This window comes from Sylvia atricapilla, chromosome 1, assembly GCF_009819655.1.
Source record: "Sylvia atricapilla isolate bSylAtr1 chromosome 1, bSylAtr1.pri, whole genome shotgun sequence".
In the NCBI taxonomy this organism is placed as follows: domain Eukaryota; kingdom Metazoa; phylum Chordata; class Aves; order Passeriformes; family Sylviidae; genus Sylvia; species Sylvia atricapilla.
In genome coordinates, this window is record NC_089140.1 from 37,080,625 (window position 1) to 37,151,831 (window position 71,207).

Consider the following 71,207-nt stretch of genomic DNA (forward strand, 5'->3'; position numbering starts at 1 on the left):
TTCCAAATCCTATTCTCAGAAATAGCTAAGCCATTTTACCTAGAATTTTTTTCCAAGTGATTCTGCTTCAGGCTTGGAAAATTTCAGTATGAACTGCTTCTTGCATAACATCCTCTCCCCGTAAACCAGCACGTGACGTACATGCACAGACACCATCACACAAAATCCTGACACCATGTGAGCAGCTAAGCTTGCCAGCCTATACTTCACATATCTACCAAGTATAAAACACAGTGTTTAATTCAAGTTGATTATGATTTTTTAGTACTTGTTATTTATGTCTCTATTGATGACAAAAATCAGACAAAAATGCATGTGTTATTGTATTCTCTGTTATGAGGTTTCTGTTTCAGTTAATCTTTGTTAACTGCTGATAATTCATCACCAGGGCAAAGGGAGGTAGTTTAGCAGCACTAATTCCCCACAGCCATATTACAAGAGCAGCCTTTGGGAATGTCATCCTACTTTAACCTCACTCCTTTTCTGTGGCTCTCTGCATTCCATACAGCCACACCTGAATAAACTATTTTGCACCTGTTTTCCCTTCCAGGATTTCAGCCAGGAAGTACTTTTTTTTTTTGGTCTCACTACTTCTCTCCATCCCCTGTGTATTATAAGGATTTCTGCAGTTTGTATTTCAATGTGTGCCTCTTTTCTGTCATGGCAGTAGTTAGATAAAATTTCATTAACCTCCTCCAGCTCAAATTAATCCTAATGCATCTTAATGAATCAAGTGCCTCTGATCAGCTGAGGTAGATCGATTACAACCTATCTTCTGTAAAAGGTGATTGTATTAAGCAGAACCACTTAAAAACCTTGTGACAGTGTAGTATAGCTTATCCTTGCAGAGGTGGCTTGCAGCTGGCTTCAACTCTCAATCTGCTGTAGGGCAAATTTATAGGAAAGTCTGTCTCTCTACAAGAGGTGAACACCAGACTCCTCTGAAAACACTGCACCACTTCAGCAGGGCAAGGTGAGGAGGTACATGGATAAAACTGCTTGTGCAGATCCCTTTCCCTTTATTTTGCATAATCTGAATTTCAGACTGAGAGATGGCACAAGACTTTTCACTGCTGTCATTATAACCATGCATTCAGGCCTGAGAAAAATTTGGATTAATGTATACAGAACACCTGGTAAGCTATTTTTGTCAGTATTTTAAATATGAAACCATTTTATATTTAGTGTATATAAAAGCCCCTTGGATTAGAGACAGGAAATTGAAAACTTTAGTTAATGTTAGTAAAATGTTAGTTTCATCTCAGCAAACTGAATTCTTAACACTCACATACATTTTACATGGGTTTGTATCTCCATAAGTGGCTGTAAGTGCTAACAAATCACATTTTCAAAGCACCAAAACAGCCCCAGTTAATTACAATGTGTAAATAACCAGGATAATATACATAATAATTCATGTAGCAAGATAGGCTACAACTCTTTAGTTGCAATAACTTTGCTTATAATTATTAAAAGGGCAGCCCTGCTTATGGTATGCATAAATTGCTTATGTTAATAGCTAAAAACCTTGTCAAAATAAAAATTAAAAAAAATTAAAAAGAAACATTTGCTTTGCTGATCTCTTATGAAGTAAAAAGATTAATCTGTGTTTCCTTCTCTGTTTGCATTTCTCTCATCAGAAACAGCTACAGACTGGGAGGTTTTTTGCTGTCAGGTTAAAGGATAACAGTGAGATACTGGCAGCACAATACACCAAACTAAAACACTCCTAGCCTCATAGTGAAAGATAAAATACGGCTTTCTAGCTCACTGCAGTTTCCCTGTGCCTATTTAGGGAGCCAAAACCCAACACAGTTTAATGTTCTGAGATGAAAATAGAAGCAGATAAAAAGAAATTAGATGTAGAAGAATGGGGAGTGAACCACAGTTTGAGATTGTACATGTTTTCAAGGGCAAAAAAAAAATCGTATTTACTGTATGTGTCATAACAAAGAGCCTCCTGGTCAGTGCTTAGTGTGCCATACACTGGTCTGTCTAAAAGGGACAGAACTGAGGCAGAGCATAAGGCTCGTATGGCAGATGATGCCATTGTCTCAGTAAATCTCATATTTCTGGAAAACCTTTTTAGCTATGACACTTGGAGCTGCTTGCTGTTAATAAGGTAAGGCAAGATTAGGTAAGATTATTTTCTGTTTCTGCAGTTTGGCATTACAATAATCATTTTTTAATTATCCAAAGATGGAAGATGTTCCTGATCTTTGAGGATCGAGGATCTGATTTGTATCCAAAGAGACAAGTCCCATATGCATTTATCTCCCTTTGACACATGTTGTTCCTATCTCTACCCAGAGAGTGCTTCTTCCTCACTTCCCTTTGACACAGTGAGAACTTAACTTGCACAATCTCCAGGCCTGAACTCCTTCCTCTGTGAGATTTGGGGGTTGTATTGTTTGCTACATACTTGTGGTCTTAGAAAATGGTGACTGTTATTGATGCTGAAACCAGTGCTGGAAAGATGCCTGCCTGCCTGCATGTGGGTGACAGAAAGAGGCAGAGAAGGGCTGTGTGATATAAAATGGAGGTCATGGTCTCTCTGAGTTTCTCATCAAAATATTATCAACTAATACATATAAACAGGCCTCACTGCTGCAAATTCTTGCTGAATGAGAACCAACTTCCTTGCCTGTCTTTTCCTTCTTCCCTGATTTACTTATTGCTCATGCTTCAGTCACTGCTTCCCTCTCAGTCCTCTCTTTCCCACGTGCCTGTGACACCAGGACATGGCTTCATTGCCTCCACACGTTGAGCACAGTTCCCATCCTGGCTGACCTCCCTCCTCCCTGCCTGTCACACAGTTTGGCAGCAGCAACTCCCCTGGAACACTGTGACTGCATCACACCCACATACAGCAGCCATGACAGAGGCTCTTGGCATGTCCAGGACTGTCTGCCCCTGAGCTGCAGGGTGTCTGATGCCACCAGCTTGTGCCAAGGAGCCACCCTGGGTGGCCAGTGAGTGTTAGCATTTGTCTGGTGCAGTGTTACTGTGCTGTGCAGCTCATGTCCCACAGCACACTCAGAGACAGCCTCTGCTGGGGGGGTGCTGCCTTAGCTGGTTCCCAGCTTCCCAGCTTGGCCAAAGCATCAAAGAGCAAATATCTTGTGTGAAAACCCTTACAAAGCCTTCCTCAAACTCATATAAGACCTCTGTAAAAGTATTCACCTGAGGAAACAACTCGTTTGCTAACCTAGGAGCCACGTCCTATACCTTCCATAAGTCAGAGCTGGCCCTCTCATTCTCTAAAACTAGCCACAGAAGGAACAGTGCAGAAGGAGCAAGACATCTCCCACGTGAGTCAACTTAGGTGTGCATATTTAGCCTACTTACTGCATCCCCAGAAGCAATGATGCAGCTTCAAGAAAGTCTAGTTATGAAAGGTGTGGGAAGAGATAAAGGCAAACTTGGTGAGTCACAGGAGCATGCCAGGGGCAGAGCCTTCATTCAGGACTTAGGAGCACTCCTACCTGTACACCTGATAATAGGTAAGAAAGAAGGAAGTGATTAATAATTAAAATAATTATAGAATAAATTAAGATAATTAGTCTCCTTATTTATCTTCTAAAGTGTTGTCCAAAACTGGAATCCCAGGATTCCAGGCCCTCTGGTTTTGTGCCACCCTATAAAAAAAGACTCCCTGTCATTAGGTCTTCTTGGGCAAGAGTTACAATTTGTGACCCTGTCCACTTGTGCAGAGGTGCAGCTCCTCAGCTGGGAAGAAGCATCAAACTGGGAAATGGGAGTAGTGAAACAATGACAAAACCAGCTCTTTCTACACTCCAGGTATTTTGCAGGTCTTCCTTGTAGATGGGTCAATCTCAGCAAGGCAGAAGTAGCAGTTTGCTACTTGCCCCCTCAGGGCCCGTGTGAGGCAGTGAGGCTTCAAAACATTGAGTGGGGATGATGAGCCTGCTGACTTTGGCACAGGAGGAGAGGAATGTGAGGGTTTGGGGATCCATAAAGAAAGCTGTGCCAGAAGGTAGAAGTTGGGTGGTGATAACATGATTGTGCCTTCTGCACTCCCGGTGACATCCTGCCTCCCTCACCCCACAAATCCCCATCTGGCATTGGTGCTGTACTCCTGGGATTCCTCTGCTTTTTTTCAGCTGTACACAGCACTATTACAGTTGGTCCAAATGGAAGTTTTTAGCTGATTTAGTTTCTGCTGTTTGGACAAGTGGTTAGCAGTGGTGCCTGCAGGTGTGTCTCCACTCCCTGAAAAATCTAGGATTTCCTGGTGGTCACCCAAACAGACATGTGGAAGGCCCATGACTGGGTTTGCACAGTCAGACATGCTTAGGCCACTGTAACATCATCTCATGTAAACATTAGGGGTTTTCTATGCAGAGTTTTATTATCTAAGTCAGTGTTGTATCAAGGGTGCTGGCTGACACCCACGCCTTGTGGGTAGGTAGGAGAAAGGAGGCCCTTCCTCTCCATCCCTGCCAGCAACGCCTGTGCCAGCCTCCCAGGGGTATTTCAGGCTTCCACAACTCAATGACTTGCCCTACATGGCACAAGCAGTCAAACTGCACCAAGTGCAGTCCCAGATTGCAGGGAGGGTTGCAGGGATCTCTGCCATGAACTAAGGAATAGAAAGAACAGAAAAATACATTAGAGAAAAGAATGAACAAAAAATTGTGGGCAGTCAAAAAGAAGGTAAGGGAAAAATAAATAATACATCCCAAGTTTGGATGAAGAAATACAGTGCTCCCACTATCACAAAATAACACAGTATAAGCCTATGCAGTGACTGCTGATTGCTAAATAACTTCGAAAAACATCTTCTAGACTTCACACACAGAGGTCAAATTGTGTAAACGCAGGAATGACTCCGGCTTTTTGTTTTCTCACTTGGTTTGGGTTAAATCAAAAGTCTGACTGCAGTAAAAAATATCATCCTCTGGTTAAGAATAATATAAAAACTGGTAAATGGTCCATCACTAACAAGAAATCTGTGTGACTGGAGCAGCCATGGGTGCAGCAATGACATTTTTTCCATTTATTTTTTCTGCATTCTTTCCTTTAGAAACTGGGTAATTGGGTGTGAGGTTTCCTACCTGAGCAAAAACCTGATGGGAAGGTCTGCCATCTGTGTTGTTAGTCACATGTAAGCACTTTGGGAAGCTGACGAGATGCTAGAGACAGCCTAATGAGCAAAACTTTTGTATTGCTAATACTTCCAGTGATTCATAAAATATTGCTAGCACCCCTGAATGCATGGTGGCCAAGAGGGAGGCCACTCCACCCACAAGGAATGCACAAATGAAAGGACACAATAGAATTTTATACACAGAGAAGTTCCCTGGAAGAGCAAGAGCTACATTTTTCCTATTTGAATTGAATGGCAAGAATAAAAACAGGTGGGAGCCCTGGAAGAAAATCTCACTTGAACAAAAGGAGGGAGACAGGGCTGGGTTGGGCATGCTGGATCTGACTGTGTTGTGAGACAGGGATGAGGGTAAGGAGTAGACTCCCAGAGCTCAGCTGCAGGGTAGGTGGTCCCTGTCAGAGCATTTAGCATTAAGCTGCTATTAACTGAGTCATTCTTTAATTTATAGGAACAAGAGAGGCCCCAAAATCCCCAAATGACACCTAGGTAATAACCAGGAGTCTGGCACACCTTAAACTGTATTTTGATTTCCTCTTTTGCGACTCAAGAATGCAGCTGCCTCCTTTCTGGAATAATAGTAACACACATGCTCTCGCATTTAAGCCTGTCAGGTGTTCACAGTGAATTCATGCAGGAGCAACAAATGCGAAATGCATGTCTGACCTGCTCTGAGCAGGCACCTCCTCAGGGCTATCAGCAGTCTGAAACCCACATGAACTGGCACTTGTAGCTCCTGGCTTCCCTCATCTGATGCAGATGAGTAGCCCTCCTGAAGTCACTTGGCTATTCACCAGAGCTTGTGAGCCAAGCAGCACAGGCAGGATCATCTGCTCCCACCTTGCTTCCTCAACTCGGGTTTCGGAGTCAGCTCGACTTGTGCAAACCCTCTGACACGCCCCAAAGGGCAGAAACTGAAATATGTGGTGACGGTTTTTCAGACGATACTGTGAGTTTGAATCTAATTTAATATCTTCATGTTTAATGATGAAAAACAAGCAACAGAGGGGTTACATGGTGCTCAGATTTATGCATGAATTATAATTAGAAAATCAGTATGTACTGTACTTGTGAATCCAGCCACCAGAAGAAAACAGCTTGGATACACGCAACCAACAATGACATGTATCCACTTGTATGTCAAAGCACAGGGGATTTAGTTTTGGTTTGTCTTTTTGCTCCATAGTCTTGCTAAAATTTTGAATGTAATATTTTACTTTTCCCTAGAGCATTTTAGGACAAAGTAAAGCTTTTTTTGTTTTGTTTTTAACAACATGTTTGCACAAAGTTTGAATATGAGCGAGATCAGGCTTAATGTTAAAACAAAAAAACAAACAAACAAACAAACAAAAAACAAAAAGGAGAAAGTCTTACCTATTCACAGTTAGAATGGTTTCTCTCTAAGCTGCTTCTAGCAGGCAACAGTTCTGCAAGTGTAGTGAAATTAGTGTTTATAAATGTTACTATAGTAACTGTATCTGTAGCCACAAGCTGGTAGACTTAACGTTTCTGGTTATCTGGTGAGTGTTAAGGTATAATGGAAAAAAAAAAAGAGACACAGTATTGTAAGACAGCCATGCTCTTGAGGATTCAAGAAGGAACTGCAGTAAAATTATTTGCTTCCTGACAACTTTCATCTTTGATTTTACTTTAATGGAAGTAGTAACTTTTCAGGCTTTTAAGGATCCTAAAGAATGAGGTTATTCACCTGGGCTGTGATCCTGTGAGCACTCACCTATGCAGCTTCAGACATAAATGCCCACCGAGTGGCCTGAATGCACATCGGTGGAGTTATTCATCTGTGTGAAAGCAGTATTTTCATTATCCAAACTGTAATTCATTACATGCAAGTGTGCAAGCATAATCCTGGGTTAAATATCATTATCTACCTGCTTAAAGGAGAACCTGATGATTGGAAAAAAAAAAAAAAAGGGGAAAACATACTGGCGGATGTAAAGGTACTATCACCTCCCAAGAAATCTAAGAGTCTAGGTTCAGGAGGGGATATTATATTAAGTGGTCCATTACAGCCAGCGTGTTGTTCCAGATGTGCTCTTTGCTTGTAACATTTGCTGCCCAGGAGGAGTCGTGGGAAAGCTGAAAGTGAAACTAAGCAAGAACAGTTTCATTTTCAAGTCCGAAAGCAGAAATCCAACCGGCATAAAGAAAATGCAAGCAAAGAGCTTCTGTGGGGCTGCTAACATACAGCCACTATTTGCTATTTTAAAACGTGATTCGGACACTTAAAACAAAAAATTTAAAAATAAAGGACGAAGATAATGCTCTCCTGAATTCCAGAGAAACTGGACTTTTATATCACGGTCAATTTCCTGTTAATCTTGAGGCTGCTACCGCCAAGGGCAGCAGCTCCTCCACCTTAACCAGTCCGTCTTAAAGCGCCGGGGATGGCAGCAGCCATCTTACAGGTCGCTGTCACAGCTGCTGGGAAGCCCGAAGCCAGCCCCGGCCTCGGCCGCGCACTCCCCGGGGTACCCCGGCTCCGGCGGGGCCGCGGCACAGGACGGGGAGCAGCTCTGACCCCCGCCCCCATCAACACCCTGTCGACTCTGAAATCTCAGCAAAATAAAAATATAAACGAGTAAATAGAGAAAAACAACAGATCCCCTTGTTTCATGAAACATCTCATTTTATTCCGTTCTGCTTTCCTATCCTTTCGTGAATATGCCAACTCGCCGTATAAACACCATGCTTGAAAAATACCCCCAGGAGCTGCGGAGAGAAGAAGGACACCGCAGAGTTTTGTAACCCACGCTTCCCCCAAATATTACTTCGCACAATCCTAGAGTTATTTTTGCTTTCCGCATGCAAGGTGCCAAGGCCCTGTGCCTGCAAGAGCTCTCTCGGCGCTGAGACTTCCCTCCAAACTCATACAGCTACTTTGAGAGTTTAGCTTTACACATCAAAGAACCGTAAATCCCACGCAAACGCCCAGCCTCAATCGCAACCCTTCAAACCGTGGTGCCGTAGTACAGAATTGCCATTTGTGGTTTCTCACGGCTCAACCACGGTTTTACATACGTGCAACGGAGCAGAGCCGCCTCACACCCGGTGCACTTGCTGCTGTGCATGGAGCGCGCTCTCTGAGGCAGGACCATTTGCTTAATTTAACTTTCAATTAAAGGGTAATCCCTTTAAGGTATAAACTGAACTGCTCTTGTTTCTGGACGCAACAAAAAACCCAAGCCCCAGAACCATGACAGGAGCAGAGAGTTTTTGAATTGGCCGGTATTTCAAACTGACCCGTACTTTCACATTCAATTAGAAATCATTTGGGGGAAAAGACTGGACCCTTCAAAGGCGGCCGCAGAGTACACAGTGTGGGAAGGCAATGGTTAAACCAAACAAAGTAGCGGCACTCCGAGGGGCCACAGCGGCTGCGGCAGCACCGCGGGCTCGCAGGGGCTCGGGATCGTTCGCCACCGCCAACGAGCGATGCCGCCTCTTTCTAGGGCAACTTTCCGCGCAGCCTCGCGGAGGGCCGGGATGGCTCCATAGCGGCTCCGCACGCAGCGGGCGCCGCCGCCGCCGCCCTTCCCGCGGGGGCGCCGCCCGCCCCGCGCAGCCCCCGCGCAGGGAGGCGGGCGCCGGGCGCGCCCTTGCGGTGCGCAGCGGCGGGAGGCGGGTGCCGGCCCCCCACCCCCGCCGGCGGGGCAGGAGCCGCCCGCCAAGCGGCGGGTCCCTCCTCCCGCCCCCCCCGGGGAGCAGCCGGCGGCGGCGGAGCGGCGAAGGGGAGGGTCTAAGGCCGGGCGCACCGCGCCGCGCCGGCTGGCCGGACGGACGGGCGGCTGCCGCCGCGCCGCGGGCATGGCGGAGCCTGGCGGCGGCGGGGCCGGGGCGGCGGGCGGCGGCGGGCCGCAGCAGGGCTCCCCGGCCGCCGCGGGGGTGGCCGCCGGGGGGCCGGTCCGCAGCGCCGCCGAGAGCCCCGGGGGGCCCGGCTCGGCGCGCACCGCGGGAAAGAAGGCGCAGCTGCGCGCCGCGCCGCGGGCCAAGAAGCTGGAGAAGCTGGGCGTCTACTCCGCCTGCAAGGTACCCGGGCGGACGGCCGCGGCAGCCCCCCCGCCCACGGAGGGTGGGGATTGATGGGAGGGGACGGAGGAAGAGAGGGAGGCGGTGGGGAAGGGCCGTACCCTGCCCTGCCCTGCCCTGCCGGGCGCGGGGGCGGCTCGGCTGCCGCCCGGCGCTGTCCGCGGAAGTGGTGGCTACGGCGGTGCCGGTGGATCCTGCTTCCCCCCGAGCGTTCTGGCCGGTGGCCGCAAAAATTAAACCCGCGCGCATCGAATACGGGACGGCGCGGGCAGCGCCGCCTCCCTCCCGCCCGGGGTGCTGCCCGTCCCGGCGCCGCCGCTTCCGCTGCCCGCCGCTCCGTCAGTGCCTCCGCGGGAGGCGGCGGCTGCGGGGCGGCTCCCGGTGCCGGCGGTGAGCGCCGGGTTGGCAGCGCTGCTGCAGCACTCCCCGCGTAAACATCCCGGGGGGAGCGGGGCACCCCTCTGCTCTGCCCGGAGGTCGGGGGCTGCTCCTGCCCGGCCGGGGCCGGTGGCCTCCCTGCACGGAGCTGTTGACATCGCTGAAGCCGCTGCTCCGAGCCGGAGCTGCCACCGTCGCCAGCAGCTCTGGCAGAGGAGGGAAGGGGCGCGGCCTCCGCGCTTGGGAAAGTTGTGTCCCGGCGGTCACGTACCGCCGGGCCGGTGTCCGGTGTGTGGTGCCCGAGCGGACGGAGAGGTCCCCTGTCCGCCTGTACTCTGCCCCAGCGGGGCTCTCTGCTCCGTGTCTGCTCGGCGATCGCATTCAGGAGTGCTGCTCCTGGTTTCCCATCACGATCGGTTTCTGTCCACCTGCAATTTTCTTCTTGGTGGGAGAAGTAGGACTCGCCTGTTTATTGTAGACAGAGGGAGCTCGGTCAGAGCTGTCGCTCTCGCCTTCAGAGCTCTGGGCATTGTCGCTTGCGCTCAGAGCACGGGCCGCTGGCTGCGCTGCTGCTGTCAGGGCAATTTCTGGATGCACAGCGGGACTGACATGTTTGCATTGGCAGTGCTGATGTCAGATCCTCTAGTAATGATTTCAGCTTTGAGAGTAGCTGTTTGTGAAAAAAGTGCATCCTATTTTCTCCATTCTCCTACTTCGGCAGATGTTAAGTGAAAGGCCAAGCTAACAAACAAGACGAAGCAGCACTGTATGGCTCTGTAGTCCTGTCTGGCGGTGCGAGGAGATTTAGCTGGATGCTGAAGGCATGGCGCAATGCTGCCATGGGAGGGCAAATTACGGAAGCCACACATTGCAATGGCTTAGCTGTTTCCACATGTGCAGGCACCTACACTTCAGCTTTGGCGCATCCATGGGATGGTGTGAGATTACACCGGTGCCAATAAGGTTAAAGAGCAGCTGGTGTACTTGAACTTTGCAGCACTAACTCTGGGCAGAGTGATATGGTTTGAAGCTTTCCCTTTGCACCCCTATATTTTAATGTTACCAAAAGGCTTGCTAATAAATGAAGCTGGTTGTGAAATAGGTACATTTTTCATGGGCTGTTAGGGGAATATGTGTATGTTTGCTTTTTTTCTTCCCTGGTAGGCGTTCTTGTTTGTTTGTTTGGTGGTTGGGTTTTTGTTGGGTTTTGTTTTGTTTGTTTGTTTTCCCTCTGATGCAGCTCCAGATGATGTTTTTTGGGATGAAAGCCTTTTCCTGTAGTGCTCTGCCCTGTAGAGGTTGCTGAAACCCTTTGCTCTTTTGGGGGCTCAGCAGCCTCTCTCTTGCAGGTGCTTTGTGGTGAGGGGAATGAGGGAGGCGAGGAGGGCATGCTGTATCCTGCTGTCAGCTCCTCTCTCGCTCTTGCTGGACTCTGGTGGTGGGGTACAGAGCAGGAACAGCTCCTATTGTCAGTGCTCTGCTGGGTGTCCTTGCTGGTCCTCTTGTCTGTGATGAGTCTTGGATGCATGTCCATGAATACCATGGATTCCTTTGCTACTGCAGAGATGGATGGAGCAGGACCCATGGTCGGGGGTCTTCCTCCTGCCAGGGTGTAGGCACAGTTCCAGCACTAAACACTGCACTATGTTCAGATTAAAACTGCTGTTAGACTTCTCTACAGTAGTTCAGTGGCAGGCAGCTTGCTTTCAGATCCCATAACAGAAGCAAGGGAGAGAACTGGAAGCTCCTTGTAAGCTTCTCCTGTCAGATAAGGTGGGAAGGATGATGCAGGGTGGAAGAATGTTTTATTTTTTCTTCCTGAATACCTGGCAGGTGCTCTAGAAGGACACTTCTTGGCTTGTAACATTAGTGGTTTGCTGGAAACTGTAGCCTGGAGAAGCTGGTTTGCCAACTGTAGCAGTGCAGTTTGTAACTTTGAACTTTTTCTTTGGGTTGCAGCTTCTCTTCCATTGATTTTGCATTTGTGTGCATGTGTGCAAAAGAGTGAGAGAAGGCAAACACTTGCGCTGTCTTCGAAGGGGACATCTGTTTTCATTCAAGTAGTGGCTATACATGGATCTTGTGTAAATCTACATAGAGCTGTACAAGTTGGAGTGCTACAATATGTAATGGCATCCTTAACGTCAATCACCTTCTCCCACATAAGTTTCATTGCAAAAATTCAGCGTGTAGAATTTATTAGGAGCTTAACCTCAGAGATGTTTGGAGTAACAGCCAGGGATCATCTGTCTGCTAGGGATGGAGAGTTACAACACAAGAAGGTGCAGAGGTCAGTGCAGAGGGGGATTCTCACACTGGTGACAACAGAAATGCCAAGCAGAGGAGACCAAAAGGCACTTCTCTGGGGCAGGGTGCTTGGTCCCCAAGAGGAACCTCCTGGTCCTTCTTTACCCATCCCTTTTTGTCATGGGTATCATGGACAAAGACTGCTGGTAAATACATATTTGGTGTGCACATATCCTCAGCAGAATGAGCCTGAAGTTGAGGGAGCTGAGACTAGACAAATGTGGGTTTTTTCCTGATAAAAGAACTGGACAGGAGAGTTGTAGCTGTTGAACTGCTCCACATGAGAAAAGTCTGAGTGGAAGGCATAGAACAGGCTCTTCTGAGTAAAAAAACCTTTTTAAAAGCCCAAGTCTGAAGGAGGAGGGTGGCATTCTCAACAAGATATATAATAGGAGTTGGTACAGTTTTCATGACTTTTGGGAGTACACAGTAGTGCTGTGTGCTGTGAGAGGTTTTGTATTTGGCACTTGCTGTATCAGTGTGTGTATGAATGGCTGCATACATGGTTTTGGTTTTGTCCACTGTGAAATTGAGCATTAGGCATGCGAGCTTGCCGCACTTTATATAAAAGCAGCACTGTGTGACTTACACACATAAATATATTTAATGAAGATGTAGGAGGAAGTCTCCTTTGCTTTTTCCCCCCCTATTGGTTTACAGTATGTGAAAATACCACTCTCTCTCCCAGTCACACTAGGAGCTTTTTTTTTGTAAATAAGGTGAAATATGTACTATTTTAGTACACTAAGTTTTCTGTAAACTTGTTTATTTTTCATTATATGTGTCTTACAGTAATGCCTGGGCGTTTACAGATATAATTAGAACCTAGTAGCCTAAAGCACTTGCACAAGGAATAATACCTCCTTGAAGAAAAGCTTTTTGCTTTAGAAAAGTAAAGTAGACAGAGTGAGAAGGGTTGTGATGAGATGACTTGGCCAAGGCCCTGAAGCAGGTGAGCAATGGCCAGATGTGGAAGTAAAATCCAAGCCCCAGGCTTCAGACCAGCTGCTGATCCTTTCTTGAAGCACTTCTTCCCACTTCTCATTCTCCCACACATTAAAAAAAAATTAGTTTATAAGGTAAACTTGTACCATCTTTTTCATAATAAAATATTTTCTTTCTTGATTTTTATAAGGCAGATTAAGATGAGGCCAATTTGGCCATGTCACTGCTGGACTCTCTGTAGTGGCAGTGCAGCTCCTTGAAGTTCAACTTGAAATGTATTGGAATTGTTTTCTGCAGAAGTTAGAGGAGACAGAGAAAACATCTAAAGCTTTCTTATCACTTTCATTGTGGGGGAAATCTGTTTTATAATGTCTTACAGGCCCAGTTAAAGCATCTTCCTTTAAATAGGAAATATACCATTAACTTTACAAGGTAGGAACTGGGTGCTTATTAATAAAAGCTTTATATAGTAGCCTACTTCTCTTCTGTAAGTGAAACTGGAAAGTATAGGGAATAAAATAATTGGATCAATCAATAAATAAAGAACATGCTTTTTGAGCTGCCCATTAAACTGCTTATTTTGTATTGATAAGTGGGTCAGCTAATTTCCTGATACATATGAGTGGCTCTTTGAGTAGTGTCCAGCTGTCTGGTCCTTGGGTACTGGAGATATGAGCAGGAAAAATATATGATTTAAGTTCAGCCATGTATTTATTATTGTTTATGTGATACTCTTTGATAAAGTCGTCATTTTGAGCTTGCTGATGGCAGGAAAAAGCTTGTAGGGTATTTTACACAGCTTTTGTTTGGAGGAAGAAGATGTTTTCTAGAGTGATTACGCTTGCTGGAAATGGAGAAGATCTGTAATGTCCTGTGTATAATCAGTTGAGCCTGCTTTGCATCTCAATTACCAAATAGGGTAACCTGTATGATTTTAAGCTGCAAAGAAAAATCCCACACAGCAGCTATTTGAAACTCAAATTTAGAACTGTTGGGGTCTTTTACCTTGTAATTAAGTTAGCTTGAATTTTGCACATTCTGAGGCTTATTTCACTATCCAAAAGCAGGAGGGGTATTTTAGTCCATAGGTTATTGTAACATTCTTCATTTATTCTTTATTATTTGGACAGCTGAAACTCACCTAAAAGGGGCTGAGATATGTGCAATATTGTAACTTTCAGACATTCCCTTTTTAAGTAAAATACTGACAATTTGCTTTAAAATGTGCTGTATTTTTTCACTGTCCATATTTGACCTCTCAGTGTACTCAGTATTCTAAAGGAAACTATAACTTTAATTTGCCTAGAGTTATAGTTTTCACTGCCCAGAGCCACTGGATAGTTTGATTTCTCCCATTGTAACTCTACACCAAACATGGAAGGAGTTAAAAAGAAAACTGAAATTGTGTTGTGCAATGCAAAATGCACATAATTTCTGCAATTTTTTTTGCCTTGTTTTGTGGTTCTTTTTGGTGGGATATTTTTTTTTTTGGGGGGGGGGGGTGTGGGGAGGGGGCAGGAAACAGCATGTAGTTATGTTTTACTTTATTGCATTCCTCCAATATTATTAAAAAACACCAGTGAAAATGTGGTGTTCATGATCCCTGGGCCTGCAAAGGTGACAGTCATTACTTTGCCCTAATGACAGTCATTAGGGCAGAAGTCCCTATCATTCTACAATGGATTTATCAAAGCTCTGCAGATGTCCCAGAAAACAAGGCTTCAAGGATTGGATGTGCTAGTTCAAATATTTTTCCTTCCTTCCCTCAAAACTGTTTTGATCTTAATTTAAGTTTTTGCAGAGGTGAAGTCATACTTTTATTTTCTAATGAAAAGCAGATGAGTGACATTTAAAAAGAAGGAAGAAAGGAAAAAGCCAAAGATAGTCAAAGAAAAGATTGAATGAGCAAAATTCTGTGGAAGATTTAAAACAACTCAGCAATTTAAGCCACTGAGGAATGCACATTGCATATTCACTGCAAAATACTTGCACTGTCAACATCTACTATGAAAGCTGAGTTTTAAAGAGGGCCTTTTTAGGTTCTGTTTCACCTTGATTAACAGAACAGTTATGCTGATTCTGGTGTTTTCTAGAGATTAACTGAAAAAACTCACCCTAGTGGTTGGTTGGTTAAGGTCTGTAGAATGTTTCGAACAATACCAATTAACAGCTGTTGCAAAAATATCTGGTGAGGGCATACCAGCAAGAGCAGAAAAAATTTGCTGTTGAACATGCTGGTTTTATTCTTCTGTGGGTGGGTTGATACTTATTTTTGTCAGTTTAACTGAGCTGTTATCACGATTCATACATCTGTTTGCATCTTTGCTGTTAATTATGGGATGATGCTAAAGTTTACATAGTTACTCACTGTTTATAGCTTTTTGGCTTGATAGTAAACACTGTTTGGTGAGCTTCTGTGACATACTGCTTCCACTCAGAGAAAAAAAATCTCAAAAAGCTTGTGCCTATTTTTAGGAGGAAGTTCTGGATATGCTTCATTGTGGCATGATTTAAAGCAATAAATAATAAGCATGGTGATATGTCAGTAATTTACAGTGTTGAACATTTGTCCAGACAGCTGCATGGGAAGGGTCAAATCTTACTTCCCTAAAATAATATTCAATCCTTTTTTTGTTTGTCAGCTCCTTCCTTGTCTTTTGCATTTTCTTTGTCAGTAATCTAATTTTTAGACTTTTTTCTTTTTTTATTAACAGTTTCTCTGTCCTCATATTAAATGCAAAAACTTTCATGCCAACATTGCCTTTCTGACCAAACAAATGTATATAGTTTATTTGGCATCGGGCTTGCATTGGGAAGCTAATTGAAAATTAGAGGTTTTGTGTCATCTCCCAGATGTCCAGAGCCCTTGCAGCTGGGCAATGTGTGGTTTGCAGGTATCCCTCAGCCACTGATCTCTCATGTTCATTTAGCTTTGAGGGCTGGTAGGGCTGGATGACAAACACAACTGGCTCGATGCCTGTGAATTATAAAATTACACTGGGCTGCCTTCAGTTCTCTGCCAGTCATATTACTCACCGAAAACACGATAGAAAAAGAGCATAAACTTCACCATAAATCTTTTCAGATTGCATTTTATGAGACTTAGGAAAAAAAATTGTTTTAATCTTCCTCCCATTTCATCCTGAAGCCTCACTGATTTTGCTGTATAAATGCATGGGTTGGCAGGCAGTCTGCACCCACTCAGTGAGTTTGGAGAGCCAGGAGGTTCAGGCCATGCGGGCTGTCCCATTTTCAAGGGAAATATGTGGAAGTGGTTTTGCTGGGCACTTGCAGGTGGATTTCTGAGTCATCCTGGTGCCTACAGAAAATGCTACTCGCAGCCCTCGGTGCCTGCCAGACCGCCCCGGGCCAGGCAGAGGCCACGGCACCCAGGGCCAGCAGCCCAGCTGGATAAATGCTCAAGCCTCAGGGATGGTAAAAACATCATGTGGTGCTCAGCAAACTGCAGGCAGCAGTTTTCTTGGTTCTCAGGTTACTGAATATTGAAGTGAGTTTAAAAGAATAATTTACCAGCCATTTACAAAACTGTCAGTGTTAGGAGCTGTCAAGCTGTGATCCTTTCTGCTCCTCCTGGGTTCTTCTTCCTTAGGTAGGATGGGATTTGGAAACTTAAAAGGAAAATGAAATAGGTTCCTTAAATAGATCACACTAAATGTATGCAGAATCAGTTTTGAAAAATGATACATTAGTGCTGCATATATTACCATCACAATTTTTCCTACTAAGATTGTTTCAGCCATAAATATTATGCAGCAATTGGCATACTTTCCTCGCTGAGGTCTCGGCACTGCAATTTCATGAGTATCTTTTTACAACCCAGTGCACAGATATCTCTGAAGAGCAGAAAAGCAGGCTTTCTTTCCAATTAGATCTTCAAATAGGAGTACGAATGACATTAGAATAACCAAGATCTTTTGGATATGCAGAAGAAAATTCTCTCCTGTAAAGCTGCTCTTTGGGTAACTGAACTTCTGAATGATTTGAGACACGACTACCAAAGTTGCAACCTCTCCCTTCATGGTCTTTTGGCTGCATTCTCTTGGTGGTTGTTTCACACTCAGTGAGCATAAGTAAACTTTCTAGAGGAAGCAGCAGGTTGCAGTGGAAGTGTCACTGTCTTTCGCAACTGTTGCTTTTGTGGCCAAGCCTTCCTTGCCTTAAACAGCCTTCTCCAATAGTGCATTAATTGTTTGGTTATGTCAGCATTAGTTAACCCTGCCTGGGTTGTCATGGGCTTGGTTTCAGCTATGTGATTCTTTGGTGCCAGTGTAGCTGGATGAGGCGGTGACAAATGTGTTGCCTGTTAGATAACCTGTTTATGTTTAAATAATTCAATCTGTCTCTATGCCAGGATCTGTAAATGCTGATTTACTAGTAAAATATTTCAATACTTTTTTTTCAGTAGAGTGAGGTCTTTCTGTAAAGGAACTAGCCAGGGTTTGTTACGTATTCTGCTTACCAAACTGTGCTAATCTCTCTCTTCAGGATACTATTCTATTACTGATCATTTCCAGAAAATAAGGGTTAGTAATGTGGTAGATAAAAAACGCAAATGAAACAATAGCGAAACTCCCCAACTCACTTCCTCTCAGCTCCCCCCACCAAAAAAAAAAAAAAAAAAAAAATTTCAACTTGTGTTGTTTCATGGCGTTGATCGATATCCCTTTGCTTTGATTTCAGGCCGAGGAATCCTGTAAATGCAATGGCTGGAAGAACCCGAACCCTCCTCCCACGCCGCCGCGGGCCGAGCTGCAGCAGGCAGCGGTCAGCCTGGCCGAGCCCTGCCGCAGCTGCAGCCACGCGCTGGGTGAGCCTCCTCATCCTCATCCTCCTCCTGCACCCCTGGCACACAGGGATGCAATGCCAAAGCCTAGAAATGGGAGCTACGATTAGGTGTAAATGTCAATAGCTTAGATTGAAAGAAGTTTAATATTTGAAAAATACGTTTGATATGAAAATATCCTAAAATTAGTTTTTAAGAAATTCAGCTAAGGTGCAAGTTATAGCAACACCAGCATTCCAGGTTGTTAAAATGTAAAAGCATCATTAAGCTAACCCTAACAATTTTAATTCTTTGTGTTCCATATGCCTTAACCTTACACAGCTTTATCTGCAAATTGCTCTCTCCTGTAGGCTGTGTAAAGTTTCCTTACTTTAGAACAAAGTATTAAATATTCTTGAACATTGCTAAAGCACCTGCTCCTAGCTACAAAAAGAGCTTTGTCTTATGTGTCACAGAAAATAAGACTAGGGTTGTACATCTTAGGATGGTTTAAGTTACTGTGCAGACAGCTTGCATGTCTTGGAAGCAACTGCTCAAAATCCACTGTTAAGTACTGTTCTGGTTTTTGGTTTTGTTTTTCAGACTTAGAATAAATAACAATTTGTAACCCACATAGCCTGAAAAACAGTGCTGAATCACTGTATTATTGTTTTAAGAATTTATACTTATCCAAAATAAAAGGTGATGGCTGTTCCTGTATATATAAGAATCACAGAATAGTTTGAGTTGGCAGGGACCTTTTAAAGGTCATCTAGTCCAGCCCCCTACAGTCAGCAGGGGTGCTTTCTGTTAGATTGGGTTGCTCTGAGCCCCAGCCAACTTGAACTTGAATGTTTCCAGGGATGGGATATCCATCACCTCTCTAGGCAACTTGTTACAGTATTCTACCACCCTCATAATAAAAAAAACCTTTTTCTGATATTTGATCTAAATCAATCTAAAGCCACCACCCCTTGTCCTGTCACTACATGTCCTGGAAAAAGTCCCCCTTTGGCTTTCCTGCGAGCTGCCTTTTGGTCCTGGAAGGCTGCTCTAAGATCTCCCTGGAGCCTTCTCTTCTCTGGTCTGAACAACCCCACACTCAGCCTGACTCCACAGGAGAAGTGCTCTAGCCCTAAGATCACCTTCATTGCCCTCCTCTCAACTTGTTCCATCATAGATCTACATCCTTCTAAAAAAATACTGAATAAAAATTCAGCTAAAATAAAATTCAGAACTAATTGAAAAGAAGCAGTTACTATTTATTTTTTGTTGCTGCCCAAAACTTAGGACAATGACATTTAAAAAAAAGGGAAATTAAAAACCTTCACAATAGATCATTTATTATTTTACTTTTGAAAAAAAAAAATTGTACTTTGAATGGATTTTTTTCTATTTTTTTTTTCATAGGATTTATTCCTACTTCTGCTCTCCTCTTTTTTACACTCTCATTACTTATCATTTATTTCTAGGCTTTTCCGTGGATTTTTTTCCTGATATTCCAGATCTCTGTGTTTGCTTGCAGGAGGAGATTAACAATATTATCACAAAAAATTCAGTCACTTTAGCCAAGTTAGTTTCAACTTTTCATCACACAGCTTCTCTGTGCTGCTTCTGCTTGTGTAATAAGGGTGGCTTGTGTTACCCATCCCTTTCAATCCTGGCCTTTGAAGAAAGAGCTTTTTCTTGGGGTTTGTTTGTGTTGGTTTTTGTTTGTTTGTTTGTTTTTTGGGTTTTTTGGGGGAGATTGGGGTGTTTTTTTTGGTTTTTGGTTTTTTCAATTTGCAAGATGGGCCTGTCAGTTCTCTGTTCTTCAGCAGAATCTGTGGATGCTTTGTATTTTCTAGGAAAACTCAGCTCTTCTAAAAGCTGGGCGTGATTTTGGTGTATTAAAAATATTAAATCATTCTTCAGCTAGGGAACCAGGGAAAACCAGTACTGTAAAACCACCAAAAGTATTCTATCAAGAAGCTGTATTTTTATTGACTGCTCTTTTTAGAGGAGACTTCTTCTGACTGCGGCTAATGAGGAAGATATTTCATGTAAAATAACTGAAAGGAGTTGCTGTGTGCTTCCTCATACTACTGGAAAAATATGTCTTTCAGCTGTGTTTTTCAAGATAATTTTCCTATTCATCTCCTCTAAATTTGTGTGTTTCTGCTGAATACCTTTAAAACGAGATTTACCACATGGTGTGTGGGCTTCACATTAGCTGTGCTGCTTTTTCTTCTCCTCAGAAAGCCATTGAAGTAGCAATGTAGAAATTCCTATGCTGGTTAAACCTGTACCTGATGTAAAATGTAGGATTTTTTTTTTCTTTTCTAGAATTTATTTTTTTCATTCAGAGGTAATCCTACATACTATCTTGCTTGACATATCTCTTTTTGGAGGTGTGGTTTGATCTTCAAGCCAGTGCACCTTTTGGTGCATAAATCTGTTTGATTTTGTGTATTATTGTCTACTTATCCATAACTTATATTTATCCTTTTGGTACTCAGCCCCACATTTTGGCTCAATGTGGTTGTTTTAATGAATATTTTTTTTTTAATTTGGGTGATATATTTTTCAACACTGTGACTGGATTAGATGCTGGGACAATTCACTGTCCACCAGCCACAAGACAAGGTGTCAGAGACTTTTCTCCTTTCTATTTGATTGTTTCTCCTGTGTCACAGGGTGAATTTTTTAATTGGTAAACGTTGTCAGTCTTGAATCACTTTTAAAACTAGTTAATTGATGTGCTAATACACCGTATGTACATTCAGTCCCCTTTTTCCCCCATCCCTGTCTTCACTTCTTGCTATGCACCTTCACATTGCATATTTGGGTATTTCTTGGTTTTAGTGTTTTGAGATAGGCTGTGGACACACTCCTCACTGATCTGTCTTTTCACTGTTCCTAATTTGTACACTCCAGTGCTTGCTTGCTGAAGTTGCAGGTCTTCCTGTCACTGAGCCTTGTTCTTTCTCCTTGCTTTTTTGTGCATGCTCTAGCAACGTATACATGTGATATTTAAATTTATTTTCAGGCATACCAGCAATTGAAGAAGGGTGCACCAGTTGGGCAGTGCATGTGATTGGGACTGTGTAACCCTAGTCAAGAGTGATGCAGTATTTGATGTCGGTGTACTAAATATTTAATTCTAATAAAATGCTTACTAATGGCCACAGAGTTTGGGAATAGGCTGTGAACATCTGAAGAAAGATAATTTGTTGGCCTGGTGTGTAAATATTGGTGTCTCTTTGGTAAATACATGCTGGTAATACGCTTAACTTTTAGATTCACAGTAGGGGTAATAATTGTCTAGTTTAATAAAATGTTTAAACACCACTAAGTAGTCAAGGTTCAGTATTGTTATGGAAACTGCATAGAAATGGCTTCTTATGCTGATGTTTTATTCATTTGTTGAAGGCAAGGTTTCTTTGGTATGTTATCAGTTTCTAATGCAAAGCTCCTCTAGGAGGATATTTATTACTTGCAGATGATCAGGGCAAACTGCTGGGAATATTAACCCTTCATACCTGTCTTAAGGACAGAAGCTAAATAATTTTATTCCACCCGGAATACTGATTATTTATCCTCAAAGGAAGCACATGATGGCCATGTGCCTAAGATACTATATTATGAATTTTCATTTAAGTGAAAACAGTTGCTGACATATTTTTAAAGTTCTGCATTACAGTGTACTTTTTACTTGAAGCTGAATAAAAGTCTTGAATTCAAATCTTTTGGTATCATACTAAATTTCTCAAAACAAACCATCTTTCCTGGGTGGCCAATAAATGAGATTGTCAAGTCAAGTGTTGTTTTTCCTCACTAGCTCCCCGACTAAGGAGTCAGATTTCCATTGAAAAAGTACATTAATCTTAAGAAGTAAATATAGATAAAATTTATTAAAATATAAAAATATAAAAAATAAAAACCTAGTATGCCCGAAGTGAAAAGTATTTTTCTCTTTTTTTTGAAATGATGTTTTCTTGTCCTTTCAGAGGAAAGGATATGCCTACCAGCTACATTGGCCTGGAGTCAGCCAAACTCATTGCCTTTTGTAACGCAAACATCTTCTTTCTGGGAGTTGACTTTTTGTTTTACACTGCCTTCCTTCTTACTGCGGACACTTGTTCAAATCAGCTTGAAATAAATGTCTGGCTTTACAGACAGAGACCTCAAGCTTTCGAAAATTACAGATATGGAACTGTATTTACGTTTGGAGGTGATAAAAGGGAGTTTGTCACTTGGAAATTGTAGCATTTGTAAACTTCTGAACCAAAGAGCACGTACAGTCTGCAAAGTCTCTGTTAATATAGTGTGTGCACAAAGCACAGTTTGATCTGAAATGATATGAAAGCAAGGGACTTAGCCAATAATACCCAGTTTAAAACTAAATGGCATTTTTCAAAACTGGGGTTTTTTCGCTCTTCACAACGGAAGGTGCTGCTTACATCTGGATTACATAATTTATGGAAAGTATGGATTTATTTTCTTAGGGCAAGAAATCTTGTCTCAAAGATGTAGCTCTAGGACAAAAATGTATGTAGTTAGTTATATAGTGCAACATATTAATACAAGCAGGATTTGTGTAGTCTGCTTTAAGTGTTAACAGATGATGGGATTCCAACCAGCTGCCATTCCTCTGCTGCGGAAATTACCACCCCGGTCAGCCTTTACAAACTGTTCTGATGTGACACAGGTTTCAGTTACTTCTGATAAGATGTGTTCTGTTTAAATAGGTTATTAGAGGATCAGTGCCTTTACAGTTAAGGCTTCGTTGGAGATCTGAGCTGTAGTTGTGCTATGGGCTGTCTCAGTAGCCTTTTACAAGTTTGGGTTTTTATTTTGTTTAGCTGCTCATGTTTCTCATCTGGAGAATGTGTCTGAAGAAGAAATGAACAGGCTGCTAGGGATTGTATTGGATGTGGAATATCTATTCACCTGTGTCCACAAAGAAGAAGATGCAGACACCAAGCAAGTTTATTTCTACCTGTTCAAAGTAAGCTGAACTAGTGGCGTATCTTCTCATATTTTTCACTTTGTCACGCATAAGCTGATTTCATTGCTGTTCGGGCACGGATTGACTTTATCTCCCGAGACAGTTTTTCTCTAGGAGGATTCTCTACTGGGTAACCGTGGGCTGGACATTCTGGTACTTGCAATGTACTGATTCTTATTCCAAAAGTCATCCAGATGGTTAAGGAACTGACCCTGAGTCCTGTGTATAAACTGCAGTCTTCAGTCACTGACACACCAGGAAGAGTCAGTTGACATGGATGGTAACTTACCTGCCTGCATTTCCTCAGAGGAATCTCCTGTATGCATTTCAGAGAAGGTGATCTCACAGTGAAGTTTAGTAATTACAAATTCAGGTGATTAAACAAGCAGATATATAGCCAGGAGAATTTCAACACTGCTCACAGGGTGCTGTGCCCTTGTGACTTTCATTGACACTGGGTATGAAAATATACTGACGTTTAAAAATTTGTCTGTTTTTAACAGCTTTTGAGGAAGTGCATTTTACAGATGGGAAAACCTGTAGTGGAAGGATCTTTGGAAAGTCCCCCATTTGAGAAACCTAGCATTGAACAGGTAAAGAGTCAAAATGTGGGTTTTGTCGTTGTGTGGTGGGGTTTTGTTGTTGTTGTGTATTTGCATATTTTTAATTTTATTTTGGTTGGGGTTTGGAAGCTTTGTTTGTTTCGGTATTTTTTGCAGTTTGTTTTTCTTTTTTGTAAATGTAAGAACTGGTTTTGAAAGCAGGGCATTTTAAGGCACTTTGCAGATATTTCTGTGTTCTGCTTAGGGCAAAATAGGGGGCTATAGGAGATTTCTGTTGGTTCTCCTTTTAGTGTTTATACAATGGTTACATTATTTGACTTCTCATCATTGGTCTTATGCTTTAATGAAACTGACTTTTTTGTGGGTTTAGAGAATTAACTTGAAATGCTACTTTTATGTGGGCAGTTCTAATCTTTCTTTGTTGCAAGTGATGAAAAATGCTGTTGAAGTTTTGAAATCCAATATTAAAATGACACTCGCTTTCTGTGTATCAAGAAAAATGTTACAGTCCAATTCAGTGAGATCATAGCCTTCTCTTTCAAAGGGTACACAAGCAAAAAACAAAGCTGAAACCAAAGAATAATTGAGGCTTTTATGACTCTCAGTAGATAAAGAACATATGACAAATCCAGTTTTTGGTTAAGCAAGCTCCTAAGAATGCACTTTTGGCAGACAAGTGGGCCCATGGTCTGCAGTGAGACTATGCAGAGGCTCACATACCTCGCTGAAACAGGAGCTCAGTGTTTTCCCATCTGTGGATGAATGGATGTTCTATTGTTAAACAGGATAATTTAAATGTGAAGGCTGTTATATGTAGTAATTATTTCTATGCAACTCTCACTTCTTATCATTTAGGAAGATCAAACCACTTCATTGCTGAATTTCTGAGAAGTCTTCACTTTAAGTTCTCCTTTAGTTTGAGTATAAACAAAAAATGTGTCTGCAATCCCCCATGGCTCTTAATCCTTAAAACAGACTCTTAAAAAGGTTTTGTACAATGCAATTTTTTGTCAAATTCTTCATAATGTTCAAGTTGCTTAAGAAAATAAAGCGTTGAGGTTAAAGGGTAATTCTTACATCTTATTTTGAAATAATTTTCTTTTTAAAAAAGACCAATATTTTCAATTCTGTTTTTAGCAGCTCAGCCACACTACCAAATAAAATAATTTGCTAAGCACCGCTATTATAATGGATTTATAAAATATATGTTGCAGCACTTTTAGTCACCCCTTTTAATCATGCTCAGTAGAGTTTTTTTTCAAACTGGACAGTGTCCAAAGTGCAATGAGGAGACATGATTGTGAAGTATTAAGACTTCTTGAAGAAATATGAATAATATGATCTGTAGACATAAACTGAAGTAGAAGTCAATAAGCCTTAATCTATTAATGAAAAGTAGCTGAAGAGTTTTGAGGATGATAGTTGATTTATGTATAGATTAAAGCCCACCAGAACTTTCTGTGTTCCCTGACATTGAGAAGGAAGGAAAAAAGGAATTTTTTCTTCTTTCTCTTTCCATCAGCTGCTGAGAATAGGTTAAAAACACCTGGTTGTGCCTCCTGCTGTGTACACAGGTACCAGCCTGTGGCATCTGCATGAGTAGCTGAGCAAAGAGTTCATGGTCTTTGATATTTCTTTTCCTTCCCACACAATGCAAGTTCATGATAAACATAAAGTGAAGAATGTTTGAGGACACTCCTATAAAAATTACGGCTAAATTATTAAACAGAATAAAATTAATTCAGAATTGACATAATTAATTTAATTTAATAATTATTAAAACATAATTTTCTTGCTTTTCAAGGGTGTGAATAATTTCGTGCAGTACAAATTTAGCCACTTGCCCTCGAAGGAAAGGCAAACAATAGTGGAGCTGGCTAAAATGTTTCTGAACCGCATTAACTACTGGCACCTGGAGACACCTTCCCAACGAAGACTAAGATCACCCAATGATGATATTGCAGGGTATAAAGTGAATTATACCAGGTAATGCTGCTTTTGCTTGTTAGGGGTCTTCCTTATGAGTAGGGTACAGGAGTACACCGGTATCTTTTTGCCACAGATGGGTTTTGTGAATTCTTGCAGCCGTGGCCTTAACATGAAGACTTAAGGGTTTTTGCGCAAGTGTATCAGTTTCACATGCATCCTTGGGTCTTGAGAGATGTGCTTTATCAGCCAAGAACAGGGCATAGAGGCTGGAACACTTGTATCTACCAATGCTTTTGGAAGGCCTGTGTTTGTGAAGTGCTCTCAGTCTTCTTAAGATATGAGCCTCATGTAAGATCCCAATTTATTATTCAACTTAAAAAAAGAAAAAGAGAGAAGATACATTTACCACTGCAAAACATCAGTGTTTGAAATGAAGTCACAGAGGAATTGAAAAAATCAAACTAATTTTGCAAGGGCTTGAATGCTAAATGGGGAACAGATATTACTAGGTTCCTTAAAATTATAGTTCTTGTTATGACCATTTAATGTATTGTTAGAATTCAAAGGAATAACTTAGTCTCTGGAGGATGAAGAGCTAGGATCAAAAGACATGTCTCTATTTATTTTCTTTTTCTCACAAGAGTAGTGCAGTGCTTTTTTCAGTGAGCTCAGTGAGAGCAGCTCAGGGTTCTGCCGGTCAGCAGCAGGTAGTTAACCTCTGGCAGCACGTTGCTGTCAGGAACGCCCCGGGCATCTCTCCTGACCGAGGGTGAGCACCACCTTCTGGCTGCTTTTCTGGTGGCCTTTGCTCTCACACACCTCCTCTCTACCAAGGAGAGCAGCAGCAAACCTGTTGTGAGTGGAGACTCTGGCTAGTGGCAGAGCAGACAGTGCTGTGTCTGTGCCTGACCCAGATGTCCTGTCACCTTGAGTAACTGCCATAAAGGGCACTTACAATCCATGGTGCTCTTAAGGCCATGTTTGGTAGGTGTTTGACCTCCATTTGTTTGTGATAATGGGTGTCAGCCAGGGGTGGTAGGAGTTAAATCTTATTAGGAATCGATACCTCATTGGTTCTGTTTGGTGGCTTTTTGTTGTTAATTATTCTGTCACTTGTGTTTCCTCAACTATCCTGCCCACAGTCCCTAAGGTCCCCCCGACCCAAAGTGCACTTCTTATCTCTCACTTGTCATTGTGAGCTTCTCTCCTCTGCGTTGTTGAGGCATTGCTCAGGGTGCTGCTGTGCACCATAGGCACACCTGAATTTTTGCAGTCACCAATTTCATTTGAGAACGTGAGGATTTGAATTAAACTGTATCAGAGTTTCACATGCATTCTTGTGTTTTGAGAGCTGTGCTTTATCAGCCAAGAACAGGGAGTAGAAGTCTGTGAACAGCTCTATCTCACAACTCTTTTGCAACTCATATTTGCAAAGATTAAGGCTCAAGAGTTTGGGAGAACATTTTGAGACAGGCTGTATGAGGGTCTGGATGAGGAAATGTGTGCAGGATCCAGCACAGTATGTTTGCACCCAATTCCTAATATTTTCTTTTCATTGCTGGAGCTTTCATAATGGTTGTGGTCTGATTCTGCCAAAGCTCCAGATACCAATGACTGTTCACTTACACACAGATATCAAAATCTTGTTTATACGATTAACAGATATTGTGATCTACATAGGCATTGTACTCCTGAGCTGTCTTTTTGGTACCATAATCTCTTTTCCTAGAAAAGAAACATGACATGCTGTAATTTTCCTTAGTGCGAAGTTTTTTATGGATGGAGATACTGGTAATGAAAGAGTAACAAGTCAGACTATAATGGGAAGGAGCCAACAGGTGGAAAAACAGGGCGGGAATCCAGTTGGATTGGGGTGGAGCTAGCTAAAAGTGTCGCCCATGTGGCCTCTATGTGGGGAAAGGTAGAAGTTTAGAGGGTAAAACAGGCTATGCTAAGGGTCTTTGGAGTCAGTGGCAGGAGATGTGTGAGGCTGAATGAATGAGCTGTGGACAGAATTCCTGACATACCCATGAATTTTCTGTAATCTATGATTATTGTCTGGAACTGGAGCACTTTGTGTAAACTAGACTGCAGAGAAAAAGAATATATGGAAACTTAAAAGTACTTGGTTATCATTTCTCTAAAAAAAATGGGCAGTATAAATGCTGCTTAACTCTGTCCAGGCTTGAAGTGGAACTGATTTATATGGTCATATAGCTCTCAGCTGCATTATAAATGATGTGGGTAGTGGTTTTATTGCATTAAGTCATATGTTAGATGGTGATAATTGCCTGGCTTTTTTCCTCTTTACAGGTGGCTTTGTTATTGCAATGTCCCTCAGTTTTGTGACAGTCTACCTCGGTATGAAACCACCCAGGTTTTTGGTAGGACATTGCTTCGCTCTGTTTTTACTGTAATGAGACGACAGCTGCTGGAGCAGGCCAGGCAAGAAAAAGACAAGCTTCCTCAAGAAAAACGAACACTAATCCTCACTCATTTTCCAAAGTAAGAGGTCACGGTGTGCCTGCATTCAAAGTAAACCAGCTACTTCATTGTGGAAAGGGAGACATTACTGGGAGATTAAAATAATTTATCTTTTTTATTCAGTAGCAACTGGATACTGCAGCTTTCTTTACTACCATAACTTAGATTAGTGTATTTTATGTACTCAACTGCTTGCTTTGTTTTGTCCTAGGGTTTAATTTATGAAAAGGATTATTAATATTGCTGGGGGATTGTGCTTTTTACCTTTTAGCAGGTATTGTAGGTCAATTACTTTCCTTTTCTGCAGTCCTTGGAATAAGTGTAGGTCCAGACCTCCAAAAACATGCTCACATCTGCTTTGGTGATAGAGCCTTAAAAAAAAGGGGGATGTTGTACTGAGTTTATAAGAATTTCAGTTTAATTCAACATTGTAATGGTGAACAAAATAGTCACTCCACACCTAGAAAAGATGCATTTATTAGAGAGGAGTCAGTATAAAACTGCATCATTGAATTCTAAACTCATAAATTTCACACCGAGTATCTTTTCCAGTACTGGAATGTTGAGGACAATCTCTCACAATAAAACAGCAATAATTACCTGTAGGGGTATTGAAACATGCTCAACTTTGACAGTCCTTAATTTCAAACATTTTACTGGTGGTAAAGAGGGATATTGATGATGACAATCGTTCATTGTGATGGATTCCTGTTAAAATAGTGCATCGCTTTAAAAAAATCCTTATTTTACATGGGTAGCTTGGCTCTCCAAGTCATACTTGAAAAGCCTGTCCCTCCTAACAGGAAATGGACAACCTATAGAAGACCTGGTGGCACTGATGCTGTCTATGCAAGCTACTGTGTTGGGCCAGAAGATGGGTTAGAGCTCAGGGAAATGAAAAACAACATGAACTTTCCTAAGCTGAGTAGAGGCAGGATTTGTTGCTCCTATTGTTCTAGTTTATTTTACCACTTTGAAAAATGTACACTGTCTTTGAGATAGACTGTTATGGATACAGGAATGTCTGTGCATGTCTGGGAACAGGATCATGATGTGGCCCTGAAACAGATTAAAAAAATGCCTTAACGCTCCATTGATGCAAAGAACAGATTTCTGGAGGAAGTAGGTGTGCGTATGTCCCTGTTTTCACTGCCTTTTAAAGCCTTTTGCAGTAATTTGAAAAGCATTATTATTCCTTGCAATTCCTTTTGATATTCTGCTGGGGAAAAAAAAGACAAGTACTGTTTGCAGATGATCTGTGGGAAGTATGAACAACGTTTTAAATCTTTCATGTGCTGTACTTAATCTGAAGCATTTGTCTTTCCTCTGGCATTGTGCTGAGTGAACCCCCACAGAGGAGCTGTGTCTCAGGGCATGGAGCCTGGCATTGGCACAGGGCTCCCCTCTGCCCTGGGCTCTCCTTTTGGGCCAAGGGAGCACCCACGGGTTGTCTGTGCATACCTTGGAAGTACTTGCTAAAGGGGACGAAGGCAGAGCCTCTGTGCTGCCTGGAAATGCAGCTTTGGCCAAAGTTGAATTTGTCCTTCTGCTCTGTATCACAGATGGTCAGGTCACTGTTACAACTTTTTAGCCGTTATCACCTGTATATACAGCAGCAAACATGGCACATTGCTTAGGTATGGCTGTCCTATATACACTACAGAGTCTGGCTTGATCCTGAAAATCTCTATCCTGTTCAAGGAAGCTTTACTCAGCAGTCCTGTTGGTTTCAGCTGAACAGTTTCCATCCATATAGAAGACTCCAGAGAGTAGAAATGTGCCTTGTCGACTTCTAGTCTGAAAAGCCCTTTTGTGCAACATAGGATAAGCAGCTGTCTTGCTGCTGGGAGGGAATTGGTGTATTAGCCCTGAGAGGGTGAGTGTGCTGGAGAGTCTGATCTGTGGAATATAATAATGCTAAGAGAGGTTTAAAATCGTGCTGTTTCTGTAACTGTACCAAAGCAAAGTGAAAATACTGTTATGCAACCACAAACATGCAATTAAATGTTACAGTAGGACACTTAAAGGAATGAAAATATCTTCCTAGGAGCATTGTTAGTAGCACTGGAATTTTATCAAACGCAGAAGGCAAATGCAAATGCTTCTGCTGGTTTATCAAAACCAGTTTATCTATTGGTTTATCAAAACAGACATATTTTGCCATCATTGTATAACATCAGTCAACTCATAGCTTTCTCATTAGTGGAGTTTCAATCTGTAAAAGTAGTTTGTAACTGTCTTTTTCTGCACTTGCAAATTAGATAGCTATTGCTTGTAATCAGAGGTAAGGTTTCTTAAGTGAAAGCACTCTACTCAATTAGGATACTTCATGTCTACTCTGGCTTGTGATTTTTGCATGTGTGTGGGTTTTTTTAATAACATTGGCCAACAGCACTTTCTTACTTAGTAAATGTTTTTAATTTAAAAACATTGCAAGTGCTTATTTTGTAAAAGAACCTGTTTGGAATGATCCCGTTAAGTTGATATTTTGTCTGGTTTTGTGTCTAGGTTTCTGTCTATGCTGGAAGAAGAAGTGTACAGCCAGAATTCTCCCATTTGGGATCAGGATTTCATGGTGTCTAGTTCCCGAACTGGCCAGCTGGGAATCCAGACAGGTAATTTGCATTTAGTGATGGGTAACACAAATGAAAACTGCATGATTTAAGACTAATGTGGGGCTTTTATATATATATATATATTAGAGGGAGAGAGATGTTAGTCTGTGACTTTTTAAAACAATAGTTTCATTCTCTTAATTGGTGAATCAGTTTCTCCCTTTATTGAGTTGATTCGTCCAGCCAGTCTTAGAGCACTGTAAATTGGACAGATGAAGCTGAATGATGAGATTTTGCTTTTCAATAGAGCCTTACAAAAAACCTTTTCACGAAGCTAAATGCCAGCAGGCTTGGCAGGTGTGTGAAGGAAGTTTGTTTTCTTAGCTTCTGCTCAGCACTGCAAACTAATATAGCCTGATGTTTGCAATCCCTATTATCCAGCAGTCCTTCTTTAGGTAGAATTTAGTTTAGAAGAATACACTGAGATAAAGCTTTAATGTCTCTGCTTGTGAACTGGTGGCATTGCTCTGTTGCACGGTGTTCACTGTTACTTTTTGGGTGGTGGGTGTCCATCTTTGTGACAGTCTTTCCATCAGCACCAGAATGGGTTCCATGACCTGATTATTTTGTGTTTGTTTGTTTTTTATGTCATTGCAGTTATCAGTCCACCTCCTGTTGCAAGATCTGTTGCATACAGTGCAAGTCCTTCATCTCTGGAGCAATCCAACAGTGGGAATATGAGTCCAGCTTGTAAAGTTTCTTCTGCCCTTGACCCAAACTTAGGTAATGGAGAAGGAGCCTTGCCTTTTGACTTTTGTTGCTATTATCAGTAGTTGCAGTATATGATAACCTTTGCCTTCACTCTACATTAACAAACTTGAGGTGTTTTTGCTGAAAGATTTGCGCACACATGCCTTTTTCTCCACTATGGTAATGTTTAACTCACAGAAATGGCAACTGTATTTGCAAAAAACCCAATTGGTTTGTTTAAATTAAGTTAAAATGGGGAAAGGTCTGCTGGTGTCAAAGGTTTTTGAAAAATACTTTTCTTGGAGTACATCTATTACAAGCCATGAGGAGAGGTTTCATTTAAATAATGGCAGAGTTTGGGTTTTTTAATCTTTCAAGGTATTGAAAATGCATACATTTGAGCAGTGAAGAAAAAACACAGACACACCAACCAGGTTAAATTTAAAACTTGAATGAGGTTAGGTGAAAAAGAAAATACCAAAAACCCTTGTAAGAAAAAAGTTGGTGGGTGCATAAATTCTCATAATAAATCCTTTTTCAAATACCTCTGGATTAATGAGCCTGTCAAGAGATGTTGCTAGGTCACAGAGATGATCCCAAGCTCATGTAAAGTGAGCCCTCAAAGAAGGAGAAAAACCAAAACCAAAGTGAATTTTTAGTCTCAGTGAAACTTGGATTTTTAGTCTACAGAGAAACTTAAGGCTGCTCCTAAACTGCATAGTTTTTCCTTAATGTCATTTCTCAGCCTCATAAGTGAGAATGAACAGGATGATGAGTGGGATAATCCTGACGTAGCACCTGGATCTCTGTTACTGTACCTCTGCTAGTCCTTGGTGGACTGTTCTTCTATGAATTTAACTAGTTACTCTTGCTATATAATACAAGTGGCTCTGCAGTCAATAGGGCAGTTTATAATTAACTTGTTATATTTTGGTTTGGAAATTTTATATAGATTTTCAAATATGTATGATGCATCAGACTATATGTGCTGCTTGGTTTACAGAAGACGTGAAACAAATATATGATGGATACTTAGTTCCAGTGAATCCTAAAAGGGGGATTTCATGTTATCCAGAAATAGGCACTGCAATTTGTGTATTGAGCACTGACCATCCAAGATAGCGGCACAGAGGTTCCATGCAGAGGATTTTTAAGCAAAAGGAAAAAGCAAATAGTTTAACTGTGAGTTCGCAGAGGTGTAGTGGAAGGAGAAGTATATTTTTCCTGCTTTGTGCTAATACCCCAGTGCAAAGAGAAAATTGAGAAGTGATAAGTATTTTTCAGATTTCATTTATTTCTCTTTGTCTATGGGGATAAAAAAACAAAACAAAACCAAATAAACCCAACCTCAAACTTGTCATATAAACTGCAGGATATGACAGAAGTGCTAGACTTCATAATGCTAGCCTGTGACAGCTTGGTTATTTCTAATTTGTCCGAGTTCTGTTTTATAGGGGAAAAGAGAAAAAATAATGAACCCTATTCTCTGGAGGACTCTAAAAGACCAAGGGTTGTAGGAGATATCCCTATTGAGTTAATCAACGAAGTAATGTCAACAATTACAGATCCTGCAGCAATGCTTGGGCCAGAGGTGAGATATAGGCTTGGTGTTGCAAATGGTCTGTTTGTAAATGGTCTGTTTTTAGTAAATGTTCCACATGGATAGAATGTGATGAGATAAGAGTCCTGTCAAGAAAAATAGACTTTGAAAGAGTATGATCAGGTGAACAAAAAATACTGGTGAAATACATCATTAACATGAAGAATAGTTCTGCGATTTTCTAAATGGGTTGTGTACAGTTAACAAAGAGACTTGTGAACTATTGATAATAAAAACATAGATCTCAGGTTATCCTGTAAGGTGCTTTTGTTACAGAATGGTTTCAGAGTATGCTTTTTACTGCTAATCATAGATACAGTTCATAAGATGAGGTTAAATAGGGTTCAAGAATTGCAGCAGAATGAAAGATCCAAAGTTAAAACCTGTCTCTGGTGCAGAAACTGATCTAAACAGTTATTTGCTCTGTCTTCCCCAGTTGCTCTTTTTTTCGGCTGGAAGAGGAAAACAAACAGAATTGCGGAATTGTGCCATGTACAGAATTGCACTTTTTTTCCCTTGGCTGGCTTTTCCTCCTTCTGTTCTCTCTGCCAGGCTATGTTTTGCCAGCAGCTCATTTGCCAAGATTTAGCTAGAAACTGCTGAAGATTTGGAACCACCTACATTTCTTATTCAAACTATGTACTGTGACTGATGGCTCTGCATATTATAAATGCTGTGCCAGCCTGGCTGTTGGGGCTGGCAGTGACTAGAAACCCAGCAGCCAAACTTTGCTCAAAAAAGTAAACAGTATGTGCATGCAGAGATGTTTTGGCATTATAAAATGATCTTGGAAAAAATAAGTGAAATAAATTTTCTGTATTAATTTAATCTGCATTTAGATCTGTAGATGCAATTGCTAGATATGTAACATCAAATCCTGTAGGAATAAAATTATTTTTTTAGGCTCTTACAGTAGTGTCAGAAATAGTGGAAAGCACTAATAAAATGAAAAAAAAAATAATATGACTTTTCCTGCACCACCATTAAAATATGTGATTTGCAGTATGTGTGGGCGAATCCACAAGTGATGCCCAAGCTGGCAAAGAATAAAGAAAATATGAAGACTTAGTGGCATAGGTTTCAACTGGATGAGTGATATCCCTCTAGAGGTTTTGGAACTTTTTGAGTCATAACCATTGTTGTTGTTATCTGATCTGTATCAATATAAATTCAGATAGCCCTTTGTAGACTATAGTCTAGACTTACATCTGGCTTATTTGATGGCATCCCTTCTGCAAAGGTACATTACAAAGGCAGTCATTGGCAGTTCTGTTGGAGAAAGGGAATGAGTTTTATTTGTTTGTTCATTAAGGCTGCTGTGTCAGAGGATATGAAATCTCAAAACTGTGATTTTTTTCCTTGTTTGTGTGGCACAGACCAACTTCCTCTCAGCACACTCGGCCCGGGACGAGGCAGCGAGGCTGGAGGAGCGCAGGGGCGTGATTGAATTCCATGTGGTCGGCAACTCCCTGAACCAGAAGCCCAACAAGAAGATCATGATGTGGCTGGTTGGTTTGCAGAATGTGTTCTCCCATCAGCTGCCTCGAATGCCGAAGGAATACATCACCCGCTTGGTCTTTGATCCGTGGGTATCCTTGGAGAGAGGGCTGGCCTGTGAGGCAAAGGGAGTCTGGTGCTGTTTGCTGCAGAGGTGGGGTGGAGAGCAGCTCTGCCTGTGCTACACTTTTACCATCTTTTCAAGCCCTCATAACTCCTGGTCCATCTAATTGGATTGTGCCCAAATGCCGTCTTGGTGGATGTATTAGTAAGAAGTGGCTTCTTCTTGGGGGCCTGTGGTGAGCTGACATCAGCTGCATGCCAGATTCCCACGAAACCTGCTCTATTGCTCCCCTCCTCAGCTGGACAGGGCAGAGAAAGTGCAAAGGGACCCATGCTACTGCAGCTCCTGGAGGGCTGTAGCCCGTGGGAGGGACCCCACACTGGAGCAGGGGAAGAGCTGCTCTGCCTGAGGAGGAAACTGTGACATAGAAAACATGTGGTGAACTCACCATAATCCTATTCCCCATCCCCCTGTGCTGCTTGGAAGAGAAGGTAGAGAATCAGGAAGGAGGAGGTGAAAGGTAGTTTTAGGATTTGTTTTACTTTCTGTCATCCTGCTCTGATTTTGATCGGTAATAAATTCTACTAATTTCCCCAAGTCAAGTCTTTTTGGCCTGTGGTGGTAATTGTTATCTCTCCCTGCTCTTAACTCATGAGCCTTTCATTACATTTTGTCTCCCCTGTCCAGCTGAGTAGAGGAAAGATAGAACCGCTTTGGTGGGCACCTGGCATCCAGCCAGCATGAAATCACCACAAAAGCTCAAGCTACTGCATTGCTGCTGTCATTCCACAAGTAAAAAGCACTAAAATAAGTACAAGAAGAAAAAAAAAGTATATAATATGTATAAAACCTTCTTCAATGGTGGCATGTACAATATTACAGTTCTTTGGGCTTTTTGGCAGGGGCTCACTTTTGGCACCAACTTTTCTCCCCAAAATACATAATCTGTATATTAACTGTATCATTTATATGATTTATATGATACTGTGTAATCTAAAGAAAGGTGCGCTGTTTTCACACCTTGGGGATTATAGTAAACTTCTTTATCCTTGACATAAGAGTTGAGATTGCACCTTGTTACGTCTTTCCTGGCAGTCACTATAAGTGCAACAGAAATAGATATTTATTCTGCTCTTGATTCCCAGAGGAGCGGGTGATCAGAAATAAGAAATGTCCTCTCTTACTTCATCAGCTGCATTTGAGACTGATCGCTTAACTATAAAGAGTGCATGCAAGGAAACAGGAATCCCTTAGAAAGGACTTGCTCTCCTGTATCTCCATTAATTTTTAATTTACTCAGGATAAAATCATCCTGAGAACTGTGCAATGGTGGTACTATCAGCAAGCAATAGATTCAATGAAAGCAATACAACTTTTATTTATTGGGCATTACCTGAGTATCTCAGAGTGCTTGACAAGGCCAGGAGCTTGTTTTACAATGATGACTTTTATGGTATATTGAAAGCAGGATATTAAAGTAACAACTCTTCTGTAGATACAAGTAGCTAACTTAGGAGGCGTAAATAATTGCATTATCATCATGGAAAGAAGTGAATCAAGTTTCTTTAAAAAGGAAAGTTAATGGTATTTTATGTACCATGTGCATGAATTACAGTGATTGTTATTTTTGCCTGCTCAGGAAACATAAAACCCTTGCATTAATAAAAGATGGTCGTGTTATCGGTGGTATCTGCTTCCGGATGTTCCCCTCCCAAGGATTTACAGAGATTGTTTTCTGTGCTGTGACTTCCAATGAGCAAGTCAAGGTAAAAAGAATTCTGCATTACAAGTATTTATTAAATGGATTTGAGTCCCATTCACCTACTGCACGTGCTCCAAATATTTTTAGTCCAGTTGAATATACTGCTCAGTTGCCAGGCAGAAATAGATTTTGAAAGATATGGTGATTCTGAATATAATACACAAAAACCAAAGTAAAATGTGCAGATTTAGAATCATCGTCATCACCATAATAGTGGGATTACCTGCATTTAATTAATTAAATCAAGTTTTTCTCAGGAGAGCAATAGTGGCCAGTTGGCTGCCATTCTTGGAGTTTTCATGCCTCTGTCCCCAGTAGTTGTGTCTCTGTGTAGTGTAACATCTCGTGGTTGACTGAAATTCATATTGCTTGTGTGGGGCAGGAATTTGTGTTCAATCACTTTGTAACATTACATGACTTCAATCTAAATGAGATATAGTAAAAAATTAGGTATAGTTTTAAATCTCAAAATAAGCACAGGGTATATTCTGTACACCCTTTCTTGAGTCAATGCCACAACATTTTCTCAGAATTTTAAGAATTAGCATCTATGTCGATAGAATGCAGAGCACTGTGAATACATGATATTCCTCCATATTTTCCCAGCTACTGCAGGTAGATGTAACTCTGACCGTTTGGTTCAGTGTTTTGCCTTTAGATGGTGCTATAGCTTCATGATTTTCAGTTCAAGAAGCAAGAGCTGAGATGTGGGTTAATTCAGAGTGTATAGCAGCTAACATGCAAAAATTGTACACCCTGGTGCAAAGGAGTAGCACAGTGGGATTGAAAGTCTATAACAACTGTTCTATTTGATTTTATTCAACTCTATTGTTAGAGAGGAGCATTTCCCTACATTAAGGAGTGACCTGTCAGCATTCAGAGTGTTTTAGCAAATGCAAACCTTAACAGTATATGCCTAAGTTGTGCTTAACTGCACTACACAGGTGGGGCTGCCAAAGGTGTGTTGTGATTTTCTAGGAAAAATCTTTCAAAATAATAGAGCAGATAATTCTGACCCATCAGATTGCCCCCAGGGTTGCCTAGAACACCATTTATTCTTTCATCCTCTGGGTGCTTTGCTATATCTGAAAATTTGCCTTCCCACCTTTCTCTCTCAGTCAGCTGACACTGTCAACAGGTAACTGAGAAAAAAGATGTTCACACATGGGTGACCTGCCTAGTCTTAGCAAAAATAAATTCCTGTTTTAATTCAGTTTGAGGCTGGAGTAAAACATACAGGAATAGTTTTCCCATATAAATGGAATTGGTTTTTAGGTAGTTTAGTCACCTGTTACAAAATAATTTTAAGTTTTACACTATGTGGCTTAGTTTCCTATGTGGCAATTGCCATATTTGGGGCTATTAAATTGTAAATTAAATCAGAAGTTTTTATTTTGTAATTTATTTTTCTGGCTTTTTTTACATAAGTAAAATTTTTCTCAGTTTTCAAGAGTGCCCAAAAGGAATCCATATATGTTTCTCTAAGTGTCCTGTTAGTCTGCATGCTGAGAAAATTGGAACGTATACAGAACAAAAAAATTATTACGGGCTTTCCTCTCTACTTTACATTTCTTCATATCACAGCAGAAGGGGATGACTATGGCTTTTCTGGCAATGTGAATAAATGCAACCTTTTGTTTACTTTGGGGCTAAATTTAAGTGGAAAGCATGCCAATGTGCTGTCAGAAGGCATAGCTGTTTATTTGATCGTGGACTCTTTTCTGCTCCTTATTGTGGTAATTATTCACTGTTCCTTTTTATGCTTTATGATAAGTTTAGATGATGAATCCTTCGAGGCAGAGACTGTTTTGCTACAGGTGCACAGAACACTGGAATAATTTCACTACTGCTACTGCTTTGTAGTTTTGAAGTGATATGGCTCAGAAGAGATGCTCTATTGTTACAGTATGTGCAGTTTTGTTATTGGTGAAGTATGTGATTTTAATGGTTGATATCTAATTAAAAAAAAAAAAAGTGGGTACCTTGAATTTCAGCTTCCATGCTGGGTCACAAAGATACCCCTACAAGGCTCAAAAGATGCTCTTGAGTGTGCAACACCTAGTTAATTAAGAGAAAATCTTTAAAACAGGATCTAGAGGAAAAGATTGCGTTTTGAAAAACAGTGTATAATGACCCTGGGTGCACAGGTTCTAATATGTGTAGTCCCTAAAGGCTTTGTCACAGCTTTTTCCTCATGTGTTTGACACAGGGGTATGGGACTCACCTAATGAACCATCTGAAGGAGTACCACATCAAACACAACATTCTCAACTTTCTCACGTACGCAGATGAATATGCCATCGGCTACTTCAAAAAACAGGTAAGTTCAATGCAAGAAATTACTTTGTGCAAGAAGTTTTATATCTAGCAGTGATGAGCTAAATAACTAGGCATGACAAAGTAATTGGATAAAATGCATAATGCAATTTTATATATATATATATATTTTATCTATAAAATGTGCTTTGTGTTCATCTCATGTAATTTTTTTTTTTGGCTTCTAATACCTTTTACTTTGATAGAATCATCTGAATATAAGTATATGGTATAGTCTATAATTTGTCTAGTCCAAAAACTAGTAAAATGTCAGTTTCTTCACTGATTCTATAAGAAGTATATAGGATTAGGCATACCTGTGACAGACTAAAACTTACCTGACCTGCATTTACAGCTCCTCTGATCTGAAGCATGAGGTTCAAAGTCAGGAAAGATAACAATGTCTGTTCTGTCAAATAGATTTGATAAACAGGTGTTAGCTATCTGGTCAGCAGAATGGAGTCAGACTTTTCTCAGAGGTGTACAGCATTAGGCAGTGAAGATGACTTGGGTAGTGGGAAATTAAAACTAGAAGGAATTTTTTTTCCTTTCCTGTCCTGAAGGTGGTGAAATACTGAAAAATCTTGCCTAGGGAGATGGTGGAATCTCTGTGCTTTTACAATCTTCAAAACTGGTCATGGCCTTGATCAGCCAGATATGACGAGACCTGTTCTGAGCTGAGAGGGGACTAGATGACCTCCTCGAGTTCCCTCCAACCTGTTCTATGGTTCTGTATATAAACTGGTACAATTTACTCTTCACACATTCAAAATGAATAGAATCATCCCTCTTGCTCTTCTTCGCAATTAACTGTTCCTTTATCAAGAGCCTCCCATGAGAAGGTTTATGCAACACTGAACCATAGTCCATAACTCACTTTTGTAATTTTTGTATTTTAGCATTATGATGAATTTGGTTCTAAATCCTCATCCATTTCAGTTAAAACAAATATAAAAAGAAAATGACATTATGATAATATAATTTTTTTTCTTTATCAGGGTTTCTCCAAAGATATTAAAGTACCAAAAGCAAAATATGTTGGCTACATCAAGGATTATGAGGGTGCCACATTAATGGGATGTGAATTAAACCCAAGGATCCCCTACACGGAATTTTCTGTCATCATCAAAAAGCAAAAAGAGGTGAAGATTGAAATGAAATGTTTAATATTACTCTCTATTCATATGTTTAGAAACAGTTCACTGGGTGCCAGGTTAGCTCTCTTCTTTTCTTTGATGCCTGAATTTTAGTGCATACTTTTATTAGTTATAATAATCCCTTCATTCAAGTCCCAGTGCCAAAATTTTGTAGTTGAAGCATGAAATGATAACTTACTGATTTAACAAGAATAAGACTGTTAAAGTACTGGTATTTTGAGGAATAATTCAAAGTTCAATTTTGTGGTAGTTAACTAAGAAAAATCTTACGAGATTGAATTATTTTTTAATGGCTTTGTCTGTTCCTTCCCGCCCTTATCAGTAGAGTTCATTAGAGTGACATTTAAATGGAGTGTTTGTATTGCATTGCCTGTTTTACTTGAAAAGAAGAGGATTCTTTTTTTCTGCCATTTTAAGTCTATCCTTCTTTGAATTGAGATGTTCTTTATTTAGTTCTTAATAATATTTTATATAATAAGGCAGTTTATTAGCAAAATAATTATGATGTTTCCACTTGTGTTTAAATACTTTCCTTGGTTTTTAAAGAAATACAAATTATAATTTGTTCTTTCAAAATTGTTCAAACTTGACCTTTTATTTTGTTAAAAAGCGTCTTTATGGAACAATAATTTCTCTTCCAATAGAATGATTTGGCCTGTGCTTGGAGAAGGAAAGCCACTATCTGATGGTTTCACATTTAATTTACAAGTTTTTTTAACTTTACTTATTGAGAAAGTTTTCATGTGTCCATACAACAGGAACCATAAGTTTTTCCCCTTTCATTTCTGCTTGGCTGCATTGTCCTTCAGATTCCAGGCTACTGCTGGACATGCCAGCTGCCCCTTAGGGATGGGATGTGGTCCATGTGGGTAGTGGATGTGTCTCTTGTAGCCTGTTAGATCTTAGGCCTGCCTAATTGCAGTAGTACAGTTCTTGGCCCAAACCATCAACATGACATGACACTTCCAAAAACTTGTTCGTTTTGAAAGTTTTGCCTCTGGGATTGCTTTATTAGCTTTCTTCACTCTCTTATTTGTTGGGATGTCCACATCATTCTAAAGAACTTGGAGATAAATCTACACTTTATCATGTAGATAAAGTGCCCTGGTCCTCCAGACATCTCATGTCTAAAATTATTAGGAAGAAAGCTGCTGTTATGCATTGACCTGTGCTGTTGATCTTCTCTGAGAATAATTACATACAGCTTTGGAACTGCATCTTAGGATTGCCTACCTAACATTAATAATACCCATCAGGCCTTTTATTCTCCCCATTGCAAGGAAATTTAGAAATAGCCTTCACAGTCTGCAGTTCATGAAGAGTGTTTGCTTGTCTGTACATATCAAAGGCAGTGATAATGCTACTTGGACACAAAAAAGATTTTGAATGTTGATGGTATAATGTACTGATTTTCTTGAATGCTGGTATTGGCCAGTACTAGACATCAGGCTTTTCAGGAACTTTCCTTTTAGAAGGGAAATTTTTCATGGGATCTAAGCTTTTATTTAAAGAACTGGAGTATATGCCCATGACTGCTAAGACCATATCACCTGACACTGTGCCAGCAGCTTGTTTACTGTCATTCTGAAAAATATGACAAGTCTCTCTACGCAAAGGTTTGTGACCTCCTGACTTGTAAGTAATTACTGGTACTGATTGAACAGCTTGCTTTAATCAGGAAGAGCCACTAGTTCCTAAATTATAAGAAGGCCTTAAGTTTGATTTAATAATTAGTTTGAAATTATTTTAGTATTATGCTGGAATCTGGCCATGGTGCTGTTGTATACTGTATCCCTCCTAACATTTCTAAGCTCTTTTGAAAGTCTGGTTTTATCTTTTTTTCTCTTCTTTGAGAGGAAATACTATGTATGAGTGAGTGAAGGTCCTTAAAAATAAAAATAAGTCCATTTTTATTATTTCCAAAGAAAATATTCTATCAAACTGGTGGTCTGCATGGCTGTGCATTTGTTTACTCCAAGTTAGGAAGGTTTGAAAGTTACATATCAGGACATGCAAAGCTTAGATAAGTATCTAAATGGGTATCAAGAGCAGCAAAGCAAATTGCTTAGAATTTGAGGTAATAAGATTGCAGAGTAAAACAGAGTGTACCCAGGAGTGGGAAAAGCCTTTCCCTAGCATTTGCGAGGAGAGTAGAATTTTGGTTCTGAGGAGTGGCAGCATTCTGACATCCTCCAGAGAAAATCTTTCATGACAGTATCTTTGATTGATACATAAGCAACTCCTAAGGATAGATATATGGAGACTTTGAAATGAGTAGGTTATTTCTAAAAATTTGAAATATGAACATATATGTACATCAAAACACATGCATTCAAAATATGCCTTGAATTTTTGACCAGCTATGCTGAAGCATTTCAGACACTCCAGCTGTTAAAATTTTACAGCCAGTTCTCAAACTTTCTTCCAAAAAATTCCTTCTCTACGTCTGCTCCTGTCTTCCCAAGAGCTGTGCAGCTTGTGATCAAAAAGAGCAAGCCATGACTCCTTTTTTTTCTAGATCTGTGCAAAATAGCTGAGAGACTTAGTAGCTCCCTTCATTTGCAGAATCAGTGTTTGGTCAGGTAGCTCAGCCCCATTACCAGCTTCATGGAAAAGGACTGCAAGGTTTGGAAGTGACAATGTTATTGTTCATCACAGTTTTGAATTAATCTTCTGCGTTACTTTAGACCAAATAAATTATTTTTTGTTTTCTCTGCTGCTTTATTACAGATCATTAAAAAGCTCATAGAAAGGAAGCAAGCTCAAATACGAAAAGTTTATCCTGGCCTTTCTTGCTTCAAAGATGGAGTGCGGCAGATTCCTATAGAAAGCATTCCTGGAATTAGTATGTATCAATCTCTTTTAATGTAGAACAGAAGCAGAACAGCTTAAGAAGGGTCTGAGACTAGAAATACTAATGGAGTCACATAGTTCTTTTTGATTAGAATGTAATTGTTTTGGTCTGCTGATTTGATTTCTGTGAAGATTGTTGTGTTTCCATTACAACTGCTGTCTTTGAGATTTCCCCAAGGCATCCCAGGCTGGGCCTCTTTTATGTATGTGTGTATAATTTTACTTATATGTGATCCCTCTTTGATTTGTATCACAGTGTAGGCGGCAGTTTCCCTCTGGCGCCATTTCAATGCACTGCACTGAACAACACTGATTTCTGTGCAAGGCTTGAACTTACAGGACAAAACAGAATTTAAAAAAATTAAGTATCGTATTTTGGGGGACTTTTCTTCAGCTATGCTTTTCTGCAGTTTTTTCTTTTTTCCTGGGGATTCAGATTGGATAACTTTATCATGATTATTCTTTACAGAGATGGGTTGCATTAAAATATGTATTGAATTATTGAAAAGAAATGTATTTCAAATAGAAATGTTTTAGAATCTTTTCATCAGTCTGGAAGAAGAGGCATGTAGGAAATTGAATGGAACAGTGGGCTAGGTGGTTATGTTATTTATTAGAAATAGCTTTTATCAAAACAAACCCATTTTACTGCAGTAGTGCTGAAATGGCTTTTCTTCTTTGAGTTGCAATAACTCAGTTAATGTTACTACTGTAGTTCCCATATAATATCTCATGTTGTTGGTGTACAGGAGAGACTGGCTGGAAACCAAGCGGAAAAGAAAGAGGGTGAGTGCTACACAAAGTAAAACTTTGAAGCAGCTGGGATATTTCTTTGAGAAAACTAAACAATTCCACTTGATATTTCTTTCTATCCACTGGAAATCAAATAATCTGCAAGAAATGAGTCCTTAAGTGGCTTTTTGGTGGTATTTTTTATTTTATTTTTTATTGTGGGCAAATGTGTTTTGGGTAGTAGGGTTCTTTTCTGATCATTTTTTTTGGGTTTGTTTGCTTGTTTTGAATTTTATTTCTTCCATAAAATGCTTGTAATTTTGAAGTTGCTTTTAGGTAAGATATAAATTGTAGGAACAAAGATAAGGTACTCAAACTAATCTTTTTCTATTCATGTTTTCCTTCAAGTAAGGAGCCCAAGGATCCAGATCAACTTTACAGCACATTAAAAACCATCCTGCAGCAAGTGAAGGTGAGTGCTAGTTCTAGTTTACTTTCTGTAAAGATTTTTAAATTATTTCCAATATCTAGTTTCCATATTAGATACCTTACTTTTTTCTTTACCAAAGAGCCATCAAAGCGCTTGGCCCTTCATGGAACCCGTGAAGAGAACAGAAGCTCCTGGATATTATGAAGTTATAAGGTTTCCCATGGGTAATGCCATTAACATTTTTTAAGTAGAGTTTAAAAATCATTATAGCTGCAGACATAGCAAATAAATTTTAATCTGATTGTTTTATGGTGAAAGATAAATGTTACTTGCAGCTGAATACCTTGCAGCTCTGAAGTGTCAAGAGTATGATGATGTCATTTGAAATTGATGAGTGCTCTGTGACCTTTGTGAAATGTGTGGTGTATGTATCTGAAATCTTAGTGTGCCCTAGTGAGCCCTAACAAGCCCTTAAATGGTGCAGTCAGCAGGAAGCTTTCAGCAGTGAGCTGGTGTAGGGATGTTGTAGGGATATGTTCTTGTGTGTAGTAACTGGTCATTGCAGATTCTACTCATATGTTAAAAAAACCCGAAGGCAAACTTTCATGGGACACCTGAGTGTTTGAGTTGCTTTGAAATACAGATTTAAGATTTCTAAATCCCAGAGAGAAAAAATTTTCAGAGGTAACAGGGTTTTCTAACTAAGTCTTAACACTTTGCTGCAATTTAAGTTTAGGAAAATGCTTCATGCAACTGATTGTAAGCTAACTTTTATCTTTGTCTTTTAGATCTGCCACAGTTGTCTGAGGTGTTACATTTATTGATATATTTGTTTGACTTATAAGTAATACAGCTGTTGTTTATGTAGGATTGCTTGCAAAGGGAAGTACACAACTGCTAATCATATTTTTCTTTTGACTGCTTCTCTATGACCCAGCTTTTGACTTCTGGGACATATAATTTCAATGATAATTCAGTGATACTCTAAATGAATGCTTGATTTGTATTACATCAGATTTAAAACTGAATTCTGATACTCGGTCCTCATTTGTGCAATACTCACCTCTATCACTCTGATTACATTTTCTGAACTGTTTAATATTGTTAGAGAATGAAATACAGATTCATGGCAGACTACTAGCCATCAGTTTCTCAGAGAATAAAAGTATTTATTCATGTTGCTTTACATAGGCTCCAAGCCCATGAATATCAAATTAGTTTAATTATGTTTTTATTTTCAACTTATCATTCCCAAATAGCAGATGTACATATACTTTATAAGCCAATTGCTGGCTTCCTGTATCCCCAAATTTCTTTTCTACCAATGATGAAAAAATGTGAATCTCGTTCTGTGGCAGAATTTTCTCTTATCTGCTTTTCTGAGCAGATCTACTTCAGAAATCTGTTTAATCTGAACAATGGCTACAAATGACTTACCTGAGTTGGCAAACTAAAAGTAGGGATGTTTTCTGTCCTTTTCTTGTTCAGATTGCATTACACTAGAGGTAGGGACAGCACTTTATTTTGAGGATTAAACTGAGGTCTTTGGTTTAGTTTTGCTTTGTATTTTTCAGCTAAGGAACCCAGCATGACTAAACTGTGCCTTGATTCGTGATTAACTTCAGATTTCTTTCTGCTCTCCCTGCCAGCATGCTGATACTGTAAAAACTTGCTCAGACAAGATATAACAGTTGCCTTTATGTTTGTGTACAGACTAAATTGTTCAGTTTTTGAGAGGTATGGCTGTAATTTTTTTTTTTTTTACTACCTCCTAAGGTCAGTTCTCATGTATAAATGCTTTTTTACCCGTTTTAAGAACTCTTTAGGCGCTCTGTCAAGCAATACTTGTTGTGGGTTTTTTTTTCCCTTTTCGTCTGCTGTATTCAAAAGCTGTTAGTTTGAGTGACAGCCAGATGGAACCAAATTTTCACTGTGCTTAGAGAACAGTTTAACTCTCTAGCCAGGCAACATTTGCTTTAGGGTGAGCTGAATAGCCTTCTTAACTGGGTTCTATAATTAGTCTATGGATATCTAGTTTAGGTGTAGGCACCTGAATTTCAGACTTAATGGGAGCTGAATGAGCCTTTACATTTGCAAAATGTTGTGAAAACCTAGGGAGTGGCAAGTTCTGTACCACTGGAAAGAGTATTTGGGAGCATCCATCAGACTTTCCTTAAATAATCCCATTTTGTCAAATTGACAAGGTTTCCTCTCTTTTAATAAATTCAAATTTCCCTTAAAAAACCCAACCCCACTCCCCAAACCATTATCAAAACAAAAATACCACCATATTTTTAAATCTGAAGTTAAAAAGTTTAATTCTTTTGCATTGGAGGTTTTTGGTCTCTGTTGTCCTTGCAGTATTCATTGACATTAACTCTTCATTTCAGCTACTTCTGTTACGGTTTCACAAAGGTGCTGCTGATGCCTGGCTCAAGCATTACTAAAAAAAATAGTTGTTAGAGCATCTGAGGTGAGAAAAGCCATGGCATCCAGCACACCTCCCACTACTTCTATTCCTGTACTCCTAGAACACTTGTAATGTAGACAGAATTTTTAAATGCCTGATGAGAATTACTGGGAAAGTAACTATGTGGAGAACACTGAGATCATTTACATATTTTATGGATGACTGATTTTAGTATAAAGGAGAACACTTCTTAAAGAATGTTCTGTAAGTAAATGTTTTGCATGATGCTCTGAAAGCAGGGGAGATCAGTTCTCACATGTTTCTTAAAAACGATATGCAACTATAAACTCTGAAGAGGCAATAAAAACAAATTTAATCTCTTTTTTTTTCAAAGCTGCAAATCTTGGTTGTAGTGTAGACCAGTGTATCTTCTCCACTGTGTTTGCACAGCAGTAAGGGGGTTTAGGTTAGCATCAATGTTTTGTGATGTTTGAATTCTTTGCCCATATACCCCTAAGGCCTCCTCCAGCAGAGTTGAAAACAGGTTGTCTCAGGACAGAAGAGAGTTAGAGACATCTACTACCCACAGAAAACTCAAGAGCTCTAAGTATGAGAACAGAACAAAAAAAGCTTTAATGTTTTAAAGAATTAAAAATAAACTCTACATAAATTCATCCTTACAGTGAAATATTACTTAGTTCCAGCAGCTCAGTTGCTTTTGAAGCTAAAATACAGACCATGCCTTAGGTGAAGGCAATTTCCATTCCAAATCCTAGCTTTGCCAGTTCATGTTAAATGACAAATCAGTCTGAAGGGATATTGCACACGAAAAGTATTTGAATCCAACGCTGTTAATCTATTTTTCTTCTGTGCAGATCTCAAAACAATGAGTGAGCGACTCAAGAACAGGTACTACGTGTCTAAGAAATTATTCATGGCAGACTTGCAGCGAGTCTTTACAAACTGCAGAGAGTACAACCCCCCCGAGAGTGAATACTACAAATGTGCCAATATACTGGAGAAATTCTTCTACACAAAAATTAAAGAAGCTGGATTAATTGACAAGTGACACTGTCTTTTTTACAACCAAATAGTGTGCCTATGTTATGGACAGGGAAAGCCGTTCTATATCTGAGTTGTGGGACTTTCAAGAAACTTTTGTTTAATACTTAGCACTTTTAAAAACCCTTTTAGTTTTGCAAACATGTATTATACTGAAGTTACAAAAATTATTTTATTAAATGCTTTATAATGTATTTAATTACGGAATATTTCTTTTGTGTGCCGATTACCTTATGTTCCTAGTAAGTTTATCAGCTACAGCCTCAGAAACCCCACAAACAGGGGGGAAGTTGCACATGTTTGGGAAGATGAAGAAAATTCCCAGACAACAGATGTTATAGATTACCTAATGTTATAGCTACCTAATGCAGTACCTATTTGATAAAGTTTTATTATTTTTCCAGTAAAAAAGAAAATCGTAAGGGAAAACAACAGGTGTGGGGGGGTTCTGAAACACTTGTTTCTTTGTAGAATCTTTTTATAAGATATTATTTTTTAAAAGAAACACTCAGCTGGTTGAGAAGCTGTGAGAGAAGAGCAGTTGGTTCTGAAAAAGGACTGCCTGTGATCTTTGATAGATGCAAGTTTTTCTATTCATTTTCAGTTTTGATAAATATTTTAACTGCAAATTGTAATCTCATAACCACTCTTAAAAAAAAAAAAAAAAAAAAAAAAGAAAAAAAGAAAAAATAATCTGGCTAGATGCGTAATGTTGTAGTGACTTGGCTTATGCAGGACATAAGTACCCAAAATAACTTTAGAGACTACTTCGCATCTACTAGACAATTTTAATTGGCTTAGTAGAGTTAAGGTTTTATGCACTTCATGATCCACCCTACTTACTACTCCTTACTGCTAAATTCTTTAGATTGTTCAGCAGAAATAAGACTATTGTGCACAAAGGAAGACAACATAGGACAGCTTTGAGCTTTGATACTTGGCTCTGTGGTAAACTGGATTTTCTACCAAGCTTTATTGTAAATGCATATTAACTGTAATTACTTAGACCCAGGAACATATTAACATTTTACAGCTCTTAGTATATCTTCAAAAAGAACACACACTCATATATACATATAATATATATACATTTTGCTGCTTACACTACATTTAAGAGGTACACCTAAATCCTTAATGTAGATCAGTACAGGCCAAAAAGCTGTCCCTTGACATTTTCTAATTAGTTTGTAAATTATGACTGCTTTTGTGAGAAACAGATTAAACTTTCATTCTTGGTGTTTTATATTTAAAGAGGTTACACTGGTAAAATTCAAGTTATGAGACTGAGAAAACCAATCCTGTGCTGTGTCAAAGAATCTATTCCTGCAAAATGCCAGTGCGATGTTAGATCACAGATCGATTCAGCAAGACGTCAGGAACTATCTAGAAGTAGTAAATGTGGTACCCAAGGTATTCAAAATGTTAATGCTGGACTTGCCATAGTGTTTTGTATGAATTTAGTCTGACCTACATTGGGATCTGTAACAAAGGTACAGTGAGTACTTTAATAGCCAGAACAGGATGCTATAAACCTGTTTTGTATATTGGGCCTACAGATGCATCTGTTAAAGCTTGGTAACCTGTGAATTTTTGTTATTTTCAGAGTAGATTTTCTTATCGTCTTTCAATCAGATTGTCTCTTCTATATTGAAACGTGTTTTCTAATTTAAGAATTAATATTTTCATAGATACTGTGCAATAAAGTTATGGTAGGATATGTGGTTTTGCAAATGCTTTAACAGCTGATGAACTTTACATTTGTCAAATTAATATATTGTACTGGTACAGAATAGTTTTAAATTATATATGTACAAAACCCTACTTATTTTGGTCTCTTTTTTTCATTACTTGGTACTCGTGATACAAACACCCATACTGAAGGAATTTCACAACCAAGCACAGTGAAGCTACAGGAGTGCTGAGAGTGCCTCTTCCAGGTAGGATAGAGTTCACCAAGAGTACAATGGGCTGAGCTGAGCTGAGATCAGTCCAAGTAGCATTCCCAGCTTCATGGTAACTGAGACATGATGCTGTTGACTGAGCTGTTCCAAAGTTTTGATTTTTCACTTCAAAGCATGCTTATGCTATTTGCTGGTATTTGCCTTCAAGAGTCCCTTACTCACAAAACATAATATATGTAGCAGAAAACTTCAGTCCAGGTGGAGCTTGTACATCACCAGATGGTCACTTCTTATGGTCACATCAACAAAGCCTGCAGCTGTCCAATATGTGACAGATAATTAGAGTAGGAAGAGATTTTTTTTTCCCCATCCACTCAGATTTGGTCCCGTGAAAGTGTTCTTTTCTGAACAGTGGCAAATGGCCAAGAGCTGTTTTACTGAACACTTCTAGCAAAAGCAGCTGAGATCAGGGAGGACTCATTTTTTCCTTACACCTTTCCATCACATCAATTTTTCAAGCTTGCTCAGTCCAGGAAGAAAAAAACACCCAGATCCACCACACCTACCTTGAGGTGCTCTGCAATCACCCTGTTTTCTTTCCCTGATAAAAGAGCTGTTGCAGATTTGTTTCATGAAAGAGCACCTGAGGTTCACAGAATACCCTTAAGAATCATTCAGTGCACCTCTTACATCAATTGGTGATACAGGGACTGGACCCACAACCTTGGCAGTATTAGCTCCAGGCTGTAACCTCTAGTTCAACCACTCTGCTTAAGTTCCTCTAGTACTAGAATTCCAGGCTGAGATGATCAGGCCTTGTGGCTAGAACTTAAGCAGAGTTCATTAGTGCCCATGGAGCAACTATGGAAACTGCCAAAAGAACACCAACCCACTCAGAGCTGCTTCCAAGCATGAAGATGTTTATTATAAGATTCAACAAGAAACTACAACCATCACATAAGCAAGATCTGTACTAACAGTTATTAAAAATACTTCCTGCCCAAAACATTTTAAGTCCCTAAAGTTCACCCATATAATGGCATTCACAGTCTTATCCATCAGAGATTTCTCATATACTCCCAGATCCATTCAAAAGGAGCTTGAATAGAATCACTTTAGGTATAAAAATAATCAACCCATATAATTAAAAATAAGTCACTAGAATAAATCCAGGCCCCCTTAATCTGATATCCTTAATACTAGACACACAACTACTTACATATCTATATAACATATTGTGCAACAAAATATTTCAGCCAGGAAATGACTTTCTTCATGGCAGAAGCATGGTTTTACTGAAAATCTCAGAGACACGTAACCAATTCCTCATTGTATTTTTTCATAGAGCTTGTCTTATGAGAACATTGTTTAGCGTCTTTTTTCTGCTTGAAAATTGGAGAACACAGGAACTTTGTATCTGTAAATGGATCTCCTCTCCTGAGTTTCCTGTTTAAAAAAAAAAAAAAAAAAGGCAAAACTGAGTTCTGTTCCCTACACCATTAAAACAATAAAAACTTAGTAAGTTCCATTTCACATGAACTAGGCTGTATTACTAACTCTAGACTTCTCTGAATGAGCTCTTCTATTAAGGTCTTCTTTTCAAGGTCTAAATAAGCCTTTCAAATCCTCTGTTGGATAGAATATCATGAACTTTATATCAAACTGCAAAGTAAAGACACCTACCCTACAATACTTGGTTCTTTGTAGCTCACAGTAACAGAACAGGTTCGCCGCTTGCGTTTTGGAGACTGAAGTCCTTCACCTTCAGGGGCAATTTCTGCATCCCCAGTGCTGGGAAGCACTGCAGCTGTATTAGTAACATCACAGAGATGTCCACGAGATGGCTCAGAAGGCTGCCCTGTGAAGAAATTAGGCACAGTTCAGGTCATTCATGTAAGCGAGCTTAAAAGAGAATCTAACCATTCTTAAAACATTACTGTTTTAGTTGCTATTAAAAAAAAACTCCTAAAATAATAAAAAAAAAATCTCCTAAACAACATTATCTTTCAAGGAAACAAAACCAATTACAGAACACTTTCTGCACTTACTAACAGACTTTTCACTTGATTTGTTGTTTTCAATCTCTTGTTCATGACAGAGCTTCTGCTCACGCTGTGCCAAACACCTTTTAGACCTTGGCCTTGGATGGATTGGTGACGTAGGTTTCTGCTCCACTGAACTTTGTCTTTTCTTTGATCTACTCTTGTAAGGCTCATAGAGGCTGTCATCTGAGTCCCCTGCAGTACTGCTTGACTCAGTGGTAGTGGTTTCAGTTGAGTCTTCTTCCTCCACTACAGTATTGCTGCTGTTCACCTTGTTTTGTCGAAAAGGTGTAAGATGGACACTCTCTTCCAAATGAAAGTCATAAGCATCACTGATGCCACCCAAGAAATTCAGCTTTTTTTTAGAAGCCTCTTTACCCACTTTTCCTCGTTTTTGTTGGGAAGTAAGTGGCAATTCCAGTTTTCTTTTCCGGCACTTTTCTTTCCCTCGTTGATGGTTTTCTCTGCTTTTACATTCCGGTTGTTTAAGATCAGAATTATGTTTTAATTTTAACTGTGTAGTTTCAGAATTTTTCTGCCTCAACACCAGCTCTGAATCCACCTTGCTTTTATTCAAGTGAGGAACAGCTGCATTTATATTTCCTGTAGCATACTTCTCTGGACTTTCTTCAAGCCTAATTTCATTCTCTTCAGAAAGTTCTTTTTCTGCATCAGGTGCTTCTAAATGTTCCAAGACACCAGTAAAAACTACATTAAGGTTCCTCATCTTTGAAAAGTGACGTCTGGTGGACACATTTTTTGGTAACACGCTACCAAATCCAAACTTTACACCCGAAGAAACGTTTTCCACCTCCAGCTCTGTGTTGTTCAGATGAAAATCAGATGGCTGTCCTTGAAATTGAAGGGAAAATGTCATATTAATGCCAGATGGAAAAACCATGTTAAGCTTTGTGCAAAAATTCAGAACCTGTCAAAAATTCAGACTATTCTTTGGGTTTTCTCCACAGATTTTTATAAACTAGGATTTGGCAATTGAGATAAGCTCTGTTTAATATAGCTTCCATGCAGAAAGCAGTTATGCAATATAACACTAGTATTTTCCTCTAAACTGTTCCTTTTGAAAGGTTATTTACAGGTCATTTATTTTCCTGAGTATATTGCTTTGTTAACAAGTTTTTATTGATTTCATAAATGCTAATGACAGTCTTAAGGTAATTTTACTTGGTTGAACTGTTTGGTAGATAATGAAACTGGATTGTAAGTATAGAGAAGACAAAAGTTTTAAATATTTCCCCATTTGACTGGGTGTCTTCATTCAAACATTTTACTAGTGGACAGCATTAGTATTTCCCCTTTCTGACAATAAGTAGACAATTACCTGTCAGTTGCTTCAAAAGCCGCAATTTTCTAAACTTGTACTCACACATTGTTTTCCTAATTTAAAATACAACAATGTCTGATACTTTGATTTAGTTACCTTCATTTGGAATTACTTTGGTAAAGGAAGTGTCACTGTTAGATTCCACACAGGTCTTTGACAAAGAATTTCTGTCACCACTAGTTTCTATTCCACTTGGAAGTACAGGACCATCTTCAAGAACACATTTTAGAGGTCCCCTAGAGAAAATAACCAAAAGTAATATTTACTGAACAGCAGTAAAGTTAACTACAAGGAACAGATTCATTACACTGGGTTTCTTCCCTTTTTCCAGTCAGAAAATTAAATTTCCTGTAACATAGTTTCCAAACATAAACAGGCATTAATCAATGATACTTACATTGCATGTGTTGGTCCTGTGACACTGCAACTGTTTCCAGGACTTGAAGAAAGCACTCTTTGATTCTGTCAAGAAAATAAATCTTACTGTGATTAAATCGCTGGGACAAGCTTATGCCATCTACGAATTTTAGACAATAGCCAAGTTACTCAAGGAAGAACCAAAGAGGCCCTTGACTCTTTCTTTCTGTCTGGCTAACACCAAGTGCTGTGTTAGCCAGCCCCTGCACATCAGCACATTCATCACCAGCCCAATCTTAACAGCAAGCAGACAGGGGAAGGAACTGTGCACAAAATTCCAGAAAACCAGAGTACCCCAACCACTGCCTAGCAGAGCCTCAATCCCACTTATAACCTACTGACAAACACCCACAGCATGCATCCCTGGGATACTGGGAACTGTGGGAGTGGTCCTTCCTCTAAAATAAGGCTCAGCTCCAAACACCTATGTGCATCTATGGTGGAAGGAGTGAAGGCAATCAATAACAGAAGTCCTGCTCGTCAAGAGGAAAAGGCACTTGCCATGTCTACTGAACACAAATTCTTTGCTGGGCCAAGGAGAGTGACTGAGTCCAGTAAATTCTGAGAGACTTTGGAAATTATCTCGCTCAAGGCTGACAGTCGATTCTAATGAACAAAGGAAAGACAGTAACAATGTTACTATCAATCATACTCATATCATCTACAAACTTATCAACCATTGAGATAACTAAAATCTGAAGAAACCACTGTCACATGTGATAAACTCCCTATAAAATTCACAGAAGATAGACTTTAATTTTTTAATTAAGATTTTTAAAATTTTATGTTTACTTTTTCTTATTTTAAGTAAATGAGAAAGAGTAGTGAGGAAAAAAAAGTTCATTACCAGGTGTCAAAGTATACAAATCAGCATACCAAGTTAGGGGAAAAAAACCTTGTTGAACATACTGAGTTAATCCTTTATGAAACATTTAAGGTCATAAAGGTATCTATCAATGGATTGGCACAGATTCTGATGTTCAGCTTCATCAGCTCATATTGTTATTATTAAAAATACCTCCACATGTCCTTGTTCTTGCTGGAACCTCTGATTTCTTTGCAAGACAAACATCTGAGTCTTCAAAATGTGATAATCTTTCCTTAGCTGAAGAATGGTAGCTTCAGCTTCCCTCAGTTTGAGCTTTTGTTCTTGCAATGACAGAGCCAGATCTCTGTTGTTTGCTTGAATGATCTTCATTTTGTTGGAGTTGTTTGCTGCAACAAAACAGTGAGTGTTTCAAATGGGATTGAAAAAAAGACAAATAATCTACAAATCCTAGGATATTTAAGCATCTTACTTGCTCTTTTTGCTTTTACGGTGGAGAACTGGGTAGTTTTCCCCAGCCTTGACCATTTCTGAGCTCTCTTCTCTCTCATACGTTGTTTTATATCATTCAGACTGTCTTTGAAGGACTTCCTCGAGTATTCTGCCATCTTCTACCTTTAAAAGTAGAAACGGTGAAGAACCCATGAAGCTAGGATTGCACCACGCTCTCCCAACGCCGAAAGAAAAGGCACAGGCACAGACGAGTAAAGCTCGAGCCAGTTTTAAGCAGATGTACACACAGCAGAGACCCGCAACCAGGAACAGACACGCAGCTACGGCCTTTCTCACCGCAGCTGTGGGGCGTGGCCGCTGTCCAGGCCAAGCGTTGTTGAACTGCGAAACGCTCGGTGCCCGCGGCAGGGCCTGGGAGGGCTTTAAACACCGGGCCCGGAGCCAAGAGCTCGGCTGGCCTCTCCCGAGGCGCCGGCAGCCGGCCCCCTGCTCCTCTGACTGCAGGCACAGCGACCCAGCACCCCGCACGGGCCCGCCGTACCTTCTCGGAAGGGCGAGCGCAGAGCCGGGCACCTCTTCGCGACCGGCCGCGCCCGCCCGAGCCCCCGGCGGAGGCGGGGGGGCCGCCAAGGATCCGGGCGCAGCGGCAGCAGCGGCCTGGATTTTCCCTCGTCCCGCAGCTCGGTGCTCCTCCTCTCCGCACGTCCGGCTCCTTATCTCCCCACGGCTGTGCCCCGCTCCCGCTCCGGCCGCGCCCGGGAAGCGCAGGAGCGGCGGCCGAGCCCCGCGGGGCGCCACCACCCGCGCCCGCCGCCGCCACGCGCCGTTCAAACACCGCCGCCGTCGCCTCCCATTGGTGCGTCCCGAGTTACGTCACGCCGCGGGCGCCGCGCGCGCCTGGCCCCGCCCACCCCCGGCGTCGCCTCAGCAACGGCGGGGCCGCGGCGGGGCGGGGCGAAGAGTGCGGGTTAAATGGCAGGGCCGGAGAGCCCAATCCTTCATCGGGGGTGGTTGTCTACGGTGGCCGCTTCTCGCGGCTGTAGCAGGATGAGCTTTTCACACTTTGGAGTTGCCCTGTGGGAGTTACCCACGGCCAGGCCGTGAAGTGTAGGGCAAGCGTGAAGGGGAATCGAGTGTCTTTACAATCAATTTGATGGGTATTAACGCCTTTGAAATAGGTCTTGATGTCTCTACTAGTTTTGGGCAGCGGGTTTGTTGCAGAGCTCAGACAGCTTGGCTTGTGAAACAGACAAGAAGGGTCTGCACAGCCCGAGTTTCTGAACTTTGGGGTAAAATAGTAGTTTCATGGGGGGGTATGTGGTAGGCAGTTCGGGGAGGCTGTACCTTCCCTGTTCCTCAGCTGTGGGGAAAGGAAGAGGGCAACGTGCTGCCGGGAGTTTAGGATGGAAGAGGCTGCCCTCCGAAACCGAGAGAGAAAACTCAGCAAGTGTGTGACCCAGTGGACTCTCCCTTTATTCGAATAAAGTTGAAGGACTCCTCTCTTTCCTTTTTAGACATAAGCCTCTTTGGCGTTTGTGGATTTTCCTGACAAGCGTCAGGGAGCTTTCATCTTCTGTGTGTTTACATGCATCTTGTCCACGGTGTGCTGAACCTTGATTAACCACTGAGAGAAATGGGAGGAAAAAAAACCAGCTAAACGATGTCTTATTAACAGAATAAATGGTATTCTTGATTCTGTTAAACCAGCGCTTCATAGCTGCTACGCTTTTTTTTACAGCTATTCCCGGTTTCCTGGTTTTACTCATTACAGCTTGTATGTATTGTGGCAATCTGATTTCAGACTTGAAAAATTCTTATGGATCGTGACAGAAACCATGATGTGCGTGCTTTTGTCCTTTCCTGCTCCTTGCAAGGTCATATCATTTTTGTTTTTCCAGTTCAGCATTTAAGGCCTCATCTATGTAGTTTTTACAGTGATATAAATGAATATTTAACTTTCCTACGTCAGCAGTAGATACTAATAAAGTTGGTGTTGCATTCCTATTAGTGAATAAGGTATACTCTTCTATATATCCTGCAAACCCAGCCCTGGATGCAGTGTGTTAATCCCCTTTGGAGACATGAGATCATATAAAACCCCCCATATTTTCTTTAGGATTCAGCATGAAAAATTATGAGAAATTTACACATATTAGACCCACTTACTTACTAATAACACACAAAACCACAGCAACCCACAATCTTACTTTCTCATTACATTGTTTTTGCTTTGTTCTTGTCTGTTTGATGAGCCTAAGTAAGAACTACCCATCCTTCCAGCCCCAAACAACTCTCCCAAAACCAAACAAACTCTCACAGGCCAGGGGGAAAAAGAAAATAAAGATTGTTAAAAACCCAACCAAGCAATCAAAAAAAACCCAAACCATCCTAATTTTGCTTCCCCCCACACCAAACCAGAAGAAAAATGGGGGCATACTGGACATTAAAATCCCATAATTGGTAGAAATGCTGATTTTCTGGTATTGTGTTATTAACTTCATGTCCCCTACCCTCAGGCCTCTCCCTGTCACAAGGCAATAATTGGGGACACAATTGTGGCTCCACTCAGCTGCAGCAAAGAGTGCCACCTGGAGCCTTGCAAATCTCTCTGTCTCTAAACACAGATGAAACTATCTCATTGAACTCAGCTTCTGGGGGCTTGGAGGGTTGTTTTCAGCTTTTTTTTTTTTTTTTTTTTTTTTTTTTTTTTTTTTTTTTCCCAGCTAAGCACAACTCTTCTAACCCAAAGCAGTACCTTTCCCGACAAACTTTGTCTTGCTTAAAGGCAGCAGGTGTTTTGCATTTGGTCAAGTAGCAACTGATAGTCCCCAGCAGTGCTGGTAAGGTAAGGTCTTTTACCCATTAGTCATTTATTAGCTTGACAAAAATACACTGATTGTGATTAAATGAACCCTGTTTTGATTAAAAAATAATGCTTTCCTCATTACTATCAAAGTGCTACTTTTTTTTTTTTTGTTGTTTTTTTTGTCCTGAGTGTACTTATATCAAGATTTAAAATCCTCTCTTCACCCTCTTTTCATTCCATTGTTTCTGTCAATTTTGTTACAGCTCCTTCAGAAACACTTTGGAATCTTTCTGCAGATTATATCTGATTTCCTGTATTTGAATTTCTATATCCTGATAATCACATTTTCACTGTTACTGAGGTGTGCTCATTTGTGCATTAGTCTCATTTCCAGACAGCTGTGTTTCTATTAAATTATTTGCAGGTTACACCCTCTGTATCATTTTATATATTTATAGGAGAGGATTCCAAGTAGTGAATTTTTCTAGCTCAACTGACTCTTTGCTGTAAGCAATTTCACGTTTTCCTCTCTAAAGATTGATGCTGTCATTGATGCCAGAGTTGCTGTGGATTATTAGTTTATTTCTAGCGGGTGTACTCATGTGGCAAAACAGCTGCTGCTGAGACTGGAATTGCAGTATGAAAAGATTTGCTCTCATCGTAGATTTATTGTCTTGCATTACAAGGCAAGAGTTGCTTCATATAATGACAGCAAATTACAGGAATCGGAGCCGTGATTCTTGGAGTGTTCTGGATACTTCTTATCAGAGTTGTCTGAGTGTGATGTCACATAGTGACCCCCCAATACATTCTGTTAGGGCTCAAAGTTAGAAAGTTGTTCTTCCCAACTAAGCAAACAATCAGATATGAAATATCCTATGCTATTTTAATTAGTTACTTTTATTGCTACCAGCCTGCAAATAAATAGAATTTTAACTTTTTGAGTGAATGCTTATGAGAGACATTGATAATCTAGTACTTGATGGAAAATATTTTTAAAACTTCTACTGGTTTCAATAATAAGATTATGTGTATGGCTCTATAAGAGCAGACATTTAGACTTGCTGTATCTACTTTTCCACTTATTTTTGGTGATCACCAGTAGGGCACAGAAGAGCAGCTATAATGTGGTGACTGATGGCAAGCTTTTGTTGATGCAGGCAGCTAGATAACCTCCAGATACCCAACTGAAATACCCCACCCATCTTTCCAGTTTCTCCATGTCCCACTCTACATCAGACCACCACAGTGATGATGTTTGTACTGTCTGGTGTATCAGAGTAGCTCAGTTAGGGTGGTAGATATGACTCATATTTTACTGCCTCTACCACAAAGAGGTACAGAGCTGGAAATCACAGTATATGGAATGCAGTGCATACTCTGAGGAAAAAAAGGATAAGTGTATTCAATATTCTGTTAGGTGTAGTACCAATTTAATGAATGCTGTAACGTGTTCTCTGGTAAAGGACAAAATTTATTGTTTATTTCCTTCCTTTAGTAGAGAGAGAGACTGGTTAGTGGCACGCAGGACTGTTTTGCTTTCCATTACCTTTGGGGTTTGGGAAGATCATTTGTGTCTTGCTGAGTCAGCCCTGTTCTCATTTGCTGTGACATGCACACTGATTTGCCTTGCAGCGCTTTTCTGCCTGGCCATTGGATGGCTCATTTGTGAGCTGTCTTCAAACTGTTCAGCTCTGATCTTCAGTTTGGAGTACGATGTTTGTAGCTATCATTGTCTTGGAAGAATCATGACAAGATTCTAAGAATATTTGATGCGTGAGAACTGTGGGGCTGCAAGATGCTGATGCACCCTCTTCTTCCTGAAAACAGAAAAGCAGCAGGCAGTTTTTGAAGAAGCTGGCACAGACATATTTGAGCAAAAAACAGGTGTACTAGCCTGAGCAAGTTTGGCTGAAAATCCTATAGAAATAATGACCTGAAAAGATTTTGATAACCAGATAATTGATTTTTGTCCTTCAGCAAGGTTAAAAAGAAATGTGAGCATTTTTTTTGTTTCATTATTTTTATGTTTGTCCCTATGTGCTAATTCTATCACATTTTGGAAAGATTTATCAAATTAGAGCCATAAGTTGCTAAAGTTCAGATGATTTTTATTTTGGAATATGTTATTAGTATTACATTCTCTATTCTAAGTTAATCATAACACTTTCTAATTACAATGCTAATATTTTTCTTTCTCAAAAATAATGTGGTTCTACTTACAAGCAAAACCACAAATGTAAGAGGAAAAGATGCCAGAGTTAATTGAAGCATGAGGCAACATGGGTTTCATTAAGCTAAAATTAATTAGCTATAAATCAGCATTCCTACATTAGTTGTGCCAGTGTCTTTTTGATGTAAATATGTGTTCTAAATTGCTCTAAATGCATATATGTACATAAATCTTTATGTTCTAATTAATTCTAAAATGTTTTCAATTATTAATCAGTTTAACATAAGTAAGGATGTGAAAGATTAATAAGTATCTTGATCTGTTCATGAGAGATATTCCAGAGACAAAAATGCAGTGATTAGTCTATGGGTCAGATACAGCTGTGTCTTCCACTTTAGACACTCTGAATTATACATGTCTGAGTTGCCATCAAATATTTCTTTCCAGTGCCAGGAAAAATCCAGAATCCCAAAAGAATGTCTTAATCCAAGCAGTATGTAGCAGTATGCAACAATGTAAGTGCCATTCTGAAATCTTGAAACTACATGGTCTGATGGGCAAAGAGGACTGTGTCCAAAATGTGTATTAAATGTTTAACATTTTCTCGACATTTCAATTGAGTATGTATCTTAATTTATCATTGTACCTACCTGTCAGTAGGCCAGAACCCTGGCTTTCTCCAGTACACAGCAGCTCCAAAGCATGCAGTCAGAAGCAACCTCCTCCCCCTTAAATTTTCTACCCCCAAGTCTCCTACTAACCTCTGTCTCCCATTATTGAAGTGAAGCTTAGCACTGGTTGTTGGTTACCAGGGTTTTTTCTTTTTTAACTTTTTTCTTTTTAAGCTTTGAAGTTTTGCTTTGTTTTGTTTTTAGCCATGGCATGGAATATTTACTGACAAAATTTCTTATTTTCTTTCTACTGTTTGTACAAATATGTGGCTTTCCACCGGTTATTACCCAGTTTTTCCAGATGAATAAATAGCTCAGTAGTAGAATAGGCCACTGGTAGAATTGGTAGCATAAAGAGACAAAGGCAAAAATGACCGTTGATGATAATGATTGTAATGATGATGATATCAGGCATAATGGAATGAAACTCTTTCATGGATACAAGAATATATTTTAGCGTAGCTTTTCCTAATGATAATGCACCTGTCATAATCTGAGAGGTGAATATTAATCATGTGATAATTAGTGCAGAAATCCTGGATCCTGATGGAACAAAGTTCCACCAGCTTCCCACTCTTGCATACCTTCTCTCTCTAGGTGCTGTGGTATCAGTGGACAGAGTCTTGGTTTATATGGGTAAACCTGGGGTTAAAGCTGACCTTTCTCTTTAAACACAACTACTCTTATATGTACACATTACATGCAAGTATTTATTTGAGGCCTTGTAGTAGTGTGTACAATCCTTACTGGCTCCTAAAGCCACTGGTAAAACATGATGAAAGACAGAGGACTGAAGAAATTAACAGCATTTGGCATGCACATTGGCTGGGGCACACTGATACTGGGTAGGGATAAAAATATCTTGACAGCCAGCACTTCCTCTAGATCAGAATATTCAGTTAAGGAGGATTTTTATGAAGTGTGGAAAAGCAATTTTCCTTCCTCCTGGGGTTGTATTGCTGCAGTCAGCTCTCAGAGGTTTGGGTCATGGGTGAATGACTTTCAAAGAGCTAATCATTGTTCATAGGTAGGAGACAGAGATTTAGATTGACACTTTGTTCTCTCACGAGAGCTCCTGCACAAACACTTTTTACTGACTTTAGTCCACCACAGAGAACAAGACAGGGTAGCAGGGGTAGACAGGTATATAAATTATATAACCATCGTGGCCAAGGATAGACAAAGAAGCAAACACCATTACCCCATGGCACTCCATTTGATTCTGCTCTAAGTATATTGCTTACTAAAACAGGCAGGATTGTTTTATTACTTGAACACTTTGTGGGAAATGCTGTGGGTAATACCAGACAGAAAACAAAGGCAAAAAAAAGAGTGGTCAGTTCCAGAATAAAGCCATACCCTGCAACCATCATTTGGTGCTTCTGCTAATAACAGATCTGCTCACACTGAGGCTGCAATTTCTTTTGAAGAAATGAAGGGTTTGAATGACAAACACTCATTAAGTTCAACTGAAATCATAACTGTATGGCCAATATGACATTATAACATTTGACATTAAAATGGCTCCTAAGGTTTGAGGATGCTTTGTTTCTGTAGCTTAGCTCACCACTAACATCCTGATGTTTACTTGAATGGTTGCAACAGATCTGTCACCAGCAAAAGTTATTGGTGGCATGACAATGGTACAGAGATATGGAAAGACAGCTGAACTGCTGCAGATGTAAACTTCAAACGTGACAAGATTTTTGACTGACAGAAAAGTGCAACAGAGGCAGAAGTCTTCAAGGTCTGTTATCTTTGCACTTCTCTCTTCCTGTGTTCCTCTGTATCTTGGTACTTTTTATCATTCTATTATCAAGCTTTGCAACTGTACTGTAGTGTCCAGTGTTACAGATTTTCATTCCCACAATTCTATCTGGTTTTCTGTCCTTTCAGAATATTTTCTTTCAGTTTTATTGGATAAATCAGAATAAAAAGATACAATATTGTTATTTTATATTTATAGGCAGATACAAAGGGCATGGTAAGAACTAGAGATTGTATAAGAAAGAGGAAGCAAAAACCCAGTATGTTGAAAAAGACTGTTTTAATGGATGTTCCATTGTTCTTTTAGTTTATTCTGTGTAATTCAAATATTTAAAATTTAAGAACATTTGAAAAATTAGATTCTGTAACCAAATTTCCTTCAATCTGAACTATTTAAATCAATAGGAATAGAGCACAGCATTTGTCATGATAAAATAATTGTAAAATGCTGGAATATTATAGAAAGAAGTAATTAAACGGTTATGTCACAAATTTTAGTGTAATCAGTATATTCCCAGAAAGTTTTTCACTGTAGTTAAGCCAACAATTTCTAAAATAAAAAGTTGGGAGGAGACCTAATAGAACACTTTGAAAATGCTTTAGTACAAAGCAGTTCTATAGAAATTTCATGGGATAAATTAGATTGAAGAAATTGGTTGCCAATAAATAAGCACAAATCTGAACAGCGTTGCTCAAATGACAGTTTTCTGTGCAGCTGATGTAGAGAAAATGAAATTGCAGACATGGAGCCCACTCAACATGCAGTCACTTCCTGCACATCTCTCCTACCATTTTTGTGCTGGAAAGTAGATGTAGACTGTTGCAGAAGAGTCTCTGGGTTCCTGTTATATATATTTAGATAAAGCTACTTATTTCTGGCTTTCCTAGTTTAATTCCTACAGGTACTATTGCACCTGCATCAGATACTCTGGCTGCTGCCTCAATCAGCAAAGGAAATAAACAAACACACACATACAGATACTGCTGGTCATCTTAGGCCAGCTAAGAAATTATGGCAAACCCTAGGCCTCTCTTTTTTCTCTTTTAAAGACGTCTAGAAACACAGAAGTTCTAAAAAGAGAAGATACTGCTATGCATAAAATAGGAGCTCAGTGTGCACACCATATTTTATCTGGTTGCCTGTAGGCTGAACAACTACATTTTACCCAGCTGCAAACCCATTTTAGTTTTGTAATTTTTATATAACTTGTCAGATTGTACATTATTAGATAGCAAAGAGGCTTAGGTCTTAGTGCATGGTCTTCTGTAGTCAACTGGAGTACTTACTAGTGAGCAAGGAATGAGGGAGTTTGCAGTTGTCATAATTCTTTTGCTAAAAATAATGTTTTCATGTGTCTGCCTTTGTAGTGGCTTATTGTAGCTTATCTGTTGCCTCATGAAAACTCACTTCAGCTTTTTTTAATCCTGAAATCTTACACCAAAGTACAATTTAAATGCAGAATTACGAGATATTTCTACTGAGTATTTCTTTCTTCAGTTGCAGCCTTTAGCACAGATTTTACTAAGACCCATACTTTCTTCTTTTAATTTGTATTGTATTCTACCAGCTTGTTGCTGTCTGCTTCCTGATTAAGTGGCTGTTTACAGTTTGGGATAACTGTGATTTTTAACTCTGGAGTGGATGTCTTTTTATGGGGCAGAATTTGGTGTTGCTAGTTTTTGTTAGAGACAATAACTCTAACACTTACTGTTCTGGATTCCAAGGATTGCATTTCTCACTAATTGGTACTGAAGTCCATAAGTCATAAAAAGTCTGCAATTTCAAAGGAATAAAATCCTAAAATTCTAAGGACAGAATCTTGGTGAAAATCTAGAAAAAAAAAAAGCCAAGATTTTTGTTTGCCCTGATGGAAAACGTGTAATTGCCCCCACGTGCCCCTCTTAGGTGCAGTGTCAGACTAACAAGGAATCTAAGCAAAAATCTGGCTTTTTGAAGCATCTAAGTGTGTTCTTCAAAAGAACTCAGTTCAGATCCAGAGGTGATTTGCCTTGCTATTTTATTCACACACCCCCACCCCCCCCACCCTTTCTCAGAATAACACCAGGATCTAGGACACTAGCAGCTTCGATTGTTCTGCAAGGTTGCCTGTTCTCTCCTGTGACAAGATGCAGAGTGGAATACAGCTTTGATGTGAAATGCCTCAGGCTTTCATCTTATAATGAGCTCCCCCAAAAGATCCAAAAAATTCTATGCTAAAAACCAGCTAACCTTTATTTAAATAAATAGTTGTATTTTGACTTTTTTATATAAAGAAAACATGAGGCAACTTGTGGTGACACCACAGAAAAAAAGATTTATGCATTGTTCTCTTCTTTTCCACTATCACTGCAGACAGACCCTAGGTTTGAGTTGCTGGGAGCCCATCATTTCTGTGTAGTCCTGTTTGCAAGTTCTTTCCAGTCTTTCTAGAGTGTTCTTTCTTGTGAATGTCCTGTCTATTCCTTCTTGTGGTCTCCTCTGGCTCTCTCCCCCTTGGGCATGCTGAGTTATCCTGTTGTGTGGAGCAGGTTCATCCTCAACCAGTCTTTTCAAAGGAACAGAACATGTAACTGAAAACACATAGATTAAACAAAAACACTGCATTATTTTATAGCTAGAGACAATGGCAGAGAGAATGACAATCCAAAGATATTAATATATTAAATTACCTTCTAATAGGTTGTATGCCCCATGTGTGTACACATGTACATAGGCAATTGGTTTATGATTCTTTTCAACAGCTGCTGACCCATTTTATTGGGTTTTTTTGTTAAGAATTAATCAAAGTAAAACTGAGGTAACAAAAGACAGTTTACTCAACCTTTCCATAGTCTTCCTCACCAAAAATAACAAGTGCAAGTAACTATGATGGTAAAGGAAATCCTGCTGTTTATGGAAAAATTTACAATTGATTAACAGTGATATTTAAAACCTATCAACTGCAACATGGTAGTTTCAAATTTCAGCAGAGCTACGTTTATATGCCCGTGTGAGCTTGCAAAATCTAAGCTCAGGGTCTTTGGGTAGGTTCACAAAGTAAATGCAGGCAGCTTCCAAAGCAATTCCCATTTCATTGTCAGGCTTTTCATGGTATCTCCCTGGCCACCTGAAGCGCTTTAAAAACTTCCCTTTCAGAATGTGGCATAATTCAAAAATAGGTTTGCAGAATACATTTTATAATAGTCTTCTTTACACTTGTGATTTTCATCCACTTGATATTTAGCTGTCCAGAGCATTTTCTCTTGGGTCTTACATTAGGGACTGTGTAGCAAGTTCATTTGTACACACTCTTAATATTTCAGCAGGCTTTCTCTCATTATCTATATGGACCTGGAAAGTGTGGAATGAATTTCAGGAAAATACTTTCCTGCCTCCCTCCTACCTCCTATTCTCACAGGTGTTATTGGTAGAGTTACTAATAGTAATCCAATGGGTACTTTTGTAAGACAAAATTTCATCATCATCCAGTGGGACAAGTAATTTGCATTGCTTCATTGTTTTCACTTACCATCTACACTACAAGATAATCTATTTAAAATGTATAATATAGTGAAGTTCAAAGCTGTCCAGCAAAATCCCATGTTACTATATTATGTTAATATTTAGTACCTTTTTGTGTTTCCTGAGGTCCGGGTGTAGACTAGCAATCACAGCAATTGTCACTTGGTGGAGCCAGATTACTCTGCAAGTGAATGTGCTTTACAAATAATTTGCAGAAAAGCTATCAAAGACAGGGTTTATAAATAGCAATTTGGAGGAAGATGATTAAAAAAAAGTGGGATTTCAATACATTCTTTTAGGAATTAGAAGCGTTACGGCTTTGCTTTTAATTACTCTAGCACAGAAGAAGTTTCAGACTTGCTGGCCAAAGCAAAGGCTATCTCCTTTAGCTGGAATAAAATGGGAATACAGTATTGGTATATTTGATAATGTACATGCATGCCTGCAGGAATGAAGCCATTGCTGTCAATCTTGTTACAATTTTTTTTTAAGTCAGAGTGTTAATGTTTATATATGTTTTACGATTTTTTTCCAACAAGTATTTTAAATTTATGTCATTCTCTTCTAAATGTTCTTCATAAAATCTGGAAAGACGCCTAACTTATTTCTGGTAAAGAGAATAGATTATAGTTGGAGGGAAAAAGGAGAGGATATCACTGTAAACACCTTCTCTATACTCTGCTAAGTATGAAGAGCTCTCAATAACTTTTCCTCACAATTTGTTTCTATTCTATCCATATGAATGAGACACTGTTTAAAGAAGTGTCAACAGTAGAAGCACCTACTCATTCTTATTCTGCACTGTATGTACTGTGCACATTGTAACAAACAACTTGGGGAATTTATGGTTCTCTCTGCCACTGTGATACTCAGTGATCATAGATTACCACTGGGAGTGTGTGTATTTTCTTGTGGGTTTGTGAGAGTTATTTTTTTTCTATTATTCTTGGTTTTTTTAGTGTTTGCATGCATTGTATTCCTGAGATGGATAAGGATAGGTATTTTTGAGGAGTTGTTCTGACTACCATGTGAATAAAATCTTTCACTTTCAATATATTCTATAGACTTGTCAGATCCCATTTACCAGGAATAGACTCTGTCATTTGAGCTCAAGCTTCATATTTTATTGCATAATATATTGAGCACATGGCTCTTTCCTGTTTGGTGACCCTCTGTGCCAAAAAGAGCCAGTTCTTCCAATCAGCCATCTGTTGATAGATATATCCAGCAACCAGGGTTACAGAACAGGAGACAAGCCACAGCACTGGGAAGAGGAGCTTAAGATTGGCCAGCTAGAGGGGTTTATGCTCTGAAATCCAAGTTAAAATTCAAAATTCTCAGTGACATAATGGCATCACAGTCCCACACGTTGTATGTCTTTGCTCCCAGCTCCTGTGTGTGTTTTTAGAAGTACATCTGCTTCCGTGACCTGTCGAGTCAGATGACAGTTGAGATTTTCAAGCCTTCGAGATACTGGCAAACCTGGCACAGAATGTCCTTTAACTTCTCCTATCCTAGTATAAAAAAATGTGAGAAACATTATGAAAATCTGATATTACAGCTTCCTAGACTGTACATACAAAATCATACTAGAGACATTGTTCAGAACCCTTAAGATTTTCTAAATAATTATATTTCCTTGACTATTTTTGCATAGAAGACATTCTTTGTCATTGAATAAAAATATGCATCATGAAAACAAACCATATTTCTAGAACATCTTAATTTGTAACTGTGGGCAGCAGCAAGATATATGTTAAGGAGAATTAAAAATGACTGTATTTCTCCCCTGCTAGGGAGGAGGAAAAAAAAGGTATATTAAATCTTCGTGTAAAGAACAGATCACATTTTATGGAAAGACAGCAATGACATTACTGGTGAAAAAGAGGAAAGGTCAAAAAGAAGAAAAAATTGAAACACAGAAGTGACTTTCCCACCTACAGAAGGGCAGAATGTGCTCTGTTAATGCTGGAAGTTGGAATAGGGGCAGGACACATGTGGAGTGTTGGTTTTGCACATCCAGAATAGCTGGAAAGAGCCCTTGTGGTGGCCTCTTTCTCTATCATTGTCCAGAACTTCTATTCAGACAAAATGATTACAAGTGTTGAATTCTGCAGTGCTTTTCCAGATGATGAAGTCTGTGGAAGTTTGGGGGATTTTATTTGAATTTTTTTTTTTTTTGTTTTGTTTTGTTTCCAAATGGATAGCTCTATTTCTTTTTTATACTTTTGGTTACACCCTGGCAAATTTACATTTGGTTTCACTGCCTTTTCTTAGGATAAGCAATACTTATTACTTAAAAGTCACACAGGATTTTTGACATCCTTGAGCAGGGAAGACAATTTTTGAAATTTATTTCATTTTCTGATTTTCTTCTTTCCTTCTGTGATACCATTTGAACAGCTGTATCTAGCTCTGCCAACAAGGGAGAGAGGTTCTCAGCTGAAGGGTTTTAAAAGTTCATTAATTTAATTTATTCTGCCTCTCCAAAGGAGATTTGCATTGTCACTGGAATAGTCGCTCTTATCTGGTTTTTTCCCCTCTTCCTTCCTCCCCAGCTGAATTGGAGATTTACAAACAGAATCTCTGATTTAATGCATTTTCTAACTGGTATGTTTAGTTTCGTTCCTTTTATATAAACTACTTGATTTTATGGGCTCTTATTTTCATTCAGTTTATTGCTAATTTCTTTTTTTTTTTTTCTATTCTCCCTGTGGTTTTGTATCATCAGGAAATTTCACTTCTTCCCAAATGCATCTCCATCCAGGTTAAAACGGAGAGACAGTCAATCAGTCAGTAAATCCCTACTCTCTGAAAACACAGTCAGCACCAGCTGTAGCTCAATTAAACTCAACACTTGAATAGTTCACAAGAGAACCCGCACTTGTATACACACATTAATCAAATAAATCCATTTTAACCTGTAGTCATATCCCAAACTTTCAGTTAATAGCTGGGACGGTAAAATGTGAGCTGGAGATACGTGATGCAAGTAGCAGATTAATTAAACCTTCTCAGCATAATATTTAAACTTAGGTTGTCCTGATATGCACACTAAACAAGGTGTGCTAAAGGAACCTGAAATATATGGAGTTTACATGCCTAAATATTGATGGAACACTTCTCCTGACTAATACAAGTGACTCAGCTGTTCAGAACTGCTTTACATCTTTCTAGTTTGAAAATAGAGAAAAATGTTTTAGTTTTTTACTTTTTTTCACTAGGATTGTGGATGCAACAGTTTGTAGAAAGAAGAGTATTTCTATACATGTTCTTAAGTCAACTTAAAAAACATTGTAAATAAAGTTATGCTTATGTTATTAAGACAGAATGTCTGCCTTAATTTCTTAATTCTGCGGATATTAGTTCCCAAGGATCAATGATTTCATAATTCATATTTAGAACAACTTGTATGTAACAATATGTGCTTAAATCCTGCTGACTCCACGTTAATGACCCATACTGCCTTGACCACGGGACTGTACTTTAAAGCCAGCAGACCCCTACTAAAGGGTACTCTAGCTAAAAAGCACCCCAGTCTGTGGAGAATACAGGCCACGTCAGACTCTATTCTAGCTTTCTAGTCTCATTAATTAAATGTCTCCTGAACATATTTCAGACAAGGTCAGGCTGGCCATGCTGATTGCCATTTAGAATGTGTTCCAAAAGGAGCATTACTGCCACTGGTTGGGAGTATTTAACTGAAATTACTTTTGCCATTAATTGACTGGTTGTCAAACTGAAGCACATTTAGCTTAGTTTGGGACAGCTCTCTTGACCCTATTCTGGAGAGAGATAAAGATGGACAAGTAGTTGTCCCAAACCACAACAGTCAAGTTCACAAACTCTATGTGGATCAAGTCCTGGCTGCAGTAAAACGTTTGAGTGTTTATAGATAACATACATATGCAACAGTTCAACCCCAAGACAACCTGGTCCTTATGTGGTGTTAGAAAAAGGGTTAAGCTTACACCCCTGGTTTAGACCAGATTGTACACCATCTTGAACCTGATTTGGAAGTGTCAGGGAAAGCATGCTTTCTCTTGGTGAAAACCTTCAAGAAGCTTTAGTTCCATACTCATGTGGAGTCAAAAATATTTGAAATGTGGAATTTCATGAGAAAATACTTATTTTCCCACAGCTGTATTTAAAATCCCTTTTTCTCTGAAGTGATGGAGAACATTTTTTGGTGATAGACTAGTAGGCACAGCCGTGAAAATGTTTTGCTTGTCACAGGCCATCGGCAGTGATCCTCCCTTGGGCTGACAGCACTGATACAGACAGATCACTTCCCACACCCTCTGCAGTAATTGAGTTTGGATTTGCTTGATATGAAATCATGTGTTCTTTGGCTGGCTGTTTCACCTTGCACCCAAACCTTCCCAGTTCCAAGCACAAAAAGCCCTCACCTGGAAACCTGGGAAGTTATTAGAGACGCCCTGTGAAAATGACGCCACTTCTTTTGCCTCATGGCCTGTGTCCTGACACTGAGAGACACTGAAGTTAGCTCCAGAGCTTACTTAAATCAGTGGGATCCTATGCATTTGCTTTAATGTCTATGAATCAAGTCCCAGCAGAACTCTGAAAATTAAACTCTAGCACTTTACAAAATATTATTAATTTAGTGGTAAAAAGATTTGCTCTGTAGTTGATAAATAATAGGAATTTTTCCAGCCCTATCTTAAAATCTTTACTTCACTGACACTTTCTAGCTCCAAAAGAGTTTTTGAAGAGGATTACAGTAATGCTCTAGGTTCTGAGATCACTGGCGTATTTTTTCAGACACTCTTAGGTATCTGCTTGCGTTTAAAAGGCACAGATAGTTCTCAGCTCTGATTAAGGCATGATTTATGGTATTAAAAACCTGAATATCTTTTAGTAAAAGGAAAAGAAACCCCTGGCTTCAAAAGCTGCTCCAGTTCTCAAACTTTAATAGATATTTTACCCATTTTTATTCAGTATAATTTTAAATAGAAGCACTGAAGACAGTGCCATAGGCTACAGGGTGTCACAGCATTAAGGTGGAAAGTGAAGTAACTTGTGGATATTTAGAAGTGCTCAACAAAGCATAAATTACAACAAGGATCGGAAGACAGGAAAAACTCAGATGCCTACAAATAACTGAATGTTTCCCTTGGGCATAAACATTAATGACTTTAATTAGATTATAATTGCTCGTGGAAGCATAGTCTTGCACAAGATAAAAATACCTGATATTGCATTTGCAACTAGGCAACTGCAAAAGAAGTACAAGGAAGTTTAATGTTAAACAGAAGTTATTTACTAAATATAAGGTGGTGTACCTTATAAATTAAGTATATGCTCTATTCTCAGGATATACTCGTATATTTTTAAGATGGAAGCACTGCTTCATAAATTTGGCACTGAGTTGTAGTGGTTGGAGTTAGACATTGTATAAACTGAAAGGGTAACAGATGGCAACAGTATTTATTTAAATGAGAGTCTTTAGGGCCCCATGTATTTGATTTTCATCAGTACACTTGCAAAAAGATGCCTCAGTAACAACACTTGGAATACCCTATCCTTCTGTTGAGTGAAGGCCTAGATATTCACCCAATATTTATAGCTCCACAAATTAAAATCCTGGTTTAGATCCATGAACAGCATTTCAGCTAAAATAGTCCTGTCACATTCTAGGAGATTTATACACCAGGTTATCAGGCATGTGTGCAACATGGCCATGTGATGACTAAGTCCTTTTGCCCATTCTGGAAGGCTGCTGGTTGCTAACATGTAAAAGTCACAATAGGAAGTACCGTTGGGTAAAAATAGTGACTTTGTTCTCCATATGGGAACTGAGAAGCCTTAACCCTCAGCTACAGTCTGACTGAAATCTTACCTCTCATGGAATCTTTGTTCTCTTGGCTTTACAGTGGCATAACCACACCAAGAAGAGTGCAGAGGATCTCCTGCGCCCTTAAGTTATAGTCAAGTGATTAAGTTTCCTGTCAAAATAACTTTAAAACCCCTGAGGTAAAAGAAAAATGAGTTCTACTCTCTTCCGCATTGCTTAAACATACTAACCACTAAGGAATTACTGATAGAAGAAAAGGGGCATAACAAAAACACTTTGCTGAAAAGATGCAGCTGCTGCAGATTGGTTCAAAATCCTCTGCAAATCAGAGAATCCCTGCTGTCTTAGCATGGGGCAGATACATATCAGGTGTCCTTCTCCTAGTTTCTCATATGGATGGATCATCTGTGCAGTTATATCTGCCCTGTTAGAAAGATCTACTATTACTGGCAGCTGTTCCCACTATTAATAAGATGAAAGATTTTTTTATTGTTGTTATTGGTTTTCACAAAAAGTGGTTACATAAGGACTTCACAATTATGAAATATGAGAGGATCAAAATGGTTAAAATATATAAATTTCTCCATTATGTGTTTATACTGGTGTTAAAAACTTTCAAGAAAAGTTTAAAAATGTAATATGAATATATAATACATAAAAAATCTAACACTGGATCTGACTTAATTCTGAAACGTAGCCTGAGGCAGCAGGCATTTTCTCACTCAGAGCATTTGATCATTGACTAGATCA

At 39.7% G+C, this 71,207-nt stretch overlaps 2 protein-coding genes and 1 long non-coding RNA gene across 8 annotated transcripts; 1 reads left to right on the forward strand and 2 right to left on the reverse strand.

The window, feature by feature from the left end:
- Nucleotides 1-6,759: 6,759 nt before the first annotated feature.
- LOC136361655 (uncharacterized) lies at nt 6,760-7,223 on the reverse strand. Its single transcript, XR_010743672.1, has 2 exons — nt 7,097-7,223; nt 6,760-6,927 (listed from the first exon to the last, which is right to left on the reverse strand). It is a non-coding gene; the product is annotated as an uncharacterized lncRNA (long non-coding RNA).
- Nucleotides 7,224-8,723: 1,500 nt separating this feature from the next.
- On the forward strand, nt 8,724-48,563 carry KAT2B (lysine acetyltransferase 2B). 5 transcript variants are annotated; one of them, XR_010743675.1, is made up of 18 exons: nt 8,724-9,175; nt 17,507-17,633; nt 22,433-22,578; nt 23,082-23,171; nt 24,946-25,127; nt 27,384-27,575; nt 30,063-30,169; nt 30,767-30,892; nt 32,314-32,450; nt 33,836-34,044; nt 35,660-35,786; nt 37,992-38,102; nt 39,097-39,240; nt 41,986-42,100; nt 42,858-42,894; nt 43,253-43,312; nt 43,410-43,494; nt 46,556-46,607. XR_010743675.1 is itself a non-coding variant. In XM_066319734.1 (18 exons), exons 1-18 carry the CDS (start codon nt 8,954-8,956, stop codon nt 46,747-46,749), a joined length of 2,415 nt encoding a protein of 804 aa, XP_066175831.1. In that variant the 5' UTR covers nt 8,755-8,953; the 3' UTR covers nt 46,750-48,563. The 5 variants fall into 5 exon arrangements, 4 of the variants coding, with proteins under 4 accessions (XP_066175841.1, XP_066175851.1, XP_066175865.1 ...); XM_066319734.1 differs by having other exon boundaries at nt 8,755-9,175; nt 43,249-43,312; nt 46,556-48,563; XM_066319744.1 differs by lacking the exon at nt 39,097-39,240 and having other exon boundaries at nt 43,249-43,312; nt 46,556-48,563.
- A 983-nt stretch (nt 48,564-49,546) lies between these two features.
- SGO1 (shugoshin 1) lies at nt 49,547-54,017 on the reverse strand. 2 transcript variants are annotated; one of them, XM_066319722.1, is made up of 8 exons: nt 53,743-54,017; nt 53,463-53,659; nt 52,946-53,050; nt 52,425-52,489; nt 52,124-52,263; nt 50,692-51,537; nt 50,327-50,501; nt 49,547-50,089 (listed from the first exon to the last, which is right to left on the reverse strand). In XM_066319722.1, exons 1-8 carry the CDS (start codon nt 53,876-53,878, stop codon nt 49,948-49,950), a joined length of 1,806 nt encoding a protein of 601 aa, XP_066175819.1. In that variant the 5' UTR covers nt 53,879-54,017; the 3' UTR covers nt 49,547-49,947. The 2 variants fall into 2 exon arrangements, with proteins under 2 accessions (XP_066175819.1, XP_066175811.1); XM_066319714.1 differs by lacking the exon at nt 52,946-53,050.
- Between the last annotated feature and the right edge of the window lie 17,190 nt (nt 54,018-71,207).

Excerpts from the sequence above, each read along its gene's own strand:
- KAT2B (XM_066319734.1), top strand. The coding sequence starts at position 8,954 with ATGGCGGAGCCTGGCGGCGGCGGGGCCGGGGCGGCGGGCGGCGGCGGG. Across the intron at positions 17,634-22,432 it reads CAGCTGCAGCCACGCGCTGG|CTGCTCATGTTTCTCATCTG; the intron begins GTGAGCCTCCTC and ends TATTTTGTTTAG. Across the intron at positions 30,170-30,766 it reads CCAGCTGGGAATCCAGACAG|TTATCAGTCCACCTCCTGTT; the intron begins GTAATTTGCATT and ends ATGTCATTGCAG.
- SGO1 (XM_066319722.1), bottom strand. The coding sequence starts at position 53,878 with ATGGCAGAATACTCGAGGAAGTCCTTCAAAGACAGTCTGAATGATATA. Across the intron at positions 51,538-52,123 it reads CAAAGTAATTCCAAATGAAG|GACAGCCATCTGATTTTCAT; the intron begins GTAACTAAATCA and ends TTCAATTTCAAG. Across the intron at positions 50,090-50,326 it reads AAAGAACCAAGTATTGTAGG|GAAACTCAGGAGAGGAGATC; the intron begins GTAGGTGTCTTT and ends TTTTTTAAACAG.